Below are 60,062 nucleotides of genomic sequence, written 5' to 3'. Positions count from 1 at the left end.
AGATGTTCCTCTAGGGCCTCTGCTTTGCCCAGAGGAAACCTGGCTCCTAAAATTAGCATCATTTGGTGGATGGCATTGCCTCTGCTCCTCTTTTCGGACTGATGTCCCCGACACCCATTGTCCAGACCTGCCTGGAGGACCCCCATAAACACCAGTGACTGGCCCGGGAGAGGGAGGGAGGGATAGGCTTTTGTTGATTGATTTTTGATTCAGGAACCTTATACCATCTGAGCCTTAGCGCAGCTGGAGGCCCAGAAGAGTCTGTCCTGACTAGGAGAGAGGTCAGGGCTCTGGAAATAAGTGAAAATAACCAGAAGTAGCTGGAGCACCTAGACAACATTGGAGGTAAAACAAGGTGTTGTCTGCCTATGACAGGCAACTGAGTCGTGTTATTTAGAGAAGGCTTCTTGCCCTCCCTTACATGTGGGGCAGACGTAGCATGACCAGCTCTCAGGACCTTGATTGGTTGAGATATTCAACGTATCTTTGCAAATCTAGGGAAAAAAAACCCCCAGCTTCCCATATGTAAGTAGATGGAAGAAGCTTTTTCCATTTTGGATTTTTGGTGTGACCTCACTGAAAATGGTACATTTTCTCTTCCTGCCCCAGTGGGGCACTTCTCACAGCATCCCCAAACAAACGGCCAGCCCTGGCATCCACAGGCACCCAAGGTGATCAGGACATTTGAGAAAGGGGTGCAGAAAGGTGCCAGGGAATCAGAGGAACATGTCCAGGGACAAAGAACCCGGCAGGTCCGTGTCCTGAGTTTGTGTCACTAGATTTCACCTCTTTAATCTTGAAGTACCAATTTTCTGCTTAATTGAGTCTCAAAGGATGTGTTTGTATGTAGAGCACTAGACACTTATGTGATCGCATTGGAAATGCATCTTTAAACCAAAAGCAAAAAGCCTATCTAACAAGCTCAACCAGTGACAAAAATTGCATCATATTAGAACTCATTAAAAAAAAACACAAAACCTGTAATGCAGAAAACTCAACTTATAAAATGCAAATTAAGGCAAGGTTATTTATGTGCAAATATCTCCTTCAGGCTACATTGAAATAACAAGTTCCCTGGTGCTTTTAAAATAGAATTTTAGCTAAAAAAGAAAACCCCATCAATTCCTACAGAAATTTTAAGAAGAAACGATTAGGTAAAATAAAGTATGTCTCCAGACTTTACAACATAACTTTTATTTTATATGAAATAATCAGAAACAGATGTTTCTCCTCCTTTATCTGCATTGTTTATTTCCCTCTCATATGCCCTAGATTTATAGATTTCTAATTATGAACCACTCTTTTATAACCTCCTGGCTAAAACCTTTATCAAGACTTAACGGTGAGAAGCAACTAATAGATTAAGTATAGTAAGACCCCTGGAATCAGATAAACATTTACTTTTTGCCTGGGTCATTTACTAGCTGTTTGACTTGGGCAAGTTTATTTACTCAAGTATTTATTTAGCTCCTAGTATATGCCAACCAGAATTCCTGGCCCTGGGAATAGTGATGGAGGAAACAGATGAGGGCTCTGTTCTCTGAGAATGTGTATTCCATGGTGGGATGACAGACTATAAACAAGTAAATAAAGAATAAATAAAAGAAAATCTTTCAGATTGGGCTAAGTGCTATAAAAAGTATAGGGTACTTGATAGTGACCAGGGAAAGAAGATGCCAGTTTCCCTGAAGTGATCAGAAAAGACCTCTCTGCAAAGGTAATATCTGAGCTGAAACACAGGAAGGAGCCAGCTTTGAGACAGGGAGGTCCATGTGTTCCAGGTGAAGAGAACAGCAAGTGCAAAGGTCCTGAGGTCGGACTGAGTTTGGTGAAGTTGAGACCCAGAAGAAAATTCAATGTGACTGAAGTGAGAGTCTGGTAGAGGATGAAAGTGGAGAAGTCGCTAAGGATCAGAATATAGGTGAGTCGGAGACAGAAAGCAGTTGAAATTTTATTCTAATTGCAGTGGGTTACTGAGGTCCCTGAGCCTCCGTGTCCTCGCTCGTGAATGGGGATAAGAATGGGACTCACTTATGCACTTGTGAGGATTGGGGTGGCTAACATAGGTGAAGTGTCTGGCACTTTGGTTGCAGAAGTTAGTCCAGGATTTTGCTTTCAAGGATCAGTGATTCACTATGTGAACTGAAGTTTAAAGGAGTTAGTGGAAGGATTCAGGGGACTCACACAGTTCCATTGCAGGAAGTACAGAGAGACCTCAGAGGAAATGGAAGATCAGAAGGGCTTGCTCCATTTCTGCGTCTCTCTTCATATTTACTCTCTTCTCCTGGCTCTCTCTGCAAGTCTCTTAATTTCTGTTTCTTTCAAACTTTTCTATATGTCCTTTTGATTCAAGAGATTACCATCATCTGATTGACTCAGTTTCTCAGTGTCTCAACTCCAGATGCTCGGAGGCAGGATTTGATGGGCCAGCTTTGGTCAGGTGCCCACACCAAGCCCAATCAGGTGTACTTTGGAAGGGAGGGTCCCTAAGAAGAGTTATGTGTAGAGCCACCATGATTGGCATATCTTCTCCACTGCGTAAACAATGCGTGGAGAAGGGATGATTTATGTATATATGAAGGGGAGGTAAATTCATGAATGGTAGGTGGGTGATGACTACCAAGCCCAAAGCAATCCATTTAGGGAGAGGTGGGTGGAATTACATGGCTTCTCTCAGGGTCAGGACTTCTTAACTGGAGGTTTTTGAATGGGCTTGGGAGGGTCTGAGAACCTCTGAAATCATCTATGAAAATGTGTACATGTGTCTACATGTATTTTCTGGGGAGAAGGTCCAGAGTATCCATCAGAATCTCCAAGAGCTCTATGACCTAAAGTCAAGGATCCCTGCCTATACATTCTTGGATTTTTGTTCTTACTGAATGAGAAATGCTCCTAACCTTTTGACATCTTGAAAAGCATCCCTTCAAATCTACTGAAAAACTATTTGAGTAAGAAACAATCAGGATGGTTCCCATTCGTGCTCCTTCTCCTTTACCTCCTCTGTTCCCATTGACTCACCAAGCCTCTCAAGCCTTCCTTAGAGGCCGAGAGCACTCACTCCCTCCAAGTTCCCTACTTTTTCCATAAATAAAGTCTAGTTTAAAAGTAGTTGAAAGCCAAGAGTTTCTATTTTTTAACTTCTATCAAGGAATGCTGCCTGTCGTATAACTCATCCTCCATTTCTGGCCATGAATGTGTTTGCTGCTTTGTCTGGCTGCCTGAAATCATAGGTCATCAGAACTAGAAGGGCCCTGAGAAATCAGCTTGGTTAGCATATCACAAATGGGGGACTTATTCCCCAAAGATCACATCAGAATATTCAAGGGCTTAGAAAATTTTAAAATACATATTTAATATTATATTATTATATATATAATAGAAACTGTTTTTCTAGTAAAGACCACTGAAAGTAAAGCTTGAAAAATATTTTTGCTCAGTGGGAAGATATAGCAGATAAATTTAGCAGGGGTAAAAACAGATATTATAAGTCTTGAAGCTTCTGTAATTTGGAGAGCCTCCTTTAAAAAAGAATATAAAATTACAAATAAAAATTTAGTTACAAAAGTGAGCACTTATTTAGAATGAGAAAAAAATTAAAAGCTGACAGATAACAAAACATCAAAGGCCCCAAAGGTAAAGTTTATTTATTATTACTATCATTAATTAACTATTGATCCACTTTATAACATTTTTACTCACATCTTTGGCTGCTTTTGGTTTGCCCATTCATATGACAATGATTTAATAAGATCATTTTCCATAAAGAGAATAGAATGAATATTCCTCTGACAAGCCTGGCTGAAAATTATTTTTATTGTATTTTATTTTTATTGATAGCTTAGACAAATTTCTCTCTGTACATCTATAACTTTCTCAGCAGTTTCTTACAAAGGCATGCTTCTTTCCTGGTAGCAAGTCCCAGGAGAAGGCCAGCCCTTCATCTCTACCTGTCTCCCCCTTTCTTCCCTCGCCTTCTATAAAGTTCTCTGGGATGAGGTGGTCCCCAGTTAAGGGACTGTGGCCTTTCCTTTGGATGCCTTTTTTGGGGGTCACATTAAGGTCTTGATGCTTGTTGAGTCTTCCAGGGGAAGGTGGCCCTTGGGGGCTGGGTGGCCAGAAGTCCTTCCCACAGGCACCCAGGACCACCATCAGGGCACACAGGGATCCCCCGCCTCCATGCTGGGGATGGCTCCAAGGTAGAGGGGGCTGGGCAGGGTTGATTCCTCCCTAGCAGCTTCAGCCTTGTTGGCTTCAAAAGTAAATCTGATTCACTCTGGGTTTAAACGAGCAATTCTCAAACATTTTTGTCTCAGGTAGCCTTTTTACTCTTAAAAATTATTAAAAACCCCAAGGACTTTTGTTCATTTATTGGCATTTACTATATTAGAAATTTAAACTGAGAAACTTTAAAAAATAGTCATTTATTAATTGATCTAAAAATAGCAATAATAAACCTATTACATGTCAGCATAAATATTATGTTTATGAAAACTAACTGCATTATCCAAATAAAAAAATTAGGGAGAAAAGTGAAATGTCACTCTTTTCAGATTTTTGCAAATCACTTTAACATTTGAATTGCTAAAATATAGTTGGATATTCTCTTCCATACCCTGTTTGCTGTGATCTGTGGTTTTGGTTGAACTATATGAAGAAAATATAGGACAAAGTGTTTTAATGCTCTTTTTAGATAATTGTGGTGATTCGTTTAAACCCCACCAAAGCTCCACAAGTGGTTGTTTCTCAAAGATCTGTTACAATATTGAGTGTGAAACCACGCTAATGGCCTTTTTTGTACTCTGTTATGTGCAAGTCCCATGGCCTGTGTTACCCTTTGAAATAAATCTTTTATCATCGTTTTGAGCTGTCATGCATTTGTCATTTGGAAAATACTAGCTCCTTGAGTTATGCAGATCTTATGAATGTTGACATGATACAGTACATTATACAATATCAAAATCACATTTGTCAATATCACCACAATCTCACCAAAGCCTCTTAGAATTGGGGAGCTAATGAGCTCACAGTAGCAGATGCAAGTTTTCCAAAATTCCAATTTTCACTTGAAAGCTTGAGTTTGATCATTGGCAACAAATTCTGTCAGTTACTTTCCTTGAAATGACAAGCTAACTTTGTTCTTTTTTTAAGAAAATGTCTGCCAAATATCCAAGTCTGAGTAACCGTTATTTGTCTATCAGTGGTTCTTTCAAGTAGAAATGATGTTCCACGAAAAAAGTGGCTAATTCAGCTCACAAAAACAATTGCAGAAGTGCTTTTCCTTGAGGTGACCCTCTACACTTCTGTATACAGCAAAGTGCTTTCTGTGTACACATGCTTCCTACTTTGTCATGCAGAATGGTCAGAAGATGTGTACTCAAGGTCAAGATTTAATAAAACTGATATTTTTTACTGCATCATAAAGGATGATCTGAAGTGAAGCTGACCTTTCCTCTTTTTTCTTTCTTGAGAAAAAAAGAAATGAATGTGTGGCAGTGAAGAATACAGTGACTTCTTAGTATAGATTAATGCCACTGCTATTCATACTAAGGCACCAATAGTTTACCCACCAATGCTTTTGTACCATTAGCACAAATATCAACCAGTGAAAAGGGCAAATAATGTCTTGATTTTATTATGAAAGTGGTTTTGACCTCATGGACCCCTAAAAGCATCTTAGGGACCCACAGGGGTTCCATGGAACATAGTTTGAGAACTGCTGGTTGAAGCATCAGGGTCTTTCTCAGTGAATCATGTCATGTGTTGGCTGGGGAGAGTGGCGGGCACGAGAGGGGAGGGATGGACATCAAAATCTCCATGGAAACATTGACCTAACCCAATACTATCATTATAAAGATGAAGAAATGGAGGCACAGTGAGATTTGTTCCGAGTTATCCAGCTGCATTATGGCAGAACCAGGATTAGCTCCCAGGTCTCCTGACTCACATGCAGTGAATGTGTGAGCCTCTGTCAAGGTAGGTGTCTCTCATCTGCTAAATTCTCTTATAAATATCCATCAGGCCCTATTGTGTGCCAGGTACAATGGTAGGTGTTGAAGATATGAAGTCAAATGACATTTCCCTGCCCTTTGGGACTCTGTAGTCTAGGGAGCATTTGGACAGGTAAATCCAAGCCTCCACTTGCAGCCAGTGTTAAGGCAGGTAAACACGGGGAGGCTCTGGGCTCTGAGGAGGGATGCCTGCATCTGACTGTTGCTCAGAACAACCAGGGTCAGTGATTCTTAGGCTGAGCTGGGAAGGAGGAACAAAAGTTAGCCAGATAAGAGGGAGTGAGGGCCCTTCCCGTGGAGGGAGAGTCTGTGGGAAGGGAGGGAGGAAGAATGGGCATGGCTGGAATTCTGAGTAGCTGGAGGAACGGTTAGAGGAGAGTCTGGAGGAGAGAAGGGGGGGTGGTCCAGGTGTTAGGTCACAGAGGACTGTCTGCATCAACCCAAGAAGTCTGGACTTGTCATGAAAGCCTGGGGAGCTGTGGATAACAGCCAGACGACTGGCTGGGTGACAGGCTGGTGCGTCTTCCAAATAGCAGATGGTCACGGCACTAGGACAACACCCCTCCTCCCCAACCAATTCTCAGCGGCTCCCCTTCCCCAGCTATACCTTGGGTCACGCGGTGACACTCAGATTTGTTATATGAATTCCCCACCTGCCATAAGGGAACTCATGAAGGAACAATTTCCCATGCTTTAGAATCAATCCCATTTTCTTGGCCTGAAACTGGTTACAGAGTGCTATTTATTTTTCCTGTGGGCTTTACGGCTCACTCCGGACTCTTAGAAACCATTACATCAGTTTAGTCATGTCGAACAATGTAAGATCTATAATTTGTAATCCTTTGCCTTGCCAGATTGAATCCTAGAAAGTGTTTCTGAGCAGTGGTGTCCAAGCCTGGAGAGTCATCAGAGACAAGTGGTTAAAAAAATATGAATTTCCAGACACCACCTCTAGGGCCCAGGAATCTGTACATTTATTTTGCTCCCCAAGTTATCCTGGAACAGGCAGCCTGGTCGTGGTTTCCTGCCCAGATATTTTGGGTATCATTAGCTGGAACCAACTAAAGAAGAACATACATTTAATGGCTGACTGTTTTAGTTAAATACTGACTTGCAGGATCTCCTGAATATGTGTCTATGTGACCACCTGCGTGGTTGGCACTTTTCATGTTACATGAAATACTCTGCTCTTTTTTGAGCTGGAAACATTGACCTCTTACTTCGTTTCCCGCATTCACTGATTTTCCAATCCCCAATCTCTTTTAACATGTTTTCTGACGGCCATTTTTCTCTCCTTCTCTTCTTACCAGAGGCTTTGCCATCTTATTAGAAAGATATCAATTGGCTTATTTATTTTTTTAATTCTTGGTAGACATACTGTTTCACTAAAGCGATTCAAGTGACTCTATATGTAAGCATGCACTGACTCTGTGAGAAGTGTTAGATGCAAGATCCTGGGATCAGTAAACAAGGCTGACAATCTCTGTGTAATCATAACAGTCTGGGCATGTCTGGCATTCCAGAAATGTGCAACATATACACACTTTGACACTAAAGTGCTATGAGCTCAGCCTACAGGAAAGAAGAAGCTGCCAGACCCAGACAGGTATGAATGGGTGGTCCCACCAAAGGCCTGGGGATGCCACAGAGTTTGTTCCATTTCCAAGGGTCCTGGAGATGACATAATCTTTCTGGGGCCTTCAGAACAAACCATGACACCATGTCAGGTTTAAATATGGGTCTTGCCCATTACGTTTCTCTTTTGCTCATAGACACAGAAGCAGGGCACGTGTTTTCACAAAGGCCCACGGGCCCTGGGGAGGAGGAGGAGGGTGATGGCCACACGGCGGAGAACACCCCGCTTAAGGGAGAGGTGGTGGTTTAGATCCCCCCTCTGCCCCGGGCCCCACCAGTTTCTCTGAAGAGCTGCACCTGCTGATGCTTAGGGACCACTGTGCAGACATGCACCTGAGCAGGAAGCCTTACACACAGAGGGAAGCTCGGGGAGCTTCTAGTTCAGTCATGTGCGACCGCAGGGTCAGGGCCCCTGGGGCTGTCTGAGAATCTCCAGTGAGTATGTGTATGAAGAGGAGGAACATGGATTGAAAAAATGGTTGAGGAACACTGAATTCACCAACCGTCTCCTTTATTTTACAGATAAGGAAATTGAGGCCTAAAGAGAGGGAGGGATTTTTCCCTCAGAGCTCATCTGTGTCAGGATGGGCCTGGGACAGTCTCCTGCCTCCCAGCCCGAGTCACTCCCCAGATTTCCAGGCCACCTCCGTGTCCTCAGGACTATTGCAGCTCCTCCTGGCACATGAGACTGTGCTTCTCATTTTCCCCAAGCTCTCTCCCTTTGGTCATCCTATTTTATCCTCATCCATACTCCTGTCAGAAATGTGGGACAGTTATCATGACCGTATTTTGCAGTGAAGAAGATGAATTCCAGAAAGATAAAGGAGAAAATTTTAAAGATTTAGGAGTGAGTAAGGATCTTCAAAAACAGAGGGCTAGGTATCTGGAGGTGGGACCAGCCCAGTTTGCCTTTCCCCTAAGGGCAGAACTAAGGCCAGTAGCAGCAGCAAAATGCAGGATGTATGTGGTCTTCAGAGATCCTTCATTTGTCCACTGGCTGATGCTGGCGAGACACTAACCTCTCTGAGCATCAGTTTCCTCAACAGTACAACGGGTGATTAGAAATAATCTGTCATCTGTGGCCAAAAGCAGATGCTCAACAAATAGAAGGTATTAATAGGGCTCAAAAGTAGGTTTCTTAGCTCAACTTAAGAAAGAACCTTCTTTCAGAGAGAGTAGTCTGTGAATAGAATGTACTGCCTTGCAGGGAAGTGAGATTCTTGTTAGGAAGAAACTGAGTTATAAGGTGGGAAATTGGACAATTAGGAAATTTCTTGCCTCTCCCAATTCCAAGATTCTATGATGTGTTCTGGGATAAATTCAAGTGTTCTGTACTCTTCGCTGTTCTTCAAATGTGCTCTCTGCTGCCACGAAGCATATTCTCTGTGTCCAGAATGCTCCTCTTGGCCTACCCATTCCTCATTTCCAGTGAAAACCCTTTCTCAGGGAAGCATTCCCTGACCTGCCTCCTTCTCCCTAAGTTGACTGAATTGCTAACTACACTTTAGTGATTCACACAAGAGCCAAGCCAAGAGTGCAAATTTTCTGACTCCCAGGTTAAGCCTCTCTTCAGCAGGTCTGGTTAGCTGTTGCAAGACCAAAGTCCAGCAGCAACTCCTACAACCCAGCCAAGCACAGTGTAAAACCGTGAGCTACTCTACCTGCTTCAGAGAAGGAGGCTCCATGACCACAGAGCTCCAAGTTCACTACCATGTATTAGGTTCTTCACACATGCCAAGCATAGTGCCATCTGCAGGGGCTTCAAAGATGTCACAATAAAAGTCACAATCAAGGAACCCAGTCTAGAGGGTAAGACCAATAATCTGGATAGAAGTTGGGGAAACTCATAGCCTGCTGTGGGTACTCAAGAAGGGAGCTCTTGATCCAAACTGGGCTCCAGGGAAGGCTTCTTTGAAGAGCTGACACCCAAACACTCTAAGGCTTCCCATCCCTTATGATCAGGAGTGTTCTTGCTATATCTTGCTGGGTCGGTGGGTATATTCCTGGGGCAAAGCTCCAGTTGCTGGATTTCCATTGCACCTTGATTTATCTTTCAGAGTTTCTGCAGAAGTGCAAGATGCCTTCATGACTTACACAGTGTATGACTTACACAGTATATGATGACATCATCACCAGTAAGCTCATCCAAGAGGCCTGCAAGGTTCTTGGTAAGTCTGAATAGGGCTTATTTTGGCTTCCTGGGGCTGCTGTAGCAAAGTATGATCAATTCTCATTATTTGCGGTAGTTCTTGTCTATAAGGTTTGCAAACACTGAATTAGCAAATACTGAGCCATTGTTCCTATAGGAAAGATAGGGTTAGGTTCCTGACAGCCTCTGGCCACAACCATGTTCATTTGCATAACTCATAAATACATAATCTTATTTTGTGTGTGTGTCTGTTTAAAGACACCTTTTTCCATATGTATTGTTGATTCATTAACATTGAACTCACGGCCAACAACACTGTAACTCGTGCCTGAATGAAGCTTATCTAAGGCATGTATTTTCTCTGTAAGGCACCTCACAGCCTTCCTGTGCTTAGGACACTGGACAGCACTTCAGCACCATGCTTTGGAGCATTTTGAACAGCAGAACCAACAAAAAGAACAAAAATGCAAAAACGTAGTTCTACATAGGTTGCCCAGAGGACACTTGTTTATAGTCTGAGAACCGAGTCCAGAACGCAGAGCATTGCCTCCTGTGACCTTAGCCAGAAACATGCATGTTGGGTGGCTCACTTTTTTCCCTGCTCTGTACACATCCACGAATGACCACGAAAGCTCTGATGAGTATTGATTTGGGGGTTTCAAGTACGCTTCAGGGAGTAGGTAAATTTGCAAATGCGGACCTACAAATAATGAGGATCAACTGTACTACTAACTGGGTGGCTTAAACAACAGAAATTTATTCTATCACAGCTCAGGGCCCAGAAGTGTGAAATCAAGTTGCCAGCAGGGCTACGCTCCCTCTGAAGGTTCTAGGGAAGAATCCTTCCTCTTCCAGGTCCTGGTGAGCCCAAGTGTTCCTTGTGACAGCATACTTCCAGTCTCTGCTTCCGTCTTCATATGGCCACCTTTCCCCTGTGTGTCTATGTCTCTATGTCCAAATTTCCCTCTTCCCATAAGGACTGCAGTCGTATTGGATTTCAGACCCACCCTAACCTGGTAACTCATCCTTTCCATTTGAGTAACCTTATGCGTCTTATGGACAAAAATTGTGAGCAACACTGAGTTTCATCATCTGCAACACCACTGTCATATTTGGCCTCGATGTTGTCTCTGACAGATGTTGTTATATCTTTGAAATAGATCGTCACAATGACTTCTGGCTGTCAGGAGGAACAGCACTGAGAATCCCATTGTGTTTCTCTGGAAATGGACATGGTGTGCTTTGTAGGGTGCTGAGGGCCATTCTCCCTCTTCTGCTCTGCCATGGGACATCTTCCCATCTGCCCAGACATTAAAATGCCATTGACAGGGTCATAATTGGGGGGACAATGTGTGGATGGTCCCGTTTACAATGCACATGCACTCCCAGAATGGATATATCAGCAAGGGATGGTTTATTATATTAACTTGCTCACTCCCCAGGCACTAAGGGGCAGAGCTACAGGACAAAGAGAGAAGTTAGCTCTATTGCTTTCTAGTTTAAGGACCGAGGACAATTAACTTATTCAGTCATAGTTTTCTCACTGTTCAAATGAGAATAATTATAAGATCTACCCTTCAGAGTTGTTGTGAGGATTAAATGAGATAATGTATGTGGAATATACCAAATGTGGTACCTGGTGTATAATAAGTTCTCAAAAAAAATTTCCTCCCTTCCTTCCCTCTGTATTAATTTCCTAGGGCTGCCGTAACAAAGTACCACAAATTAGGTGGCTTCAAACAACAGAAATTTATTCTCCCATAGTTGTGGAGGCCAGAAGTCCAAAATCAAGGTGTCAGCAGGGTTAATTCCTTCTGGAGGCTCTGAGGGAGAACCAGTCCCATGCCTCTCTCCTAGCTTCTGTTGGTTGCTAGCAATTCTTGGCTTGTAGCTGCATCACTCCAATCTCTGCCTCAATCTTCACGTGGCCTTCTTCCCTGTGTGTCTTCACACAGCCTTCTTATAAGGATATGTCACTGGATTTGGGGCCCACCCTCACGCAGTATGGCCTCATCTTCATTTAACTAGTTCTATTTGCAAAGACCCCACTTCCAAAGAAGGTGACATTTGGAGGTTCCAGGTGGACAGAGATTTTGGGGGGCCACCATTCAACCCAGTCCTCCCTCCTTTGCTTGTCCTTCCTTCTCACCAGCACTGAGCACACAATGAACTGGGCCCTGGTCAGGAAGGAGGGGCAGGTGGCCTCCCCTGCCGCAGGTTCTAGGGGCTGCATGCAGGAAGCAGAGGAAGGCTCCTGGCACTTCCAGGCTCTTTGATAACATCCCTCTTTCAGCCCCAGTTAAATTTCCCCTGCCCATTCCTCAACAGGCAGTGTGGCTTTGGGTCATGCTAAGATGGCATTTAGGAATTATCGCAGGTGGTCACTGGATCAGCATCCTCACCTGGCATCAGAGACCCTGGGGCAGAATTGTTGGACATGTGAGTGAGTCCTGGAAGCTCAGGGCCTTCCAGCTGGTTCCTGTGAAGCCCCAGAGGATCAGGAGGCAGGGGGGCGGTTTCTAGCTGCTTTCACGGTGCCTCTGAGGACCCAGACAACTGGCCTGCTGTCCTCGGGACCTCTTGCTGAGGCGGTTACAGGTTAAAGCCAGCCCCACCAGGCACCGCAGAACCAGCCCCGCAGGCGTGCTGGAGAACACACCTGGGCAGCCAGCCAAGCTTCAGCCCACAGGGACAGGGGGCTCCTCCAGAATGTGGTAGTGATGTGTAACGTGCCTGTGTCAGGTGAGGCATTGTGTTTATTTCCCCTTCCTTTGAATCTCCGAAGAATTCTCTGATTAAAAAATAAATATGCCAGCCTTAACCTCATGCACCTGGATCCAATAGAAAAGAGGGCTTTTCCCTGGATTTTCACATGGCGATTTGACCAACATCCGTGTCTTCTTATGTTCCCGGTCATCTCCTGGATGCAGAAAACCTTCTGGGCATCTGCATCTGGGAGAAGCTGGGAGTGTCTGCAAAGCCTCGAGGGGGGTCGTTGAGGCTTAAGGGGTAGACGTGTGTGATGAGCAGACTCTTACCAGCCAGGGGCGGTCACCTGCTGTCCCCAGCATTCTGGGCTACCTGCTGCCCCGGGCTCATCAGTCTGTTTGTCTGAGCCAAGCAGGGGCCAGTGGTGCCAATGAGGGCTGGCAGAATCATGGTGATTGGAGCGAGGAGGAATCCGGTGCATCAATAGGTCCAGTCAGAGGTTTGTCATCTCCTAGTCACTTGTCACCTGCACCTCCTAACAGAACTCGATAAGGTTGTCTCTGAGATTGGAAATGAGGTGCAGGGAGTGAAATGTTCATTCGATCGTTCAGCTCCTTGAATCTGGGATCCAAGAGCAACAACATCTCCGGACACTTTCCAAAGCCAGTGCCCGGCTTCCCTTGGCAGTGACGCTTTGAAAGAGGACACAGGCGGTTGGCAGGCAGGGCTCATGCGGCCTCCCAGCAGTCACAGCTGGGCATCTCCCCGTCAACCCCCTTCTCCAAAGGGGCTCACAGGGAGAGCTTCTGGAGAAAAAGTAGGCCAGTGCCACCTGCAAACCCCACTCGTACTCTGTCCTGCCTGTTTGGGGGGCTCCCAGACCCCTTTGTCATCCCCGTAGCTGATGCTGGGGGAGGTTTGTGTGGGGCTTGGGCTGTCCAAAGGCAGGTGGTGTGAGATTTCCTGCAGGAGTTTGACCCCAGAGGGTGTGCTCTGTATAGCACTGGGCCACCCCTGGGCTGGGAGCCCAGAGCCCCAGCTTCCAGACTCAGCTCTGCTCCTAAGTAGCAGCCCTTCTGTCCAAGTTGCAGCAGCACGCCTGCCCCGGGTGCTACCTCTCCATCTTCTGGTTTAACACACATGCCGAAGAGATTTGGGGGTTCATTTTCTTAAACATTGCTTTTTAGTATTTTTAAATATGCGGTTATGGTGTTAAATATGTTTTCTCAAAGCACGCACTCCTTATTCTAACATGCACTACTCCACAGACGACCTTCAAAGCTGGAAATATTTACTATTTGCCCTTTACAGGAAAAGTATACTCATCTCATGATCTGGAGAACGGATCTGTAAGAAACAGACATTTTTCAAGATTTTTAAAATCTCTTTTTATTGAAGAACTACTGTGGACTGAATTGTGCCCCCTCCCAAATTGATTTGTTGAAGCCCTAACCCCTAGTGTGATGGTATTTGCAGGTGGGGCCTTTGGGGAGATAATTAGGTTTAGATGAGGTTATGAGGATGGGACCCGTGATGGCATTAGCGCCCTTATAGGAAGAGACACTAGAGAGAGCTCGTTCTCTGTGTCTCTGTCTGTCTGTCTGTCTCTCCCTCCACCCACTCCGCACCACACACACAATGTGAGGACAGAGGGAGAAGCCAGGAGGAGAGCTCTCACTAGAACCCGGCCATACTGGCACCTTAATCTTGAACTTCTAGCCTCCAGAATTGTGAAAAAATAAATCTCTGTTATTTAGGCCGCCCTCCAGTCTACAGCATGTAGTTAAGGCAGCCCTGGCAAACCAGTACAGGAATCTAATAAGTTTTTATATGTCCAGAAAGAAATGCTACATACGTCTAATATCACGCCCAGGCTGTTTCTGTAACTATGTATGATTGTGGACATCATGTGGTGTAGCAGTACCTTTAGCAGAGAGATCCCGTCACACACCTGCCCCAGTGCATTCACAGTTCCAAACCAACTAATACGTTCAGGGGCAGCAACAAGTTTATAGACCAATGTATGGTCTGACTCACATCGCTTTTCTACCAAAGGCCAAAGTCTACCGCTGTGATTTCTATCTGTCCTGCTTTGAAAATCAGAAGGGTGTTTTCTTCTTGTTTATCTCAACGACATCTGTTGGCCTATCCCTGAAAGGGTATCTAAGTGCAGTGAATGCATTTTTCAAATCAAAAGTTGAGATTCAAATCTGAGTAAACACATGCTTGAGAATTGGAATCAGGATGGCCCTGGGAAGCGTAGGCTGCGTGGTTTCTCTCCACATCTATCTATCTATTGATAGAAATAGATACAGATATAGATACAGATATAGATATATAGACTGACTACGTCTCTAGCAAAGGCTTTGGAATCAGATAGACCTGGGTGAGTGCCCTGCCTGTACATCTACCTGCCTATCTATCTATCTATCTATCTATCATCTATCTACCTATCTATGTATCTATCTTTCTATCTTTCTATCCATCTATCATGTCTAACATCTATCTCCCATGAATCAGAGAGAGCAAGTCACTGCCGAAGGAAAGAATTCTGCAGGAAGGGCATTTCACTGTTTAATGAAAGACACTTGTCAATTGAGACAAACTCTTCCCTTAGACAAAGAAAAAAGCATGCTCCATTACCACTCGTTAGTGCTTTGCCTTCCAAGTGGGCTCCAGAATGCCGTTTCTCTACCTTTAAGCAATTGTTGGGACTTTTCCAGACCGCTCTGCCACTGCATAGCTCTGTGCTTTCTAATTAGCATAATTCAGGATGGGACCAGATGGCAGGTTGAGCCTTGCATAAGAATTGTTCTGTATATGAATAAGTGCCTACTTAGTCTGTAAGTGGGTTATTAGTGATCTGAAGTGACAAAATTCAAAACAACACACAACAGCCATTGGACACAGTTGTGCCCGTCTAGACTTTGCTCGCTAAGAAACCAGTAGTGAAACGCATTTCAACAGTTAGCCATCAGCAAATGCCAGCAAGCCTTCTCTGCACCTACCTCTGTAAAAAGAAGAGTAACAGCATAAAATTTTACAAAGTCCTGAAATCAGGCCTTATCATATCTGATCTTTACTGTGACCCTCTGAGGTAGGATAAGCAACCCAAACCCTGCAACCAACCAAAAATGGAGCTGGAACTCAGGTGTCCTGACTCCAAGGCCATCGCTGCAGCCTGCGGGCGGGAGGAGCAGTTGGCTGGGTGGGCATGAGATCTCTGGGGAGGGCTTTGGAATCAGCGAGCCCTGGGTGAGTCCCCTGGCTGTATCGCCTCCTAATAGGGTAACCTGGGGCAAATTCCCCATCGGTAAACGTCGCTGGTACCTACAGCACCTACCTTGGATGGTTATCCTAAAGATGAAGTCCAGTAATGTAAGCAAAGTGCCTACCACAGAGTGGGTACTCGGCAAAGCAGGCCCCTCTCTCTCAGTGGACCAGCAAAGCAGGTCCACTGAGACCACCCAGTGGACCCCTAGTTGGGCCAACGTCTCTGTTTCAAAGCTCACCAAGAAGCTGGCAGCTTATACCAGGCATGAGTGAGACTGCGCCCTGGCTGCAAAGGGTCTCCCACCAGAGCTGCCTGCATCCATTTCCCAGCTCCCTTTTCTCTATTGCCTGATCAACTTATTGCTGCACCTGGAACCCAGCCCTCCCAATTTAGAGTCTGTTTCCTTCTTGCAACCTATGGTACCAACATGGGCAGCTGTTCCTCTCCTTTTCTTCTTCTTCTTCTTCTTCTTTTTTTTTTTTTGGCCACGCCGTGTGGCATGCAGGATCTTAGTTCCCCGACCAGGGATCGAATCTGTGTCCCCCGCAATGGAAACGTGGAGTCTTAACCACTGGACCACCAGGGAAGTTCCCTTCTCCGTTTCTTAAAGGCCTCTATCTCCTTACAGACGATTTCCCCACTGGTTATCTCGTGCCTGGCTGAAGCCATATATTATTTGAGAAGGAGAGTACTCTAGATGAATAGTTCTTTCCCGATACCTAAAACTTATTCTTTTGGAAACCAAAGCTTTGGGGAAAAAAATACCCATTTTCAATAGAAAACTCTCAGAAATGTGTGGCAATCACTTCCCTGTCTTGTGGAAGGGCACATGCTTTTCTGGGTGCCTCAGGTGGGTCACCATGAGGATGGTCACAATGAGGGTCTTGTTGCCTGTTTCTGGGTGATGGCAAGCAGGCAAGGGTCGTGGGCAGTCCAGACCCGAGCAGCCCTTTGCCCAGAAGGCCCAGCGTGGGCGGCGGTGGCTCTGGGGCCCCCACTGAGCCTTAGCAGGTGTCCCCTCCCGCTGCCCTGTACAGCCTACCTCTGCTCTTTCCAGTTCCTTGAGGTGTCGCCCAGCAATTAGTAAACATTTCCTGGTGACGCCAAAGAGCCAAGCTTGTTAAGTCAGAAAGTTTGAGTTTATACATCATTCCGATTGAAAAACTCCCCAGAAGGCTCTACAGCTCTCCTGGGAAGCCAAGCACAGACACTTTGTGACACTTATTTCCCTGCCATCGAAGAAGTCTTCTATTTAAAAAAAAAAAAAACCCACTTTTTAATAGAATTTTCACACATACACTAAAGTCGAGAGAATTATACACTGAAGCCCACATACCCTTCACCCAGCTTCAATCATTATTCCTATTTCACCAATTTCGTTTCATCTCTCTGGTTCCTCTACCCTTTTTTCTGGTTTTGTTCTTGCTGGAAAGTCTTAAAGCAAATCTCAGGTTTCCCATAATTGTACCTGTAAATATTTCAGTATGAGTCTCTAACAACATAAAGACATTGTAAAGCATAATCATAATACCCTGATTATACCTAGCAAAATTCAAAATTCAGAATATTACAGAGGCCCAGGACCCAGCCGTATCTCAGATGGCCGTGGATAACTGTGGTCTTCTTATATTAGATTTCCTAAGGTCTTTTCAGGACAATCGGAAAAACCTTTTTACTTTGACATAATTTCAAACTCACAGAAGGTTTGTAAGAATAGTACAAAGGATTGCCATAGACTCTTCATCTATATTCCCCAAATGTTAACATTTTACCATGTTGGCTCTATCCTTCTCTCTATATCTATATCTATATATATATTTTTTTCCTGAATCGTTGGTATGTTAAGAAAATGATGTCTCTTTATCCCTAAAAGTTCTCTTAAGTAACTACAGTACAACTATCAAACTCAGGAAGTGAACATTGATATGGTGCTATTATCTCATCTACAGATTTCATTGAGATTTTTCCAGCTTTCCCAGTAATGACCTGTAGGACAAAAGAAAACCCTGGATCATGTCAGTTGTCACATTTCTTTGGCTTTCTGCAGTCTGGAACAGTCCCCAAGTCTTTCTTTGGGTCTTATAACATTGACATCTTTGGAAAGTTCTGGTCAGCTATTTTGTAGCATGCCCCTCAACTCAGGATTATCTGATATCTTCTCATGATTCAATTCAGGCTATGCTTTCTTGGTGGAAAGACCACAGAGTGATGTTTTTTCCTTCCCAGTTCATCATATCAGGAGGCATCTTATGTCGATTTGTCCCATTATTGGTGTTAACTTTGATCGCTTAGTTAATATGGAATCTGCCAGGTTTCTCCACTGTAAAGTTATTATTTTTTCCCTTTGAAATTAGTATCTTGTGAGAAGATACTTTCAGACTATGTATGTTATCTTGTTGTTTCTCAAACTTCTCCTTCCCTAATTTTAGTATTCATTGGTGATTCTTATCTGAATTAATAATTATAAGAGTGGCCAAACGGTGATTTTCTAAGTATATCATTTCTTTTACATTTATTAGTTGAATTTCTACTATAAGGAAGAATTTTCCCTATCTATCTATCTATCTATCATCTATCTATCTATCTATCCATCTATCTATCCATCCACCCCAGTGTGAACGCTTGACTCATTTTTTAGTAGGTTGCAATCCTTTAATTATTTTGATGCTCAAATTCTCCAAGATTTAGCCAGTTAGAGCTCCTCCAAGCTGGTCCTTGTGTCCTTGACATGTCCCCATCATTCTTAATTTTTTTTTAGCATCTTTATTGGCGTATAATTGCTTTACAATGGTGTGTTAGTTTCTGCTGTATAACAAAGTGAATCAGCTATACGTATACATGTATCCCCATATCTCCTCCCTCTTGTGTCTCCCTCCCACCCTCCCTCCCCCATCATTCTTTGATCACTTCTTTACTTTCTGGTGTGACAAGATGTTATAAACTCATCATTTTCCTGCCCCAGCCCTGAAATCTGCCATTTCTCCAAGGAACCCTGAACACACACACACACACACACACACACACACACACACACACACACACCATCCATCTATCTGTCGTCTTCTTCCCTCTCTTTCTTCCTTTTATCCATCTATCTGAAACTGTGATGGGTTTTGTGGTCTTCTTAGGGTAGATTTCCTAATCTACACCACAGGCTTCATTCTAGTCTTCTTCTTTCTCACACAATGAGAAAGCTGGTTCCCATCATTTACCACGTATTTACTTACAGGTTTCATCCTTGAGTGTTCAGAAAGTCGTTTCAGAATTGCTGACCCATACTGCTGTGAGAAGGAAGCCTACTCACTACAGTCAAATACTTGTTTAAATTTTGTTTTGTCTTTAGCCTAAGGACAAAGTCTAAATACTATGTTCAAATTTTACTGGGTTATTTTTTTCTTGGGCAATTAGGTTATTCAGAACTGTTCTGTTGAAATACTGTTTTGTTAATTATGTTTCTGTTTGTATTCCATCTTAGAGTTTTCCCTACCCTTATTGATCTTATTTTCTTTAATTTAAGCGTATGAATCATTAACATGATTCTGCAAACCAGAACTCTGCAAAAAATTACATTCAGAGAAGTTCCCCACCACCTGCATACACACACACTCCACAACCATTCTAACATTTCTACCCATTCCCAGTGCCCTGTAGATAACCAGTCTCAATAGTCTCTTGTGTTTATTTTTGTACAAATAAGTAGATAGATGAATATTTCCTTATTTCCCCTTATTTGCTACACAAAAGATAGAATACTAAGCATGTTATAGACTCTCCTTTGCACTATCAAAAAATATGCTGAGGCATCTATGACTTGTGTTTCGTTCTCTCTTGCATTTTCTTGGCATTTCCTATATATTTCTGACCCCCTGTGACTTAGAAAACTCGTGGAATCCTAAGTTCACTGAGGGGAAACTGTATAACTACACGATTCAGGTGTTGGTTTTGAAAAGTGACCTTTGTCCTCTGCTGGACAAGCATTCTCAACTACAAATCCTACAGGAAGCCCCAAACCCAGCACGGATGGAAAAGACCACACCCAAACCCAAGATGCTTGTACAAGGAAGAGTCGGCCACTCAGCCAGATGTCCTTCCTATGAACAGAGCTGGGTGCCCAGAGACAAAATAACCAGTGACTGGAACAAGAAACTTCATGGATTTTTGTATGTTTATAGACCTAAAACTCAAGCAGACAGTCTTTCTACACAAGGCTGCTACTGCCACTTTAATACAACTTTGCTGGTCTTGCAGACAGCCCAATCCACCTGAGAGAGGTCCCTGGGATGGGGAGGTCTCTGGGATTGTGCTTTCCCAGCAGGTTACAGGATGCACCTGCTCAGAGCTCCAGCCTAGGGGATGCTCAGCACAGCTGGCTTTTTTTTTTTTTTTTTTCCTCAGCTTGAACAAGCTAGATTTAGCAGGAAAGGAGGGGTGGAAGGAGGAAAGAGGAAGGAACAATTCCACATGTGTCCATGTACTTTTCAGGAGTTCTCCTCCCAGGGGCTCATCAGCACTGAAAAAGACAGGAGTGGAATTTATTATTCCAGTTCCTTTGGGGGTTAGCAGGTGGCTCTTGATTGCTGTTATAGACAAACGTGCCTGCATCCAGCTAGGGATGGACCCACAAGCAGAGAACCCGGCAGAGGCAATTTACACAAGCCATATACCACCATCCACCCTACCGTCCCAAGCTTTGTTTGGATTCTGAAGACCTGGCTAATACATTTTTGGGATGTATAAATAATTCATCTCTGATGAGACCTGACCAACTCAGTGGGGACTCTCTGCTCAGATCGCAGAACAATTATCTGTCCAATAGTCTGGCTATGGACAATGAGATGTAGGGAAGCTGCTGCTCAGACCATCTTAGGAAGCAAGTAGAGGCTGGAAAGTGCCCAGACCTCCTCGGATCCTTTGCCACTCCCGTAGGAATTGGTCCTGGATAGCGTAGGAATTGGAGACCTGAAAGCCACTTGTGAATTCTAGACCCAGCCAGAGCCTCATAGAACCTGCAAGGGTCCAGCCACGGATTCTGGTGATTGTGAATCTGGCAGGTCTCCCATCAGCCTGGGTATTCCAGACTTTCTCCCAGCCCTCAGGACCTATCGTGATTCACCACACCACCTATCATGATTCACCACACCAACCTAAATAAGAGAGTGTTCTCTCACAGAAAATGGATGTACTGTCTCCTGTATCAATAATGAAAACCTATAAGCAGCCCCTACCTTGGGGGAGACCCCTTTTCTCTCTAACTGGTGTTCCAGAGGCTGTGGGATATGGCACAAAAAGCACCACATTTAGAGTTAGAGCCTCTGCCACCCTGGGTAATTTAGGTCAATTCACATAGGTGACTCTCAGCCTCCATGGTCTCACCTGTGAAAAAGGGGACATGTTAATAAGGTGATCCCTCTTACAATATTTTGGCAAGCACTGAGTAAAATAACATTGATTAATGATGGTTTCAGGAACTATAAAAAACATTCTTTAAAAACACTCCATGCCCCTCCATGAAGCAAATGATGGCACGCAATCTAGTCCAGCAGAGCAGATGGGGCAATAGCCCCGCTCACACCGAAAACCTACCCCCAGGGATTTATCAAGCACCCACTTTGTGTCCACCTCAGAAAACATGTAGTGTGAGGTCACTGCCCTTCAGAATTACCATACGGTTAGGAAGAAAAGAAAAATGCAGCACTTAGGAAGAGAGAAGTCAGTGTGATGTAGGATAGTCAGAGAAATTTCTGTGGAGGATGTAATGTAAAAACTGCCCTGAAAAGAAGACTAGAGACATGGTTGGACCTAGAGATTGTCATACAGAGTGAAGTAAGTCAGAAAGAAAAAAACAAATATCATATATTAACGCATACATGTGGAATCTAGAAAAATGGTACAGATTAATCGGTTTGGAAGGCAGAAATAGAGACACAGATGTAGAGAACAAACATATGGACACCAAGGGGAGAAAGCGGGGGGTGGGTGGTGGTGGTGGGATGAATCAGGAGATTGGGATTGACATGTATACACTGATATGTATAAAATAGATAAGTAATAAGAACCTGCTGTATAAAAAAAATGAGTAAATAGCATATAAAGATCCTAAAAATAAATATTTGCATAATTGGTCTTATCATAAAAAAAAAAGAAGACTAGGATGCTGAGGAGATGAGAAAGAAAGGGGAAACCACTGCAAATATTTGGTATCCTCTTTTGGCTCAATTGATATAGTATGAATTTGTTGGTATTGTTTTTCAGTTGCAGTATTAATTATTTCTCAGAAGTAGCTTTTTAGTTCACTTAATGGCCATTGTGTTCAAAGATGTCTAAAGATGGCAGGAGAAATTGTCACAGGAATCTGACAGCCTTGAACCCCCTTCTGGATTCTAGAGAAATTTCTGCCACGGGAGCCATGGAAAAGACCAGGGTAGGATTGGGGGGACTCACCAATTTAACGAGCACCTACTAGATGCCAGGCTGCACGGGGCTTCTCATGGTGGCCCCGTGCCCTCGATGGTATTATTGGCATTTACTGATGAGGAAAGTGAAGCCTTAGAGAGAATTCAGAAACGTATCACAGAGCTGGGATTGGAACCCTTTGGAAGCGAATGAAGACTGTGAAAATGAGAATGAATACCTGGCCGGTGCTTTTATTTTGGATTCCACAGGTGTCTCCATGGAAGCCATTCTGAAACTCTTTGGGGAATACTTCTTTAAATCCTGCAAGATGTCTGGCGATGACAGGATGTTATGGACACTGGGAGGAAATCTCACGGAGTTTACTGAAAACCTAGATGCCCTCCAGAATTACCTGGCGCTCTCTTATCAGGTAAGCCTATCTAGGTCTGATCTTGCTGGCCCTGAGAAGAAGCAGGTGACTCTAGCAGTTCTGGGCCATCTCACCGCCTCCCCCAAGAGGGTGCAGTTGCCAGGGGCCTGTGGAATGCTTGGTACGTGGCGTCGGTGGGCTGAGTTCTCTGGGGAAAGAATGGAAAATGAAAACCTGTTGCCCATTTTTATAAACTGGCCGGCAAGAATCAAAGAAGGGCAAGCTGGAGGGGTCGCTTTTGTGATGGGGGAGGGCCTATTCTGATGGCGGCTGGTGGGGGGTTTGACATTAAATCCAGAAGATTGATCACAATGGGAACAAAGGCTGGGAGCCAGTCAGGTTTCAGTGGATTTGCAAAATCTCTCCTCAGGTTTCCTGGCCTGGAAGGAGCTGATAAATAACTTGTGCAGCCAGATTCATTTATTCATGTATTAGAAGGAAAGACTTGACAGGGCCAAGAGCCGGAATCGGAAACCATCCAACTGTGATTAACCCACGAAGTGACTGCCTGAGGTGCTAAACTAATTTCCCTACTGGGATATGTCCTTCTGGAGTTCAGTCCTTGGTTTTCTTGTTTGTAGAGATCATTGGAAATTTAAATGGCCAGACTCCCTTTTATTTTTTAAAAAAGAAAATGCTTCATTGAAAAGGCAAAGTGGCATTTGCACATATCATATTAATAGTTTATTACTTTATATAAAAGTTAATATTTGTTTCTAGGGCCCTTCAGAGTTTGCTACGCTCTTTCTTCACCGTTTCTATATTGAATGCTCATAACTACCCTTGACGGGTAGTCATGAGGAGAAAGTGGGATTATGAATGTGGAAGTGCCTCATGAACCGCAATGTATCCTCATAGGTGTTAAATGGGAAAACAGTTATTTCCTCCAATTTTCAAGTAAGGAATAAGAGGCTTGGAGACTTAATTGACTTCAAGTAGGATGAGTAGTCGGATCTGTCCTGTTGTTATCATGTGAACTACTCAGGAAGAGGGAGTGAAGAGAGCCCTGGCTGTGGGGTCACATGAGCCTATGATGCTGTCTGACCAGCTCTGCAACTTCCTAGCTGTGTGATCTTGGGCAAGTTACTTGCCCTCTCTGGTCTTCAATTTTTTTCACTTATTTGTTTAATAAATATGTATTGAGTACCTACTATGTGCCAAGTACTTTTTAGGCATTGGACACACAGAGAGACAAAAAGGAATGAATAGGAAAAAAAAATTTACTCCATAGTGATGTGTGGATTACAGGAGATAACATGTAGAAATCTCTAGCATTGTAATCAGTCCAGATAAGGCATTCCATGTTTAATAACTTCCTTCCTTTATGTTTTCTTCCTCTCTTTTCTGTATGGCCAGTTTTAAAATTACAATAATTCATATGGCAACTTCCTTTTAAATTTCTTTGCTAAATCACTACAATTACTATGGAAAGAAATACAATTAAGGCCCTTAAGTAATCTTCCATAGTATTTTAAATATCACATCTTTCATTTGAAAATTGGGCTAATATTTTAAGTCACAGTTCTGGAGAAGATATTAATATTTTTTAATTCATTAAATAAAAATATTATGGAATCTCTTTTATGTTCTAGATATTGTTCTCACAATATTATTGTCATTCTTAGGAATAAGATGAAAGGAACCGAGGTTCTGAAGTCCCAAGTCCATTGTTTTTATGCCTACTCCTGCTACCCTTCCTCTGTTAGTCATTCCTTCATATGCTAAAACCAGTGTTAGAGAAGCAATAGACTAGAACTTCTCTGGGGTCAGTAAGGACATTTTGCACATAATGAGATAAATAAAATATATAAATATACTATATACACACACACACACACACACACACACACACAAGCTGAAATAAAATACGTGCAATGATATCTGGTTGTTGTATAGTACTTTCTACTGGACAAAAGGTTATAGATTATCTCTTTAGGCAAAAATACAGTAAGATAAACCTGACTTTTTCTTTATGTCTGTCTCTAGTAATTTGGCAGTACCTGAAGGCTTACATTTCTGGTTTTAACTGTGCCTTTAATCTTGTTATTTTTTAGCTAACTTTCATTTGAGGGCCAATTATGAGACAGATATTGGGCTAACTCATGTATAAACATTGAATTATCCTCTTACCCCTAAGATTAGGTACTCTTATTCTTCCCATTATACAGATGAAAAAACTGAGGTCCAGAAAGGTCAAGTAACTGTCCCAAATTGCCCAGGTTGTGGTGGCTGAGCCAGGACCCAACCCCAAGTGCGTCCATCTCCAAAGACCATGCTCTGGTTGACTTCTCATTATGTTCCCATTGCCCTAGTTCTCCACTTTTATAAAACCCTATTTCAATTTTTAAAAATAAAAGTATAACCTTATTATTTAGAGAGTTGGAGACATTGACCAGAAGGATTAAAAGCACAAACTTTGAGAAGTATGTCTAGGAAGTGGCCTAGGCTAGGGTGAGAAGTGAGGGTGGAAATGGTAGCAAAAGCTTGTGGATTTTAATTTCAGCCCTTTTGTACTCTGTTATTATTATTTTTTTGCTATGTGGGGTTTGGATATAATTTTTTGAAATAACTTAATTTTCTGTTTCATCATATGCTTTTTATATGTGCTGCCTCAAATCTTCTTTAGATTCAGTCAAAATGTAAACACACAAATACATACTTTCTCTTTGTATATGCTTTTGGAAAGATAAATACTTGGCAAAAAACCCTTCATTTTAACTAGCACCCCCTCCCCACCTCCTCCCTACTCCCCCTCCAGCCCCCACTACCACCACCACTTTGGAAGAGAACAAAAATCTCAGAAGAAACACACTTCCTTAATCTCTTCTGTCACTCAGACCAAAAGCTGTGAGCCGGGGTACTGAGCTGCTTACTAATCAAATGGGAGAGAAAATTGTTTCTCTCAGGGATTCCCCCAGGCAAAGTCTTTATCCTTATGTCCTGACACAATCTACCATGAGATGGTACACACTTGATGTCAACATTTATTCCTGGAGAAAGATGATCTCTTCTGATGTATCCTTGATTTTCCAGACATGCAACTTTGCACCACAGATGGCATTATCCTTCCAGAACAAGAGATGAACTTTTCTCCACTTGCCAATTCTTCTGAGCCCCTGATCTTTCAGAGTAAAGATGCTCATGGTCACTTGGTCACAGGCCAAGAATGGCAGCCATCCACTCCTTGGAGTGTAGGTAGAAGCAGCATGGCAAGGCAGAAAGGTTCATTTGGGTGTCAAGATGTTGTTCTATCATGAATTTGGCCTTAACTTCCCTGAGGTTCAGTTTCCTCCTCTTTACAATGGAGCTAATGGCAATGCTTGCTAATGCTTGCCATATAGAGTTGGTTATGTGCTTAGGTATAATATAAAATTCCTGACTTTTAGGGGCCGAAACCATGGTAGATTTTATTTTTATGTGATTGGAGGGGGTTTGGGGATACAGTTCTGCATGATGTAATGAGTAAGTTTCACAAAGCCTCAGAAGCATAATTTAGAGAAATTGTATCCACTGGGAAAAATGTGCTGTGTCTTTTAATTAGGAGATGAATGCACCATCGTTTTGTGTGGAGAGAGGAGCAGATGGGAAGATGCTTCTCCATTACTACTCTGATAGAAGTGGTCTGTGCCACATTGTACCAGGTAGGCGGGTGGCTTAACCAGACCCAGAGCTCTGAGGTCTCCAGAGTAAGGAAGTCTTTCCCCATAAATTCCCTAGGATGAGTAATAGCTGGCTGTGGGTAGGAGGTTAAAGTTCCATCTCTTGTGCAGTCTGACTCTTTGCTATCTTGACCATAACTCCTAAAGTTGAGCCTTAAAATAAGTTTCCAAGTACCAAAAGAAGGAATGATTTTCATTTTTATTTCAGCATTTTCAATATGTGAGTTTTTACATAGTTGTGATAATTCTGCATATTATTTTGTATCTTTTTTTTGTATTCAGCATTATAGAAAAGGGATCCTTTTATGTTTTCACATGGTCTTTAAAACCACCGTCTTCAATGGCTGAATCATATTTCATGTAGTAATTAACTAGTCCCGTATGGTTGAACTTTTAGTTAATACTACTACTCTTTTGCTATTGCAAACAGTGCTGTGATGAACATCTTCATGCATGCTTTCCCCATGTTTTATATTAGAACCCTGGGATAGATCCCTAGAGGAACACTTTTAAAAACATGATCCTTAATGCTTTTACAATTGAATTTTGCTTACATTTTCTCCAGAGTTTGTTTAATGAGTTGACTGCCTTCCTGGAAAAAAACAAATGAATAGATGTTAAACTAGAAATACAAACAGATGGAGAGATATACCATGTTCTTGGATTGGAAGAATCAACATTGTGAAAATGACTATACTACCCAAAGCAGTCTACAGATTCAATGCAATCCCTATCAAACTACCAATGGCATTTTTCACAGAACTAGAACAAAAAATTTCACAATTTGTATGGAAACACAAAAGACCCCGAATAGCCAAAGCAATCTTGAGAAAGAAAAACAGAGCTGGAGGAATCAGGCTCCCTGACTTCAGACTATACTACAAAGCTACAATAATCAAAACAGTATGGTACTGGTACAAAAACAGAAATATAGATCAATGGAACAGGATAGATAGCCCAGAGATAAACCCACGCACATATGGTCACCTTATCTTTGATAAAGGAGGCAAGAATATACAATGTAGAAAAGACAGCCTCTTCAGTAAGTGGTGCTGGGAAAACTGGACAGCTACATGTAAAAGAATGAAATTAGAACACTCCCTAACACCATACACAAAAATAAACTCAAAATGGATTAAAGACCTAAATGGAAGGCCAGACACTATAAAACTCTTAGAGGAAAACATAGGCAGAACACTCTATGACATAAATCACAGCAAGATCCTTTTTGACCCATGTCCTAGAGAAATGGAAATAAAACCAAAAACAAACAAATGGAACCTAATGAAACTTAAAAGCTTTTGCACAACAAAGGAAACCATAAACAAGAAAAAAAGACAACCCTCAGAATGGGAGAAAATATTTGCAAATGAAGCAACTGACAAAGGATTAATCTCCAAAATATACAAGCAGCTCAGGCAGCTCAATGTCAAAAAAACAAACAACCCAATCCAAAAATGGGCAGAAGACCTAAATAGACATTTCTCCAAAGAAGATATACAGATTGCCAACAAAAACATGGAAGGATGCTCAACATCACTAATCATTAGAGAAATGCAAATCAAAACTACAATGAGGTATCACCTCACACCAGTCACAATGGCCATCATCAAAAAATCTAAAACAATAAATGCTGGAGAGGGTGTGGAGAAAAGAGAACCCTCTTGCACTGTTGTTGGGAATGTAAATTGATACAGCCACTATGGAGAACAGTATGGAGGTATATCCCACTACTGGGATATACCCTGAGAAAACATAATTAAAAAGAGGCATGTACTGCAATGTTCATTGCAGCACTATTTACAATAGCCAGGAGATGGAGGCAACCTAAGTGTCCATTGACAGATGAATGGATAAAGAAGATGTGGCACATATATACAATGGAATATTAGCCATAAAAGGAAACGAAATTGAGTTATCTGTAGTGAGGTGGATGGACCTAGAGTCTGTCATACAGAGTGAAGTAAGTCAGAAAGAGAGAAACAAATACCGTATGCTAACACATATATATGGAATCTAAAAAAAAAAAAAAGATTCTAAAGAACCTAGGGGCAGGACAGGAATAAAGACACAGATGTAGAGAATGGACTTGAGGACACAGGGAGGGAGAAGGGTAAGCTGGGACAAAGTGAGAGAGTGGTATTGATGTACATACACTACCAAATGTAAAATAGATAGCTAGTGGGAAGCAGCCACATAGCACAGGGAGACTAGCTCAGTACTTTGTGACCACCTAGAGGGTTGGGATAGGCAGGGTGGGAGGGAGACACAAGAGGGAGGGGATATGGGGATATATGTATACATATAGCTGGTTCACTTTGTTATACAGTAGAAACTAACACAGCATTGTAAAGCAATTATACTCCAATAAAGATGTTAAAAAAAAAAAAGAAATCAGAGTAGCAGGGATATATTTAGTATCCAGTGTGTAACTCTCTGCTTTTAAGTTATTGTTTTTTAATTTATTAATCTGTCATATGCTGCCTGCCTTGATGCAGGGCCTGGGCTTGGTGAACTCTGGAATATTTATCAAAAGTTGTATAACCTGATTATTTTATGATTTTTGCTGACACAACTGCCTTCTGCCATCCCTCACCAATAGGTATCCTTCTGCTGCAGGTATCATTGAGGCTGTGGCCAAAGACTTCTTTGACATTGACGTGACCATGGATATCCTTGACGTAAATCAAGAGGAGAGGACAGGGAAGAAGGAGCATGTTGTGTTTCTGATCGTGCAGAAGTCGCACAGACAGATGAGAAGGGCAAAGCCAAAGGGATCACAAGACACTCAGGACAGCCAGAGAGACCAAGAGGTACCAGTGTGCTGTGTCTTCAGAAAGCACAGTTCCTCCTGGTGGAGTGACTAGTCTTGGAACGATCTATGCAAAGAACTGGACCTTCTAATTGTGGATTTAGGGCAGGGTTTCTCAGTCTCAGCACTGTTGACATTTTGGACCAGATAATCTTTGTTATGAGGGACTGTCCTGTGCATGTTTAGCAGCATCCCTAGCCCACTCACTAGATGCTAGCAGCACCCAGCTCTCCCCCCTCCATCCCAGGTTGTGGCAATCAAAAATGTCTCCAGACATTGCCAAGTATCCCCAGGGTAGAGGTAGGGGACAAAGTCACTATTGGTTGAGAACCACTGGAATAAGTTCATTTGGATAAAAAATTGGGAGGCTTTCTGGGATGGACCTTAGCCTGAAACATTTTTACCTGTAAACAAAAAAATAGCAATGTAAAGTCCTTGAGATTTGGATCTGGTGGCTTATTTTGCAATTCTCATGGTGTAAATTGACTTTTCAAGTCCTGAGTGCCCACTTGTGCAGCTGGGGCCATTTGGGGTCTGGAGTCAACTCATGAGCCTGTGGTTGGCTGCCTCAATTGCAGCTTGCGGTGTGACTGTTATCTGTTGAGGTACCACATCTATTAGGTACATGACTCTCTGTGTCCACAGAGCTCATATGAATATCCAGAGAAGTCTGTGATTCCTGGAGCACACAATGTTTATATCTTAGAGTATTCAAAGCTCACCTCAGAGTCTTTTCACTGCAGAATCTTCAACCACAGGAAGAGAAGTTTCTGTGTGATTTTCCTGCCAGCCTCACCTTGAGATTTTGTAAAAAGTTCTTGCTGCCTTTGGTGGAGAAACAGCATGAGGATTAATTGGATAACAATTTTGGGGCTTATGAAGTCTTGCTAAAGTTGACCTTGTGTGGCCTCACTGTTCCTCTGGCCCCATCACAGAGGAACAGTGTATCCTCGTGCATCTCCTGTCACATGACCAGACCTGAATGCTTCTCTCCCTGCCATTTGCAGGCCCTGGAGGCAGCTTTCTTTAGGATGAAAGAGAAATATTTGAGTGTCTCTGTCCCATGAAAAAGTCCAGCTGGGAAGTTGTGAGAAGCATAGTCATGTTTGGAAAAGGTAAGTGGGCTCTTCTCCCAACCTTGGCTCTCAGAGCAGAATGATTGCTTTGTGCACACAAATGGGCAGAGTCCTCTATAATCAGGATGTCACTGATTTCTTCAGAGCTTGGACTTGGCAGGCATGGTTTTTAACTTTAAAACATCAGACTCTAACTTGTCTTCCTTTGCCCCTTTTATTTGTGTTGGGGGTCACTTGGAGGCGCAGTTTCTCCTTGTAATCAGGGGAAGCCGCTGGAGAGGGGATTGGAATCAACCCCTTTTGGTGACTGTGTTGAAGAGAAGGAGGATGAGTGCTGGCATATTATCAAGAACACTGAGTTTTCCACAGCTCCTCAGGCCTTCGGGACTGGGATGTATTTCTGGCCCGGAAGTCTGTAGATAAGAATCATGGTGTCCAAGAGTGCGAAGGACCCTGGATCGAGAACCAGGATAGTAGATTTCTGGCTCTGTCCCTGGGGAACCTAAGTCCTTCATCTTCCACCTGCAAAATGAAGGTATTAGGTTCTCAAAAGTGCCCCTGTTGGCGCTGAGCTGGTCTCATGATCAGCACCTAAGATCCGAGTCAGAACAAGGGCTCCGGCCCACTGGGAGAAGGGAGTTGGAGACTCCTGGTCATGCCCCATGGGTCGTGATGACATGCGTCTGGGAGAAGGTCTGCGGGGCTCAAAGGACTGAATTTTGAGTCCCTCAAGCCATGGCAAGCGAGTCAAACATGCAATTGACATGCTTTGTCTAGGAGATTTTCATATCAAAAAGGCTCCATTTCGAATCTCTACTCCCTGCCAAATAGGGCTGTTGGTTAAATTTTCACGTGCCACCCAAAACTGTCAGTCTCCAGAGCTCCATGGCAAATGTCCCTGACACCGGCCAGGCGTGCGCGCTGTGCTCCGCGAGCTCATTGTCTGGCTGTCAGCTTTTCAATGCCGGCCCTGTTTTCATGGCGAGACACACTCAATTGGCCCAGGAACTCTTCAGCGGCGGGCAGAAACTTGGCAGGGGGCAGGAGGGCTTCTCAACCTGGTAGCAAGTTTTCTGTTTGTTTTAATTTGGAAGCAGAATTGCCGTGGCCATCTGGAAATGCTGAGGGAGCTTGGAAAGCAGCGGGGACTGCGCTTTGCCCGGGAAGCATATGAGATACTCTCTTGGGTTGGTGGCCTGAGTTGCCCGTGAACGGGATTCTGTTTCTCCATCCAGGGCATCTCAGGGACACCTTTGAACCAATTTATCCCGAGTGGCTCTGGATTGAAGAGAAGACATTCTGCAATGCTCTTCCTTTCCATGTGGTGTTTGATGAATCAGTAAGAGGCCCTTTCCCTCCTGAACTGGGGATAGGCTGGGGAGAGGAGTAAGTCACATAGTCTTTTTTTTTTTTTTAATTAATTAATTTATTTATTTATTTATGTCTGCGTTGGGTCTTCGTTGCTGTGTGCGGGCTTCTCATTGCGGTGGCTTCTCTTGTTGTGGAGCACGGGCTCTAGGCGCACGGGCTTCAGTAGTTGTGGCACGTGGGCTTCAGTAACTGTGGCTCGAAGGCCTTAGAGCGCAGGCTCAGTAGTTGCGGCGCACGGGTTTAGTTGCTCCGCGGCATGTGGGGTCTTCCCGGACCAGGGCACGAATCTGTGTCTCCTGCATTGGCAGGTGGATTCTTAACCACTGCGCCACCAGTCATATAGTCTTTTATGGCTGGGGGGGACTTTCAAGTCCCTGAGGAGTACCTAGGGTTTGGGAGGCTAGGATTTAGCTTGGCAGGACCACTGCCTTCCTTTTCATTGTAGCATCCTCCAGAAACCAGAATGCAGCATCTTCTTGATAGGCACAGAAGGGAGCAGTGCCCAGGGGTTTGAACTAGTGAGTGCAAGAGCAAGTTTGCCATTAAAGAAAAAGGAAATGACACTGAAATCACTATACCAAGAGACAAAAGAACACAGTAGCAAAGGCAGGGTGGGATTCTAAATGTGACCACTCCCCATCCTTGTGGCTACCATGGCTGGCTCAATTCCACCAAGCTTCTCTTTCTGCATCTTGAAGGTAGAGGAGAGGCCTGTGCCCACTCACGCCACTGTTCTGTGGGAGGTGTGACGGATGGTGACCATTTAAGTGTGGTCATTATCAATTTCCTTGGATAAAACTGATGGATAAAATTGATTGATAAAGTTGAATTGATTATGAACTCATTCAAAGGGCAATTAGGCAAAATAAATTGGTCCAAAAATTATCAGTTAAAATGCCTTCAGCCATTTTGATTTCCTCTGATATTTATGTGAATGCACAGACATGTCAAATCATCACCTACCAGTGGATGCTGGATACAGATTCTCTAATGTTTACTCACTTGAGGGTCATCTCTGATTGCAGAGAATTTATGATCTAACTAAGGAAATCAAACACCCCTTTATGAAACAACCAGGGAATTATAAAGCTATGTACTGTGGCTTTTCCCCAATGCCATGAGGATATTATTATTATTACTACTATTAACATTTAAAATTCTGATCTACTTAAACACTCCCTTTCTTTTTAAGTTTTGGGCGTAGAAACCAAAAATTTAATGACACTTATTCCAGAAGACTAGGTTGATTTCTGCAACCTGACAGAGTGAAGTTAATTTAAATATTTCTGGATAACCTGGGCTGGCATTGGACTTTTTATGTAAAGGATGCTCATTTTGTTTTTTCCTTCTGTGTGTTCCCTGGAGATGGCAGTGAAAGTTGTCTCCCCACCTCCATGATGGGTTCCTTCACCCAGACCTGAGCGTCAGATCCAAGCTACAGTTTTTTCTAGTTTCTTTATTAGTTAATTCCAAAGAAAGAAAGAGACAGAGACAGACACAGAGACAAAGACAGAGAGGACTGAAGTAAGGGAAGAAATATTATCCCCATTGAGAGCTTTAACCTCTGTTTCTTGTTAGTCAGAGAAATGCTGTGCTTTCAGGCACTCTCATGCGATTATTCTTTGCTCTTTCAGAGATTAGCTGCAGATTTGCTTTTTAAAATAATATTTATTGCTTCCATGGTATTTATTCCATTACTGGCCCTTTTCCCCCTAGCAAGTCACAAATCGTGGGTGGATGCTATTTCTAGGGGAAAGTTTACGTGCAGGTTGCTGTCTCTTCCGTAGTCTCATGTGTGTCCTCTGTGGATAGCTGCGGGTCAAACAAGCTGGAGTGAACATTCAGAAGTACGTCCCAGGACTCCAAACCCAGAAGATTCGATTAGATAAGTACTTCTCCATCGTCCATCCCCAGGTTACCTTCAACCTTTTCAGCATCTGCAAATTTATCAACAATTTGTCCTGAAGACGCAAAGGGAGATGATGCCTGCAAAGCCTGATGCCTGAGAAGTCAGCCCACCCTCAAACTCCGAGGTAGTAACTCCTTCCTCCCCGTTGCTTTCTGCTCTGGGAGACTGGACAAAAAGGGAAGAAGCAGTTTTCTAATTGCCTCAAAAAAGTTGGATAAAAATTGGGGGACTACATTGAGAGCAGTATATTTTTTTCCCATTTGGCTTAATCTATAGCTAACAATATATTTTATTTCTTCAACCATGTCTAGTTTAGACATGAACTCTAATTATATTTATATATAATTATAAAATTCTGGTCTCTGTTACCAAAAGTTTTAGAATGCAGTCAGTATTATTTGTACTCTTGAAATGGTCTGTCCTTTATACAGCAACGTGATCATCTGACCTACTGTTAATAGGGCACATGTTTTGTTTTTGGTTTTGTTTCAATTGTGGTAAACTTTACATAACATAAAGTTTACCATTCTAACCATTTTTGAGTGTACAGTTCAGTAGTGGCAAGTACCTTCACAGTGTTGTGTAATCATCACCACCATCCATCTCCAGAACTTTATCATCTTGCAAAACTGAAACTCCATTAAATACCAACTCCTTGTTTTCCCCTCCCCCTGCCCCTGGCAACTACCACTCTACTTTCTGTCTCTATGAATTTGACTAATTTATGTACCTCATATAAGTGGAATCATACAGTATTTGTCCTTTTGTGACTGTCTTTTTTTCACTTAGCATGATGTCTTCAAGGTTCATGCTTGTTGTAGCATATGTCAGCATTTTCTTCCTTTTTAAGGCTGAATTATTATTATATTATTCCCGCATGTATAGACTACATTTCACTTAACAATTCATCTGTCAGTGGGTAGTTGCGTTGCTTCCACTTTCTGAATAATGAATAATGCTGCTATGAACATGGGTGTATAAATGTTTTGAGTCCCTACTTTCAATTCCTTTTAGTGTATATCCAAAAGTGGAATTGCTGGTTCATTAGGTAATTCTATTTTTAATTTATTGAGGAACTGCCATACTGTTTTCCATAGCTGCTGCACCATTTTATATTCCCATTAGTAGTTCACAAAAATTCCAATTTCGCCACATCCTCATGGACACTTGTTATCCTCTGTTACTGTTTTTTGTTTTTGTTTTGATAATAGGTATTCTAATGGGTATGAAGTGGTATCTCACTGTGGGTTTTTTTTTTTTTTAAACTTTGTTCTCATAGAATTTTTTTTTTAAATTAATTAATTTATTTATTTTTGGCTGCATTGGGTCTTCGTTTCTGCGCGAGGGCTTTCTCCAGTTGCGGAGAACGGGGGCCACTCTTCATCGTGGTGCGCGGGCCTCTCACTGTCGCGGCCTCTCCCGTTGCGGAGCACGGGCTCCAGACGCGCAGGCTCAGTAGCTGTGGCTCACGGGCTTAGTTGCTCCGTGGCATGTGGGATCTTCCCGGACCAGGGCTCGAACCCGTGTCCCCTGCATTGGCAGGCAGATTCTCAACCACTGCGCCACCAGGGAAGCCCCTCACTGTGGTTTTAATTTGCATTTCCCTAATGATGTGACGCTGAGCATTTTTCATGTGCTTATTGGCCATTTGTATATCTTCTTTGGAGAAATGTCTATTTGAATTATTTGCCCATTTTTAAATCAGGTTGTTTGGTGTTTTATTGTTGTGTTATAGGAGTTCTTCAGATATTCTGGATATTAACACCTTATGATTTGCAAATATTTTCTCCCACCCTGTGGGTTGCCTTTTCACTCTGTTGATTGTGTCGTTTGATGCACAGAAGCTTTTAATTTTGACGTTGTCCACTTTACCTATTTTTCCTTTTGTTGCCTGTGGTTTTGGTGTCACACCCCAGAAATCACTGCCAAATCCAACGTCATGAAGCTTTTCTCCTACGTTTTCTTCTAAGAGCTTTATAGTTTTGGCTCTTACATTTGGTCTTTAATCCATTTTGAGTTAATTTTTTATATGATATAAGGGGGCACATATTTTGAGCTTTCTATTGGACTGACTATTAGGTATTCTAGGCATAAACACAGGCAGAGCCATGGAGACATTGGAGAGGAAGATGAAATGTTCTGGGAACCCTGAGTGAGTTGTACAGGGAGTGATGGGAGAGGAGGCTGGTGAGATGAGGACTTGAGCTCTATCATGTCATTGGAAATACTTTTGTCTACTGTGATCAGATTTGAGATTTAGAATGATCACGCTGGAGCCCTGTGAAGGATGGACCAGAGCGTTGAGAAGATGGAGTCTGGGAGGCCAGGGGAGACTGTTCCTGGAGAGCAGGTGAGAAGCTTTGAGTGCTGAATGCAGTCAGGCAGTGGCTCTGGGGTGGTGATGCGGGAACAGATTTAAGGCAGAAATTGGTGACTGGATGTAGAGGTTGAAAAAGAGAGACTATTTGGGTAATTATTAATTTTCTTGCTTAGGTAACTGGGTCATAAAGGTGTGATTAACTAAGAGAAGACATGATGTAAATACCTTGAGGGCAGCTTTGTCAGTTTGAGTTGCTGCTGTACCCCCTTCCACGCCTAAAACAGTGTGACTGGCTCATGGTAGAAACTAAAAATGTCTGTAATAAAAGAATTAAGTTGCGAGGCAGACATAGAGACACTGATGTAGAGAACAAACGTATGGACACCAAGGGGGGAAAGTGGTGGGGTGGTGGTGGTGGGATGAATTGGGAGATTGGGATTGATGTATATACACTAATATGTATAAAATAGATAATAAGAACCTGCTGTATAAAAATAATAACAATAAAATTAAAATAAAAAACAAAATAAAAACAAAATAAGAATTAAAAAAGAGAAGATTTACAGTGGGGATTGAAGGCAAGTTCAGTTGTAGACATCCATGTATAAATACCTAATAGATAATACAATAATTAAAAAAACAATCATTGCTGGGAGTGTAAATTGTCACAGTTTAGAGGGCAATTTGGCAATATGTATCAAAAATCTTAAACATGAGCATATTTTTGTCTAAGAATATATCCTTTAACAAAATAGCTACAATTATGCACAATGATGTACCTCAAGCTTGTTCATTGCAATGTTGTTTGTGGAATGATAAAATAGACATAATATAATCAATGTTAGCTTATTGCTTAAGTAAAATACAGTATAATCAATGTACCCAGCAAAAGATAATACCTATCCATATTTAATGCTATGGAAGAATACCTATTACATAATTTAGGTGAAAAATTAAGGTTACAAAAAGATGGCTGAAAATCCCATTTTTTGGTAGTGAAAAGATATACCCTCAAATATTAACTGTAATTATCTGTGATGTGATTATGGGTGATTTTTATTATTTTCTCCCACTTTTTTCTTTTTTTTTTTTAATTAAAAAAATTTTTGGCTGTGTTGGGTCTTCGTTGCTGCGCACGGGCTTTCTCTAGTTGTGGCAAGCGGGGACTGCTCTTTGTTGTGGCATGTGGGCTTCTCATTGCGGTGGCTTCTCTTGTTGTGGAGCTCCGGCTCTAGGTGCGCGGGCTTCACTAGTTGCAGCATGTGGGCTCAGTAGTTGTGGCTCGCGGGCTCTAGAGCGCAGGCTCAGTAGTTGTGGCACAAGGGCTTAGTTGCTCCGTGGCATGTGGGATCTTCCCGCACCAGGGATCGAACCCATGTCCCCTGCATTGGCAGGCAGATTCTTAACCACTGCGCCACCAGGGAAGTCCCCCACTTTTTTCCTTTTCTGCGGTGAATGTCTACTGCTTTCATAATAAGATAATAAACATCTATTGTTAAAAATAATAGGCATCCTGAGTCCAGGAAGCAAGGTTTCTCTGTAAATTCAGATTCTCTGTCAGCCTGGTGGAGGATGTAGTTGGGGAATGCGAAAGGAGAACACCAGCATCTAAAGAATGAGTGAAAGTCTTAAAGGAGAAATGAAAAGAGGTGGGGGAGATCTGAGTGAAAGCAGCGTCAGGAAAGTCCTAGGAAGTGAGATTCCAGGAAGGAGGGTTTGCTTAACACCCTCAAATAGCAGAAGGGCTGAGTGAGGAAAAGACTATAGACTTGTGCTGGGGGAGGTCGCTTGGAGGCCGTGAACGGGAGTCAGCTTAAGGTCAAAAAAGCAGTGTGGAGAGAACCATTGTGGAGAGATGGGGAGAGAAGTGCGTGGAGACAGAAAGTACAGATAACTTTCATGATATTCAGCTAAAAGGGAAGGAGAACTGTGCCGTGGAGAGAGGGACGTGTTCTGAGTGGTGGTCTGGTGCGCTGCGTCATCGCCTGCAGGTGACATGCTGCATTGTCCCGTTTCTCTCCGTGGGGGGAGGCCAGGTGATCTGGATGGAGTCCACGTGGTGCATGATATACGTGTGCTCCCCTAAGCTCCGCAGCCTGCATGAGCTGGAGGAGCGCCAGATGCACCTTTCCGCCATCGCCCCCCATGATACCACCAGGGACCTCATCCTCCTGAACCAGCGGCGCCTGGAGGAGATTGAGCTGTCCAACCAGCTGGAGAGGAAGGAGGAGGAGCTGCGGGTCCTCTCCAAGCACTTGGCCATCGAAAAGAAGAAAACGGAGACCTTGCTGTACGCCATGGTGCCTGAGTACGTGGCCAGCCAGCTGAAGGAAGGCAGAAAGGTCGCCTCAGGTGAGGAGTGCCCTTCCCTTCACAGTGCGTCTCGGTGGTTAGGGGCGCCGGCTCTGAAACCAGACAGATCTGGGTTTGGCTTCTGGCAAGCAACATGGTCTTGGTCTAATTACTTAAGCTGCATAGCCTAGTTTTCTCTTCTCTGCATTGAGAATAATAAAAATAATGCAGTGACCATTGATAGGTGTTCTTCACTACAACTGAAAATGATACACTCACACATTAAATAAATCATGGGTTGCCCCTAAGGACCGTTCTGGGAGAACAAGGTGTTTCTGGAGGACGAATGCCATATTTACTCCAAACTCACTTTCCATTTGTCACCGGCGAGTGTTCATTCACCAGACAAGCATGGGAACCTGCCAGGGTGCTGTCCCGGGTCCTGGGGACCCAAAGAAGTTCATAGTCTTGTGTGTTTTGACAGATACATACAGAATACATTCATGGCGGTGAGGTGACCGAAACAAAGGAAATTTATGTGCATTAAGGAGAAATTATTGTGCCAGCACCTCTATTAGACATTATATGTATGCTTTCTCATTTAATTTTCTGAACATTTCTGTGAGGGAGGTGTTATTAGCCATAACAGCTAAGAAAATTCACTCCAGTTTATGAGTAAAAGAGCTGGAAATCAGTCAGAAGTCCATTTAACTCCAAAATTCATACGTTTTCCACCACATAAGTTACTGTGGAAACATAGATAACATGGAAATTAATAATATATAAATGTCAGAAGAGAAAGAGACAGGGATGGGTGTGCGTGTGAAGGCTGATATAAAAAGTGTGGCACTTGAGTTGGGCCTTGAGGCTGAATTTCAGCAAGAAAATGAGGGAAAGGCATTTCAGGAGAATGGCACAGCAAGAGCCAAGGTAAGGCACCATGAAGGTCAATACTGCAGGGTGTTATCCCTAGAACATGGGGGTACATGGCGAAGTGGTGTCTTCTGAGGCTGGGCAGGTATACCTCTGGTAGTAATCTCCCCTTCGAGTAACTTTCCCTTCCCTTTGGGTCTCCCATAGTTCAGGCTCTGCCTTGGCCCACCTGCCAAGGGCTTCTCTGTAAGCCAGTGCCCACCCAATCCATCCTGTCATCCCCCAGCACTCTGCACGTCTTACTGAGTATTTGTTTGCATTCTGTCTCCTCACTAGACTAGGAGCTCCTTATGGGCAGGGACCCCGTCTGCTTCACAGTATATGATTCTCCAGCATGATGACCAGCACATAAGAGACAATAAATGTCTGGTGGGTGGATGGTGAATGGTGATGGGCATTCTGGCTCCTTTACTCCAAGGCACAGTCAGATTTGGTTCCCAAAGGGCACTTGAATACAGAATTAGTAGAACTGTTATTCTCCATCCTTAGCTATCACTGACACCCGGTTTATGTTGCAGGAGAATTTAAAACCTGCACAAGCCTCTTCAGCGACGTGGTGACATTTACGAACATCTGTGCTGCCTGCGAACCTATCCAGATAGTGAATATGCTGAATTTAATGTACTCCAAGTTCGACAGGTTAACCAGTGTCCACGATGTCTACAAAGTAAGCGTGTGGTGCACTGGGGTGCGTGTCCCTGTGTGCCTAGGCAGGTCACGTACCTGGTGGTGGGTCCTCCTTTTCCTCTCCCCTCACTGGTCTGGGGTTTGGTGTGGATGAGAGTGGGGATGGGAGGAAGAACTAAAAAGGAATTAGAGGTATTTTAGGATTTTAATTTTAAAAAAATCCTCTTATACTACCCAGTGCTAAGATTGCCTTTGAGGGGCATACTGCTCTCCCAGAGAATACTACTCCTTCATTTCAGCAGCAAGTCTAGCCTAAATAATGTGGATCTAATACACAGCATCATACAACAATCCCAGGGCTTTGTCTTCTCTGGGACTTGTCTCCACCAAAAGCAGAAAGCCCTTTTGGCTCCCTCATGGCTGTTTCCTGAGTCATTTTTCTTCTCACCTTTCCCCTCATGCTCCTCATGCCCCTAGAAAATAACCACCGGCTTTAATATGGTCCTTCTATCAATACATGGAAAATGACAAAAATATTTAGTGTTATATTTAGTGCATTAAGAAAACCCTCTGAATCCCGCCTTACCCCTGCTCCTTACAGGTGGAAACAATAGGAGATGCTTATATGGTGGTAGGGGGTGTACCAGTGCCTATTGGAAGCCATGCTCAAAGAATAGCTAACTTTGCCTTGGGGATGAGAATTTCTGCAGAAGAAGTGATGAACCCTGTTACTGGAGAACCCATCCAGGCAGAGAGCAACTGAGTTCTTGGCTTAATACCAACCACCTCACACAAAAAAGTGGAATTCTGTTTATTAGTCTGCTCGGATGGTTACTGGGTATGTGACAGTAATTAAAATGGGTCGTTTCTCCCAACTCGTCTCTTCTCTTGCATATGTTACTAAGTAATAGAGATAGTAGTCAGGATGTTATTCTCTCAAATTTGAGAAGAGGCTGTGGAGCTCGGGATTGTGATGCGATTCATGCTGGCTTCCTTTGTCCATGACCGAGGACAGCGCTGTGCAGTCTCCTCACTGACTTTGTAGGGCTCGATCCATAGGGAGCCAGCTCACTTCTAATTCTTGCCGTTTTGTTCGAGACTTTCAACAAGTGGTTCAGGTTTACTAAACAGCCCACTTTTCTTCGCTTAGGGAAATTGTATATCCAGCATGCCGTCTGACAGGCTTGGAACTCAGGCTGAGGTGTGCAACTGTCTCCAGCCAGCCGTCCAGACACCAGGGTGCCATAAGATATTCAGAATAGCTTTCCCTTCAGCACGTGGCCACGAGCGAGACATCTGCTCGCCTTTCTCACAGGAATACAGGAAGCTACTCTTCCATGTACGGAAGTTTGTTCTCACTGTAAAAGTTGGACACGTTTGGTGATGAAAAGTAAATGTCTTCTTCTGTCTGCTCAGCTGATCCTAACTGCCCCGAGGTGGCGTAGAGCAGTGTCTCAGTCTTTTAAAATCTAGATCCCTTTCCCACTCCCGTCAGTCAGATCTGCAAAATAAACAGCCAACTAAAAATAAATAAAGCCAATTATAAGATGGAATAGGATTTTCCCAAATGATAATCCCTAGGTAGGAGATTCTGAAAATGCACCACATTCGCCATCTCCTCAATGATTTAGAAGCTGAGAAATGCTGCAGGTCCTGGTTATGGTGTCCATGGCAGTCTTCAGAGTAAAAGCTGGCCATGTATCATGTCCATGATACAGGCCCATTGCAAACACACAGATACAGCTGTTGTATAAAACCCCCAATGTAATAAATTTAAAAATCAAGATGGGCGGTAATGAGGGAGAAGAGATAAGAAGGTCAGATATGAGATAAGTGTTTTGGTTAAAGAATTCTAATGTAAGCTGCTGAAGAATAATTGAAAATATACTGTTGTGTAAATAGACAGTTCGTGTGTCTGTTCGTGAAGGAGGCATGGCACCAGAGATAATAATAGTGCTACACCAAAAAGAATGAAATTAAACAGTGAATTCCTGGAAGCTTGCATAGTGGATTTACCAAGAAAAAAACAGGAAAAGATGTTATCAGTTCTAAGATAAGAATAGGGACATAGTTAAGAGCATCATTAAATATCCACCAGAAAATGTATATCATGTGGGTTTATTTAAGGAAGTAGGGGAGAGGGCTGGAAACATTCTCTCTCTTAAGAGAATTGTGCTGCTACTTCTGCAGGTTTAAAATTAATACTCATTGAGATCTTTTATTCTTTCATTCATAAAGCCTTTAATACACATCTGCTGAGGTCACACTATGCATGAGTGCTAGGTGCTTTGAAGGATTCAGAGAAATGTATGGCAGATTCTTTTTCCTAGAGAAATTTATAATCTTATTTTAGGGAAAAGAAAATCTAGCATGAAAAGATGAAAAGACAAGTAAGTCTGACTAGGATATTGAAAACTGCAAGAGAATTCTGTTTCCATGCTAGTAGTTAAAAAAATTTAAAAATCACATAGCAAAGAAATATAAATGAACCAAATTCCAGAAAGTGGCAAACCCTTTTGAGGAGGACACCCATGATTGATTACATTCATCCCTCATAGAGCCCCAGGAGAAGTAATCTACCAGAGGTGAGGGTAAGAAGAAACCAATCTAAAGTTTAGTGAACTTTTAATGGCCACCTTGAAGCTGGAATGACAGGTCAGAATCCCAAAGAGGCTGTCTTTGATAAGTTCTATCCACAGAGTCGGTACCCATTTACCAACTTTTTCCCCACAGGTCTTCACCAAATGCATAGGTTCATTCGGTCAAAGGCTAGGGATAGGGGAGGAGACCTGAGAGAGACCCCCAGTTCCAGAGGAGTGTGGGCCTTTCCCAAATGCAAGGCCGTGGTCCATGGAAGGGTAATGTTAGAGTCAGAGAACTAAGACAAGTTGCTCTGAGGTGCTCTTGGCCTTCACCTAGTGTACTACAATGACCCTTTGAAGTCTGGGGGCAGAGAAGAATGGTAGAGAAAAATCTCCCAAGGTGCAGAGAGTCCAGGTGGGAGTGAAGAATAAGGAGACACCCCAAAATCTCACTGTTGGGCTGTAAAGCAGAAAGAGATCTCCCACAATTCACAAAGCTGGAAGCTTGGCTGGGGTTAGCATAAGGAGGTCCTCAGAACCTTGGTGGTGCTTAGATCCTATGTCCTGCTGGAGAGAAAGTCCTGATCCAGCCTTCATAATATTTAAAACCAGTGCTGCATAGCCAGGACATGGAAGCAACCTACGTGTCCATCGACAGATGAATGGATAAAGAAGATTGGCACATATATACAATGGAATATTACTCAGCCATAAAAAGAAACGAAATTGAGTTCTTTGTAATGAGGTGGATGGACCTAGAGTCTGTCATACACAGTGAAGTAAGTCAGAAAGAGAAAAACAAATACCGTATGCTAACACATATATATAGACTCTAAGAAAAGATGGTTCTGATGAACCTAGGGGCAGGACAGGAATAAAGACACAGACATAGAGAATGGACTTGAGGACATGGGGAGGGGGAAGGGTAAGCTGGGACGAAGTGAGAGAGTAGCATTGACATATATACACTACCAAATGTAAAATAGATCGCTAGTGGGAAGCAGCTGCATAGCACAGGGAGATCAGCTTGGTGCTTTGTGACCATCTAGAGGGGTGGGATAGGGAGGGTGGGAGGGAGGCGCAAGAGGGAGGGGATATGAGGATATATGTATACATAGAGCTGATTCACTTTGTTATACAGCAAAAACTAACACAACATTGTAAAGCAGTTATACTCCAATAAAGATGTTAAAAAGAAAAAAGTGCTGAATGGAATCTAACAGTATCTCTGGAAAAAGCCCAGACTTAACTAAAATACAGATTCAATTCACTCAGTTTCCAGTTTAGCAGTCTGCCAGAAGAAGGGGTATAAACTTTCCTGAGGGGTAAATATTACCTACTTCATTCTTCACTGTACTTTTATACAATTAAATTGTTAAAAATATGAGCTGTAAGAAGAAATGAGAAAATGGTGGTGTGGTGTATAGCCAAGAGAAAAATAGTCAATAGAAGCAGATCCAGAGATGGCCAGATGTTGGAATTATCAGACAGTCTTTAAAATAACTTTGATAAATATTTTAAAGAATCTGCTGGAAAAGGGGAACAACATATTTAAACTGATGAGATACACATATACACTACTTATCTATCCATCCCATGGAAATGAAAACCAAGATGTCAGAAATCAGAAGAATTCAATTTATGGGCTTAAAAGAGACTAGACACAGTAGAGGAAAGGATTAGGGATTTTGAAGTCAGAGCAATAGAAATTATTCAAACTGAAACATAAAGAAGAAAACAGGATGAAAAAAGTGGAATAGAGCATCCTAGATCTGTAGGATATCAATTGGGCTACCATATGTGCACTGGAGTACTTGAAGGAGAATAGAATGAGAATGGGTCAGAAGAAATATTTGAAGAGACAATGGTTGAGAATTTCCCAACACTGATGAAGGATATCAACCCACAGATTTGAGAACTAAAGAAACCCAAATTGGATAAATTCAAAGAAAGGCACTTCTAGTCAAATATACCAAAATCCCCACCCCAGTGCAATAAGGCAAGAAAAAGAAAAATAAGACATAAGTATTGGAAAGGAAGAAGTAAAATTATTGTTATTCATAAACCAAACAATGGTGCACCTAGAAAATCCTATAGAAACTGCAGTAAACTACCAGATCTTGTAAGTTTACCAAGATCACAGGATATAAGAGCAGTATCTAAAAATTAGTTGAATTTCTATATACTAAGGATAAACAAATTGGAAAATAAGAATAGACTGTTTCAAATCTTGAAAAATAACAAAATTGGAGGACTTACACTACCTAATTTCAAGACTTATTTTAAAGCTGCAGTAATAAAGACAGTGGAATTGGCAGAAGTATAGACAAATAGATCACTGGTGCAGTATATAGTGCCCAGCAATTGACTACTTATTTAAGGACAATTGATTTTTGACCAAGGTACCAAATCAGTTGAGTGGAGAAGGACTCTCTTCTTAAGAAGTGGGTTCTGTTACAATTGAATATACATATGGGAAGAAAAATGAACCTCAATCCTACTTAACTCCATTTATAAAAATTAATTTGATATATATTACAGACCTAAATGATAGAACCATAAAGTTTCTTGAAGGAAATATGAAGAATAGCTTCATGACTTTGAAGTAAGCAATGATTTCTTAGTGCTTCAAAAAGAACAAACTATGAAAGAAAAACAGTGGTTAACTTCATTGCTCTAAGCCAAATTGTGTTCCCTTTGAAATTCATATGCTGATGCTTTAACTGCCAGTACCTCAGAATGTGACTGTATTGGGAGATAGGACCTTTACAGAGGTAACAAGTCAAAATCAGGTTGTTAGGGTGGGTTCTAATCCAATCTGACTGGTGTCCTTATAAGAAGAGAAATTTGGATACATGAAGAGATACCAAGAATGTGTGTGCACAGAGAAAAACCATGTGAGGACACAGCAAGAAGGCCGCCATCTGCAAGCAAAGCAGGGAGACCTCAGGAGAAACCAAACCTGTTGACACCTTGATCTTGGACTTCCAGACTCCAGAACTGTGAGAAAGTAAATTTCTGTTGTTTAAACCACTCAGTTTGTGGTATTTTGTTAACCCTAGCAAACTAATACATTCATTGAAATTAAAAATTTCTGCTTATTAAGGAAAATGCATATATAAAAATCACAGAATGGGAAAAATATTTGTAATATGTATATACATCTGCCTTGTGATCCAGGAAGTCTATTTCTAGGTATTTTCCTGAGAAAAATGAAAAATGTTATGTCCATGAAAAGATCTGTAAAAGAATGTTCACAACAGCTCCAAATGGGAAATAACCTAAATGTTTGTGAAGAGAAGACTGGACACAATAAATTGTGATATATTCTTACAATAGACTAGTATTTAGAAATAAAAGAATGAACTACTGATACATATAACAATATCGGTGAATCTTAAAAACATTGATTTGGATAAATGAAGTCTGACACAAAACAGAATATACTATATGACTCCATTTATGTGAAGTTGCAGAACAGGCAAATTCATCTCTGGGAGAAGAAATAAGAAAGTGGTGACCTCTGCAGGGAGGGATGGACCTTAACTGGAAAGGGGCACAAGATAATTTTGCAAAGGTGATGGACCTAGTCTGTATTTTATTTTGGATGGTGGCTACAGGGATATTTGCCAAACTCGTGGAGCTAAATACTTTAAGGTCTGCCTTTTATGTATGCCTTTTATGTAAATTATACCTTAATTTAAAAATAAAAACAAGAGTATCTGATGGTCCCTTTTCAGTGAGGTTCTCTCTGCAGATCAGAGTGGGCATCCTTACGGCACCAGTCTTGGCAGGTGTCATGGGGGACAAGATACCGTGGTACTGCTTGTTTGGTGACACTGTGAATACAGTCTGTAGGATGGAAAGTCACGGGCTTCCCAACAAAGTGCATCTTAGCCCCACAGCCTACAGGTAACCATTCACTTATTCATGCCTCTCTTTGTCCCTTTTTCTTCCAGAAGGTACAGAGTGCCTAGTAGCCACCAGATGGGGGTAGTGGAGGAAGCCTGTGTTTTTCCTTCCATGCCACACTTACAGAGGACATTGTGGCAGACAATTAATACTATTGAGCCTCTACTATAAGGTAGTTTTTGCTCTCAAGGAGCATATGGTCCAGTTCAGGGACTGGCAAATTATAGTCACAGGCCGTATCTCGGCTGTTGCTTGTTTTTGTAAATAAAGTTTTATTGAAACACAGCCAGGATCTTTATTTACATATTATCTACAGCTGCTTTCATGCTACAACAGCAGAGCTGAGTAGTTGTGACAGAGACTATGTGGCCCCCAAAGCTGAAAATATTTCCTATCTGGTTTTTTACAAAAAAAAGTTTGCTGACCCTTGGTCTAGTGGAAGAAGAAAGAAATATTCACAGATAATTATTTTTAAAGTGTGATAAGTACAGTGGTCAAGATATGCATGAAACAATACTTATGGTTTGCTGAGAACTTGTAAGAGGCCACATTCTCTTCCAAGTTCGTCAACATATGATGGTCCATTTACTGTTTTGCAACAACCCTATGAAGATATACTATTATTATTCTCATCTACAGATGAGAAGAAAAAAAAACATCAGGTGCAAAAAGGTTAATCACTAGTTTCAGGTCACAAGTAGGCTAGGAAGCAAAACAGCCTGGATACAACCCAGGGGATCAGGCTTTAACCACCCATTCTCATGCCTGAGGGAATTATAGTGTGTGTCGTGGGGCAAGGGTGCCAAACCCAGTCAGGAGATTCTGTGTGGAGGAGGGAGATTCCTGAGCTGGATCTTGAACAAGGAGTCCCAGAGCAGAATTCATCCCAAACTGGTGTATTGGGAGTGAAAAGCAAGCAGTACAAACACAGATGTAGAATAAGTGCAGAGAACTACAAATGATTTAGCTTTGCTGGGGTGGAAAATATGAGGCAGAAAGTGGGGAGAGCTGTGTGTGCCTCACTGAAGGGCAGGGCTCTCATTGTAGGTGAGGAGGGGCCCCTAAGGAGTATGAGATCAGACACAATGCCAAGGTCAGGGTCCTGTTTGACACTGACCACTCAAGGCTGCATAAGGGCAGATGTTTGAGCATCAGGACATAGGAAAGAGAAGACCCGTTAAGAGTTTAATTTGAACCAAAACAATTCGTCAGTGGGAATCTGAGGAGTAAAATCAGCTAAATTTGGTAATTGCTAGGAACGGGGGATGAGAATGAGGGAGGAGACTTGAATGTCTCCCAGGTCTCCATCCTGGGCGACTGGGGCCTGAATCTCATCATCTGAGATGGGACAAGGGAGAGGGATTCCAGTTCAGAGGGGCAGATGGTGAGTTCAAGTTCGGAAGTGTTGAATTCAAAGGAACTGGGGAGCATCTAGGGAGAGGTGCCATTAAATAAATGGATGGGTGAGATTTGGAGCCAAGTTGTTGGTTGGGGAACCAGACTTGGAGTAATAACATAGAGGTGGTAATTAAACAATGAGAGTTGGTGCGATCACTTGGGGAGGGATGTGGTGTGAGAAGAACAGTGGAAAGAACTAACATTTAAGTGGCAGGTGGAGGAAGAGGGACCCATGGAAGATGCGGGAGAAATAAGAGAACTCAGGATGAGAAGAACCCTTGTGGATATTTTTATGGAGGAAGAATTGAACAAAAAGTGTCAAATATAGTGACCAGGAGTGAAAAATATTCACCAGAGGTGTTGGGACATTATCAGAAGTGGATGTGATAGAATGGGGGGCAGGGGAGGATAGACACCAGATTGTGGGTTGAAGGATAAAAGGAAGAGAGTGTTTGTATGGGATTAAAGCAGAAGATAATCAAGTGAGAAGGTTTTTACTTCTATTTAGGATGGAAGAGACCTTGGCGTGCTGGCAGGCTGAGGGGAGGTGGCAAGTGGAGAGGGAGCTGAAGATAAGGGAAGAGGTGGTCCAGGGCGCCAAGCGTTGAGGAGGTAGGAAGGGAGCGTGGGTGGGATGCCCTTGAACAAGACATCCTCTCAGGTTGGGGGAAAGGATGGGTGTGGTCAATGGGATAAGAAGGTGCAGGGTCGCCGCTCTGAGGGTTGTAGTTTTGTGGATGGATCACGTCACGAAGCAGGCATGGTCAGCAGCGTGAGAGTGAGGAGGGCAGGTGCCAAATGCGGGAATGTGACGAGCATGGTGAAGGTCTGCAATCTCCACAAAACTGGCCAAGGACAAGGGAAGGTTGATGAGTGCTGAGCCCTGGCTGAGGCAGCTGACCATGAATCTGAAACGTTGCTGGTCTGCACTGTTCTGTGGTTTGTCTCCAACGTCTCTCAGCGGCCAGTAAATACATAAGCAAGTCCATGTTTCGTAGTCATCCCGCAGCCCTGTCCCTTTGCATGGTCCCCTCCCTGTACTCCTCTTCTTGGGTCCCAGACTCCTCCTCTCGCATCACCCTTCCCATTGCAGCCGACTCTCAAGTTGCAGACCTGCGATCTTTGGATATCAGGAGCATTTTTCTTTTCTCTGTGCAGAGCCCTGGATAATCAAGGTTTTGAAATAATTGAGAGGGGTGAAATTGAAGTGAAAGGGAAAGGGAAAATGACCACATACTTTCTGATCGGGAACTTGAATGCCTCAGAGGATGAGATCATGGGGAGACCTCAAACTCGGCTTGATCCTGAGGGTAAGCAAAAAAGATAAGCCTTGTCATTTGTGCTGAATGTTTTTTTTCCCCCGACAACTTCAGCTGTGTTTAGTGAGCTCCTTGGGTTTGAGGGCCAGCGTGGGTACCATCCCTGCCCACGCCCACGCTGCAACCTTCCATTTGGTAACAGCCCCTGAGGACCCGTGCGACCACTCTTCTCTTGCATCCTGGATGTTAGGATGTTTCTTGAGTTGGCCTGATGGACCCAGCCTAAAGGGTCCCTCATGCGTTTGTTTTCAAGGTTCTTCCCTGTCCAAGAAGAGGCTTTTCCCTCAGCCTCTCCTGCAGCTGCGGGAGGATTTCGCAGCCTCCATTTGCTCCTCAGCCTCCAGGGAGGCTCCAGACAGGCTTTCTTCACACACTGGAAACTTCCACCTTCCTCATTGTCTGTTGGCTTTGAAAACAGGGAAGAAAGACAAAATCTGTGACTCACCTGGCTCCGGTAATGGCAAGAGAGTGAGTTTAGGTTAAAACACCATTTGGCTGGAGTCCACCAAAGAGGCCTCCTTCAGCTGTATGGAGGAGTGCATCCCCCCACACGGTCAGGGTTTCTTAACAACCGCCCTAGTTAATGCTGGGAAATGCTGACCTGAAGGGGAGACCCTTCAGGCAAACCTTCCTGAACCTCTGAAGCAAACTGGTGAAGGAAATGGATTCATTCTGACAGAAGCTAATCTTTAGCTGCTCCTGGGGCCTGCAGAGGAAAATCTCTAAATCCAGAGGTTCCTCGTTTACATAGCTAATTTAGGAAGGATGTCTCTTTGGGACAAATGAATTATAGTTACTGTTTTTAAAAGTGGGGCTATACCAACGAAAAGAGAAATCTGAAAGCTTTTTAAATGGTTTTGGTGGTGCTGTCATTCTAATAGCAGCTCACCTTAGTATGCCTGTGAGCTGTGACTGGTTTTGGCCACATTTTATTGCTGGAGACACTTGAGATAGAAAGATCTAAATTAAAAAGTAGAAATAGCTTGGCTAATAAGAACCAGGAGCCACCCTCCTTAGAGCTTCTGAATTTCTAGGCTCTGGGCGCCTCACCCAACCGACATCGCCTGCCCTTCTCACCAGCTGGTCCTCCCCACAGGACAGAGGGCTGTACAGGATTAACAAACTAGGTGTGCCGAGCTCAAACCCGAGACTGCTTCCTCCCAGATCCCCCCTGCGGGTGGCTCTCAAGCTGGAAATCTGAGAAACAGGATTCTAGAACATGGTCTGGGTCAGTAGAATCTAACCCACTTTCAGTTCTGAGCTGGAAACAAAACAAAACAGAAATGAGTAAGGATGTCTTGGTTGAAGATCTCAAGATGGACCCTGAGAAAGAGGAGAGGGAGAGGATGTGAAAAGGGCAGAGGGGACAGCCCCTCCCGGACCCCAAACAGTGTCTGGTGCAAAATGGGAAAAGGCACCCAGGTAGGTAGGGGGTAGGGAGCCCCCGGTTATGGCTTATAATAGAGGAAAGTCACCCCTTCCTCTGGGCGGATGCCAGCCCCCAGCCGTGCCCCTGGCCAGGTATCTCTGTGCAGAGAAACACAACCCTGTGTGTGTGGAACCCAGAAGGGATGGGGGGGGGGGATCTCCATCTCCCTCCCCCTCTCTCTGTATTTATTTATTTATTTTTCATGCTTCTCTATATTTCCCTCACCTTCTCCCTATCAGCCTAGGGTTCCCACGTTGAGCCTTGGCTGTCAAGCTCTGGGGAAGGGGGTCTCTGCCCCTCCCCTCCCCTCCCCTCCCCTCCCCTCCCCTCCCCACCCCTCCCCTCCCCACATCCGCGCCGGGGCGCAGCTCCAGCAGGAACAGGAAGGCCGGGATCCCTCAGGGGAGACCCCGTGCTGGCGCTGCTCCCTCAGGGTCCAAGGGGTCCGAGAATGTGACCCATGAGCCTCCAGGGGCCACGGCACATTCCCCCACGCGGCCGGGTCAGCCTCTCAGAGCCCGGGATGGAGGCGGGGAAAGTCAGCGCTCTTCCCAAGCTGCGTCCTCCCTCAGGTCATCCCTGGGGGACGCCCGCGGGCTCTGGGTGACTCGAAGAGGCCTGGGAGGCCCAGGGGTTGAACTGAGGGGAGCCGGGTGCGCCCTGGGGGCGGGGCTTGGGCAGTGCTCTTCCCGGCCCTCCGTGCCCTGCGCGGGGAGCGCCCGGGGCTGCTGCCTTCAGAGGCATTTAGCAAGACCCCGCCGCGGCGCCCGCTCAGAGGCCTTCCCCTCGTGCTTTTCTTGCAGAAGCGAGTGCTCAGGGACGTCGAGACAGCAGAACTCTGGCCGTCACGAGGTCCGCAGACAGCTAGCGCTGCTCCCCAAGAGCGAAACAGCCCGTGGTGAGTAGCCCAGATGGTTACAGAGCCTCCCGGCGCTGCCGCGGCCTCGGAGGCCCGGCTCCCGGGGAGAGGAAAGGGCCGGAGAGGGGCAGCTCAGGTGGAGTTTGGGGCCCCGGGGCAGGATGCTTCTGTGTTTTGAGGAAGCTTTTTAAAAATGGTCCCCCAACCCGCCCAGCTCCCCACCCCAAGTGTCCCAAGTGGGAGTCCCTCATCATGAAAAGGGCCCTCTCTGCCCCCCTCCAAAAGAACCTCTGATCCTCAGAAAAACTTATTAGCCCCCGTGAACCCACAAAATGAAGTTTCTCTGGACGCGGTGCCCTCGGTGGCGCGCTGCCTGTTAGGGAGGGGTGCTGGAGACCTCCCGGTACCCACGACGTGGCGCTCCCTGGACACCTCAGAGCATGGACCCCACCACAAAGGCCGGCGTAGGGACCCTCTTTTTCCTCTTTGTCCCTGAAGGCGGTGGAAATGAGGGTTTCTCTCAATTCATGCTTACTCTCGACTGCCCTGGCGAGCCCTCAGCTTCCTCAGGAGCCCTTCTCAGGGCTGACACAGTGGGGTCCCAGCGGAGTGCTGGAGGACCAGGGACGGGCTTGCAAAACGAGCCACTGTAGCAGCAGCCCGCCCCCCTCTCCTTTCTGGCTTCGTGCTGCCACTGCCTCCCTCTCCCTTTCTGGAAACCCCATTTAGGGTTCGGCGATCCCGGTGGAGTTAAGCTTTTGAGGCAAAGCAGCAGTGTGTGTCTGTTACAGAGGATCACGTCCCAGGGATCTTTCAAAAACCATCCCTGGTCACTGAGACAATTTCATAAGACAAATGAGACAATCCACGGAAAGAGTTAGAACAGCTTAATGACCCTTGCAAAGAGTTAGCTATCGTTTTTTTAATAGACATCTCTTAGGTTGAGTGTCGCTTGAGCCCTTGGCGTTGGGCACCGCCCCAATGCCTGTACACTTCCCTCTAGTTTGATCCCAGAATATGAGGTTGAGGGAATGACCAGCACCCTTCTGTTCAATTCCAGTGAGAGGAGACAGAGCAAAACTTCCCTTGCTCTGATCTGGTGGCAGGTGGAATCTTGGATTCTGGAGCATGAGAAGCTCAAAGCAGACTTCTTGCCATCACCCAGAGGCGTTTTCCTCCCCTCCCCGCTCCCCACCTGATTACAGTTACATGTTTCTGACAGTGTTCAAGCCCTGAACAGTTGTCCAATGCTATTACAGTTTGGAATGTAACATTCATAGATCTGTTCGTTCAATAACGTTTCTTGATGCTCCAGGAATGCAGAGAGTGGAGGCCAGGCATTATGTGGGATATGTGATGTTCCTTGAACTAAACACATGAGGTCCCTGCCTTCACACAGCTTGGGTTTTAGTAGAGGCAGACAGCCAACATGTAACAAAATAAATGAGATCATCTTAGGTAGTGATAAGCGTTTAGAAGAAAATAAAAGTGAGTAATGGAGAAGAGGGCCAAGAAGGTTTCTTGCAGGGAGCAGCATTTAAGCTGAAACGAGCGTAAAGGGAAAGAGCCGCTCGGCTCTCCAGGTGCGGGCTTCTGGGCAGCACCATGCTCTAAGGCGGACACAAGCTGGGCAAGTTCAAAGGATAGTAAGAGGGCCAGTGTGTCTAGAGAGGGATGGGAGGGGATGAAGTCAGGGAGGTGGGCAGAGCCGTGGGCAGTCTGGCCTTGCGCTTCCCTATCCACACACAAGAAGTGTGAGCGTGAAGTACGGCGCAAGCTAGGAGCTGCTGGGTCTCCATGGGGACACCCAAGGGGAGAAGACCTCTGCCATTGGTATTCCTCAATGGCTGCTCCATAAACAGCTCAGAGGGGAGCCCTAAGAACGCCTGCTCCAGGAAGGTGAAGAGATTCATTTTTCAAACTTCTGCTGCGTAAGGGGGTCCCTCCATGGGAGAAACCAACGGGGCTGGGCAGGGCTGGCCTCTTGCTTCGAGGTGAGAGACAAATTTCTCATCTGGGACCCTGATGTAGTACCTCTTTTAACTGTTGCTTCCCTGGACAAAAACTAAACCCAACAGCAAGAGAAGGGGAAACTGAGGCCACCTCAGTTTGGTGGGTGGGGGGAACTGGCAGGCTAGAGAACGGATATTTGTTGTCCTGGGCATTTTACCCACATGATCGTATTTGATACAAGTCCTGTGCTACACCAGTCACATGACTAGTCCCATAAGAGAGGCAGGAAACTTGAAGTGCAGAAAGGTTGTATAATTCGTACACGGTCCCACCACCAGCGAGTGGGAGAAGCGGGAGTTGCTCCGCAGGCTGGCCGTCTGCGGCAGCCCACGCCCATGGGCGCCCTCCTTCGGGAAAAGACCGGATCCATTTCATAGTTTCCCCAAGCATGGGCAGCTGCACTTGGACTTCTTGGCTTCAGGATGGCCCAGCCATGTTTCCGTCAGATCCTCTGAGCCCCACCTGAACAGATTTCTGATTGTTGGGTGTGATTAGCGGAGATGTGAACAAGGAATAGCTCACGCACTGTGGGTGAATGGGAAACCGTGTTGGTGAGCCGGAGGCTTGGGGAAACGAGGACAAAGCTAGCTGGGCCGTGGGCCTCAGGCGAGCCCCCCAGACCCAGACCTACTGAATCAGGAAGTGCTTTTAACGGCTTCTGCAGGTGCACTGAGTTCGAGCTCACCAGCCTTCTTCCTTATCACTGATGGTTGGCAGGAGACAGAGAATTCTGCCTTGAGGGATTCCTGTCACCTGCCCCCAGGGCCTGCCTTTTCCTTTTCATCCTGGTTGAGGTCCCGGTTCTCCTGGGTTTCTAGCTACATCTGATAACGTCCTGCTTAGCTCTGAGGTAGGTGAGGGCTGCCCCAACTCTCACCTCCAGTCCTGGGCCCCTCTGTGGGCGTCATCCTGGGAAAGGGTTCCCATCACATCCACCAGTCTGTCAGGACTCCCTCCGAAGGTCAGGCTGTTGGATCTCGATACCTCAGAGACCAGCCTGTTTCCCAACGTCAGGACGCCAATCAAGGCTCTCCTCACCGATCAACCTCACCAGGCTGTCACCTGCTTGCCAAGCCTGCGACTGCTCCCCAGGGGCACGCATTTCCCTCTGACTGGGCTCCAGCGCCGTGCCTCCCTCTCCCCGGGAGAACTCTGGCTCCTGAAGACTCTCCCAGGGCCTGGGCAGTCCCTGGGGCTGCAGGGGCGAGGAGCGACCCACAGAGCCCTCTCTGAGGGCAGCTGAGACGTGCCGCCCTCCTCGGCCCTCTCTATCGGGGGTCGGCCGGGAAGCCCAGCCAGCGCCTGCGGGGCGGCAGGAACCTCTCCAGCAGGACCCAGGCCTGCAGGCTCCATCCAGGACCTCATTTGCACTTCAATATCACGCTTTTCTTTCACTCCGCTCTGCATTTGGGTGTTAGATGTGTCAGTGGAGAGACTCCCCAGCGCAATTAAACGGGAGTATTGAGCCGGAGAGAAATCATGTGTTTGACTCGGATATTTAAGCAACCACCTTTCAGTATTGACTAAAAAATTGGCCTTCCAGCTGTCCCTGCTGGCAGGCTCTTCTGGCATCTCTTCAGACCCCTGTTAATGTGTTTTTCAAATTTCAACTTGCTTCAACTTGTCTCCAAGCTGATTCTCCCGACGATTGTCATAATGGGTTCCAGGCTGACCCGCGTACGGTGCTTAGGCAAGCAGCCCGGGCTCCTCTCTGGAGGCGACTCCTCCCCATAAATCACAGGCCGCGGGTGTCCACTTGCTGGGTTCACGGCAGGTTAAATCAGCTCGGAGGACTTCTTACAACAATTCCTAATGGTTCTGGAGAACTTGAGTGCTGAGGGTCTCTCTCCTGACTGAGTTTAAGCAGCATGCCTGCTGGGGAACCTGCCGATTCCCTTCATATTTTACTCACTCTTCCCAACAGGAAGAACTTTCCCACCCCCCTGGGTAATTCTTGGATGGGTTTGTGGTCACTTAATTGCCAGGGTCCTTGCCCCTGGCTTTAAAGAGTCTTGACAATACAAGTGCCTTTCCCAGACGTGTCCAACGAGCTGAGGCGCAGCTGGTTTGGAGCCAGGCTGAGGAACCTGGGCCCTCATTCTCGGCTCCAAAGCTTTTCAACAGCTTTTCTGAGGCCTTCATAAGCATGGCTGTCAAACTTTCCCAGTCTCTTCTACTTGGGGCTAATGAATGGCATAGCGATTTTTAACCTCAGGCTTTCTAGAAGTTGACCTGTTAACCCAGCAACGTTCCATAGAAGGAAGATCCTGGGAGGTGTAAATGAACTCTTTACAAATAAGCAGGTCAATACTGGAGGAACATGTGACTTTTGGGTAAAGTCACTGGTTGTCAGCTTTGGTATCATTGGCTGGGATGTGGCATCAGAGCTGTGGGTGGGAGGCAGCCGTGGGTGGGAGGGCATCAGAATCACCTGTGGTTGACAGTACAGGTGGCGGGGCCTCGCGCAGAGAGTGACTCAGCGGGGCCAGAGCAGGGTTTGTTCCGCTCTGGTTTGTCAGGCATCTCCACGGGGCAGTCGGATGAACTGCTGGGCTCAGGAACCGTTGTCATAGTGGAAAGAGCATTCATTGGCCCTTAATCAGAATTCCTGGGCCTGGATCCAGGTCCTGATAGCCAGTCACCAGCTGTGTCACTTCGGGCGAGCCTCAGCCTCTTCGCTTCATTTTTCTCATCCTGAAAGCACAGGTGACAGAGTGCCTGCTTTACGAGGGAGGTGGCTTTGAGGAACATAGGAGATACTGTGTATCATCCGAAAGCTGTAAAGTGCTGAAGACAGGTCAGGTATGCCAACTGCTTAATCACTTAGGGACCCTATTGTTGAGAATTCATTCACTTAACAAATATGTGAGTCTTGGCACAAAACTGTAAGTGGTACTACAGGGGTTAAAAAAATAATACTGGTTTGCTGCACACAGGGAGCTTTAGATCAGCGGGCAGCAGGAGAGCCCCAGGCAAGGTGAGCGCAGGGTGTTACAGGGCTGACAGCGAGCACAGGTGAGGCTGGAGACACACCGAAGACTTGAAAGACTCTTAGAGGACATGCAGGTGACGGCAGGAATGGGCATGGCAAGGATGTGGCCTCTGCTCTGATCCCTGGAGAATGCAGGGGCTTCTGGAAGCTGGAGATGTAGTTCCTCCAGGGCATGGCCTCTTTTGCCCATGGACAGAAATAGGAAGCAAGGGGGTGGGCGATCCTAGAATGGCAACCCCTCCCCCAAGTGTGGAGACTCCATTGAACCCTTTTCATCACTAGGATAAAATTCTTTCACTGATGGTGTCTGCCTCCACAAATATTTCTAGAATCCATGGCTCCTTTCTCTGTTCACACCCATGAACACTATGGTGTGGTCAGCCTGCCCTCCCCCCAGAGCAGGTCGATTTATTGGAAAATTAACCCCGATGGAACCAAGCAGGAGGAGATAAGGTGCTCCACACACGTGGAGACCCCGCAGAGTAAAGGCCGGAGCAGGGCAGGGTGGGAGTTACGGGTGGGGTGGGACGGAAAGGCCAGCGACCGTCCCTGTGCTGGGAAGGACCGGGACGGGGTACTGGGGAGACCCGACAAAGTCTGACTTCAGGCTCCAGCCAAACCCCCTCCCCAGTGGGGGAGAATCAGTACTGAAACCAAGTTGTGGTTTCCCATATCTGATTCTATCTAGGAGGTTAGAAACAGATGCAGAAATGCAGACAAGGAATTATTTTAATTGCAAATGTAAGAATCCCTTCTTGTAACCCCAAATCATATCCTTTATGACCACAGAGCCCTGCCTGTAACGTCCAGGCGATGACCCAAATCCCATGTATATTCCCCAAGACAACAGCGTTCTCCCAGGCTCCACCTCGCTACCACTTCTGCACCGCTCCCCTCCCCTCCCCCCGGCCAAGTTCACATTTGACAACATAGCATGTGTGATGGCTGTTTTCCAAACAGGGGAAGATTTCTTCTGCTACCCCTCTTTTCATTTAATCCATTCTTAATCTACATTGAAATGGGTTTCTGTGCTGCTTTTAATTATTTATTGGGCTGTGTTAGTTTGCTCAACTAGGGATTGTTTATTCATTTACGTTATTGAAGGAATTATTATTTTTTATAACCAGAAAGTGCAGATAAACCGAAAGAAGAAAACAAAAGCACCTGTTAATTCCATCACCCAGAGAGACTGTTGTTAAAATTTTGGTGCCCATCCTCCCAGACTTGAGTGTGTGAGGGTATATGTGTGTACACGTGTACTTTTTGTTACAGAATTGGGATTATCACATATACTGTTTGGTAAATTAGCAGGTGATGAATTTCTTTCCTTTAAACATTTAAAACATTTCAAAACACATTTCGAGTTTTATAAAAAAAATAATATGCTTGAAATGGTACACTTATTTCCCATGGTGCTACACACCAAAAGCCACATTTACTTTGTATCGAATGGAAACCCCAATTATCTTGTACTTCTGCACATTTGCAACCATTTGTGATGACCCTGATATTCTGAAGTTGCCTCTGAATTTTCCAAGAAGGACTAACCGAGTTCAATTTAGCTTTGGTATTTAGATTATTCCTGGTGTCTAGATATTAGTAATCCATGGAAGATGTACATTGTAATTCTCAATTAGTCAGAAAACATCATTAGCCAGAATGCTGCATTTCCTAACTCTGCACGATAATGAGCATTAAACTGTAGCAAAGTGATGCTCCTAATAGGCAGTCCTCAGGGGCTGTGAGCAATGGTCTCATGGGAGCAAAAGATGATGAATGAGAATTTATCTCAAGTAAACAAGGAAATTCTTCCACCATCTGGATAGTGGAATTGCACTGGGGTAAAATGTCAAATATATATGTGTAGAAATTCCAAGAGAGTCTTGCAATTCCGTGTTGACCAAGTCTCGTTTGAATTGTCAGGCAGCATGAACTCAAAATTTGGCCTGTCCAGCTTTCAGTAGGCCATCTCAGTTCTTTCCCCAACACAATCCTAGCTGGTCACCTTTTTCTCACTGTTAATCAGGTGATTTTTTCTCAAGGAGAGAAAGGGGAGAGTTTCGTAGGAGTGAAATGGGAGTAGATATGGAGGAGGACCACAGTTAAGACACAAGTGAGAAAATGAGACACGGCCAGGTTAGAAGAGAGAAAATTGTGCTGTGGGTGCAAGAGAACGGAATCAGCAGTGAAAAGCTAAGTTGAAAAATTTTTGATAAGAGAAATTGGAAGAAAAACATGAAAAGGTGTTGCATAAAGGGGAGACTAAGAGATTTGTGAAATATTATTTCCTAGTGTTGAGTTTACGTCCAGAATTTTTTGTGAGAGGTTAAGCCAGAAAATAGATTATTCATCCTGGTTACAAAGAAATCTTGGTGCCGTCTGGAAGCAGGAGCACATCAGAAACAGAGCCTGACTGTCGAGAGGTAAAGAGACAGTTTTTTTTGCTATATTCCCCTTTTTATTTTTATTTTTAAAGCAACTCCAACTCCTTCTTGTTCAGTTTTTAAATTTGTTAGGGTAACCCCTACTTGGGGTACAATTAAAGACAAAACAAATAAGTTCTGTGATCACGGTACTACTTTGTGGAGATTTTCTCTCATAGGTTCTTATAACATTTCTGTGAGTTGAGTAGGAGACGGATGTATGGTCTAGTATCCTGTTACATGTGGAGAAGCGGAGGCACAGGGAGATGCTAGATGGGGAGGCTGAACCCTTTTCTGATGCTGATGGGCAAGCTGGAGGCAGTACTACTCTTTCTCAGTAGAAAAAAAACTACATTCCCATCTGTAATCAGTTCCTTTTTCCTTTGTTTGCGATGGTGCCAAAACAAAACTGAACTCAGACTTTTCAAACATACTGTCCTTATCATTTATCCTGAATGTTTCCATTTTTGAAAAATTAAATTCCTTTTTAAATTATAATAGGGCTTACATCTCAAAGAAAAACAATACTGCAATGAACTCTGTAATTCAAAGTGAAAGGGATAAAGGGTATTTGGAATAAGACTAGTAGTGAATTAGCAAAAAAACAAAACCAAAATCCCACCCCATATGGGAATAATCTATTTCCAAAGAGCATAAAATACTGCCGAGCAGGAGTCAGTCTTTTGCATGTGTGTGGAGTGGGGTGGGATGTGCCATGATGCGCAAATGAACCTGTAGTCAATGACAACTCCACTTAGCCAGCTCCCGTCTAAACCCATACCTTATACAAATGCCGCATCTGAGGGGTTTATGAACCTTGTCAGTTTAGCCCCAACTTCTGCATGAGCAAAATACTCTGTATGAATCATCACCCAGAGTTGCCCCAGTGACATGGTTCTAGATCTGCCAAATTCTCACCTCATCCTGGGCCTGAGCCTGGGAGAGACTGGGGACAGGTCCAGTAGCCCACGTTTTTCCACATGTGTCATCACTTATGTTCATTAATGACCAGTCCATTAGCAAACTGAACTTGCCTCCATCTGATTGTTTTGTGCTGAAAATTACCCATTGCTTTTAGGATCTTAAAACAGAGGTAATCACTGATCCAGGTTCAGGAGGAAGGGAGGTGCTAACAGCCCCTAATGGTGAAGGAAGTCATTCATTTGTTTGGGGACAGAAGGCTGGAGACGAAGCCCCGCCTGCATTTCCTGATTTTTAGAACTCTAGAGCTTCAAATCAAATATGGGAGCCTCTCTGAACTTGAGCATCTCTGGAACAATGATTAGTGTAAAAAAATACAATAAAATAAAGAGAGAGAGAAATGGGAATATAGATTACTTTAAAATCTTCGATGCTGACCTTTCCAAATGAAAGTGCACGGTGACCAGGAGATGTGTCTCTACCCAGCCTCCTTGTTTCCATTCCTTCCGAGTCCCGCTCCCTCCCTCCTTGTTGTGGCTCACAGACCCAGGTTCTTTTTCGGTGCCTCCCCCATGGGCTCCTTCCCACACTTAGAAATAAGAATTGGCATCTTTGAG

At 44.2% G+C, this 60,062-nt stretch overlaps 1 protein-coding gene across 1 annotated transcript; it reads left to right on the top strand.

Moving 5' to 3' along the window:
• Positions 1-9,713: 9,713 nt before the first annotated feature.
• On the top strand, positions 9,714-51,143 carry LOC133076382 (guanylate cyclase soluble subunit beta-2-like). Its single transcript, XM_061170922.1, is given in 18 exon segments — positions 9,714-9,743; positions 9,745-9,811; positions 22,438-22,598; positions 26,140-26,239; positions 28,877-29,070; positions 30,077-30,122; positions 30,125-30,184; positions 31,381-31,484; positions 33,329-33,467; positions 33,470-33,513; positions 33,516-33,549; positions 37,777-38,097; positions 39,489-39,637; positions 40,199-40,345; positions 45,937-46,091; positions 48,648-48,799; positions 49,062-49,262; positions 50,671-51,143. Coding segments are annotated over 18 exon segments (2,562 nt in total). The 5' UTR covers positions 9,714-9,728.
• Positions 51,144-60,062: the final 8,919 nt, after the last annotated feature.

The sequence above is a fragment of the Eubalaena glacialis genome, chromosome 16 (assembly GCF_028564815.1).
Source record: "Eubalaena glacialis isolate mEubGla1 chromosome 16, mEubGla1.1.hap2.+ XY, whole genome shotgun sequence".
NCBI classification, from domain to species: domain Eukaryota; kingdom Metazoa; phylum Chordata; class Mammalia; order Artiodactyla; family Balaenidae; genus Eubalaena; species Eubalaena glacialis.
This window is presented reverse-complemented; position numbering and strand designations above follow the sequence as displayed.